General features: G+C 39.8%; 3 protein-coding genes across 3 annotated transcripts; 2 read left to right on the forward strand and 1 right to left on the reverse strand.

The window, feature by feature from the left end:
- Window positions 1-6,386: 6,386 nt before the first annotated feature.
- glrx5 (glutaredoxin 5 homolog) lies at window positions 6,387-10,530 on the reverse strand. Its single transcript, XM_079832140.1, has 2 exons — window positions 9,351-10,530; window positions 6,387-6,884 (listed from the first exon to the last, which is right to left on the reverse strand). Exons 1-2 carry the CDS (start codon window positions 9,643-9,645, stop codon window positions 6,715-6,717), a joined length of 465 nt encoding a protein of 154 aa, XP_079688266.1. The 5' UTR covers window positions 9,646-10,530; the 3' UTR covers window positions 6,387-6,714.
- A 6,413-nt stretch (window positions 10,531-16,943) lies between these two features.
- clmnb (calmin b) lies at window positions 16,944-27,993 on the forward strand (the record flags this gene model as incomplete). The annotated part of the gene is made up of 10 exons (XM_079832188.1): window positions 16,944-17,013; window positions 17,449-17,510; window positions 19,755-19,850; window positions 19,947-20,030; window positions 21,401-21,493; window positions 21,603-21,823; window positions 22,664-22,857; window positions 23,531-23,613; window positions 26,368-27,413; window positions 27,864-27,993. 10 exons carry the CDS (start codon window positions 16,944-16,946, stop codon window positions 27,991-27,993), a joined length of 2,079 nt encoding a protein of 692 aa, XP_079688314.1.
- A 4,632-nt stretch (window positions 27,994-32,625) lies between these two features.
- On the forward strand, window positions 32,626-37,843 carry LOC307135486 (alpha-1-antitrypsin homolog). The gene is made up of 7 exons (XM_079831984.1): window positions 32,626-32,822; window positions 33,890-34,012; window positions 34,640-34,748; window positions 35,190-35,873; window positions 35,965-36,235; window positions 36,381-36,528; window positions 36,604-37,843. The coding sequence occupies exons 4-7, from the start codon at window positions 35,198-35,200 to the stop codon at window positions 36,826-36,828; spliced, it is 1,320 nt and encodes a 439-aa protein (XP_079688110.1). The 5' UTR covers window positions 32,626-32,822; window positions 33,890-34,012; window positions 34,640-34,748; window positions 35,190-35,197; the 3' UTR covers window positions 36,829-37,843.
- The last annotated feature ends 34,246 nt before the right edge of the window (window positions 37,844-72,089 follow it).

Here is a 72,089-nt window from a genome sequence, read left to right on the forward strand (position 1 = left end):
AATAGTAATGATGTCATAAAATCTAGTGCAAAATGTGTCCTATAATTAATTATATGAATTTGCACTCTCTGAATGTTTGGTACTTTCATCTCAGTAGATTAGCAAAGGGGTCAATGACATCACACTCATGTTTCATCCATTCATTGATACTGAATACCTCTCTTCTATGATGAATGTGTTTTTATTTTATTTTAGTGAAGTAGTTTGGCATGATTTTATATTATTATTCTTATATATATATATATATATATATATATATATATATATATATATATATATATATATATATATATATATATATATATATATATATATATATATATATGATCATGGGATTTAATGGATACAATTATTGACTACAGGGGGACCATATGAAATCAACAGTAACACAAAGAGTACATTTATGAGAATTTAGCACGTGTTTTTAACTGGATATTTACGATTTTAGAGCTGAAGGGTCAAGGGTCAAGCCAAACATCACTTGTCTCTTCATCAGACACATATCCTTCAAGAATGATTTTATGTTCAATATTAAAAATAAGAATGAATGATACTCAAGTTATAACCATTTCCTACATTTGATAAATCAGTTCGCTATATTCAAGGAGTGATTTTGGATATTGTAGTGTTTTAGTTGCTCTGTGCTTTTGAATCCAGATTATTCAGGAGCTGCTCTTATGTCTGTGTCAAGACGTGCTGACAGGCAACTGTGTTGTAATACACTCCAGGGAGTAAAACGAGATCAGCATGTGTTAACTATATGTCTTACTGAGGTGACCCCTGGGGTCATCCATGTAACTGCTATGGGACTCTTTTGGGGAGAAATGTACCTCTCTGATATACTTTTCTTTCTTTATAGAATAGAATAAAATCACTTCTGTACTAAATGTAGTATCAGCATGTTTTGCAGATTCAGCTTTGTTGATAGTTAGTTAAGATGTCCCGACCTTGATGGAAACTGTTTTTCTGGGAAACTTTGTGTGTGTGCGTCTCATGATTCTGTGCAGATCCAGTATTGGAGATGGTCCTTTCTGCAAACGATTCCAGACTTTGAGGCGTCTTTTCTGTGACCTCCGAGGTCATTGAGGATTAATCTGGGCCTGGGCGACACAGAGTCTACGCATTTTGAGAGATATATGTCCCTATCTGTCTACGAGTGGAAAGTTGCTTACATTGCATGTTGTTAGAACCAATCAGAATCATTCCACATGGCAGTAATGACGTGTCTAGACCTTGAAAACAGTATAACTGTTCAGAAAATTGTATGTACGTTAGACGGAGGCGGGGAGACTGTTAGAGGGAGCGCGGCCTACGAACTCCTCTTGAAGCTGGCTTCTGCTGATGAAACTGCAAACTATTCTTCAGTAAATTTTCTTTAATTAATCTGACTCCTGACTCCTGGTCTTCATTTTTCACTACTGGTCCTGGGTCCTAAGCTGTTACCCCAACAGAGCACTCTACAAATCAATGGCACCATTTGGGGTTCCTCAGATGCACACTGAATGAACTCTCTCGAAAACCTTCATCTATTCATTTTCCAAACCACTATCCTACTGTCTGGACAGATGGCCAGTCACACATTCACACTGATGGACAATGTCTCCAATATGCTGCATGTTTTGGATTGTGAGGGAAACTGAAGAGAACCTGGGGGAAAACCACACAGGAACTTGCTGTAAGACAGCAATGCTACCCACCGAGACATCATGACGCATGGCTGGAGAACCTATAGGAACCTTTTCAAGGAAGATATTTCTATAGCCGCGTTTCCACCACAGGAACTTTACCCAGTAACTAGGAACTTTGGGGTGGTACTCTGTGTGTTTCGACCGCAGGAACCAGGGTCTAAATGAAGTTCTGGGTAAATATTTCCCCCTCCGAACGGCCCTGCTCCCGAGGTAGTACTTTTTCAAAGTTCCGGAACTTTCGGGGGTGGGACTTGGGCACTGAACATGCTGATTGGTCTAGCTCACGAAGCATTTTGTTTCAACCGGCATTTTTAAAAGTCTTGCAAGGTTCGTTCTGCGTTCAGTAAATATCAGTCTTGCTCTTTCTGTCCGATGGCGCGCGTTGTCTCAGCAATCGCACGGTCAATGTCCGTAATAGCTGATAATAACATTAAATCTAGCTTTACGAGCTTTCAGAATACGCTTTAGTATCAGTGCTCGTCTCTTTTCCGCCGTTTTGTTAATGACCTCTTTATTAAACCAATACATAACTACCAAAAGCAGCGCTGCTCCTCGTTATTGTTGCAGACAGTATCGCACAAAAATGATTAGGACTGTCCTCTGACTGGGAGGAGCAGCCGTGTGCTGTCCTACATCACCGGACTAATTTGCCTAATCCTCCCGGTACTTTAGACCGCAGTGGAAATGCAAACAGTAGCAGATCTGGGGGAAAAAAAGTTCCTGTAAAAAATGTTCCTGGTACAAATTGTTCCGGGTAATTTCGGTGGAAACACGGCTTATGAAGAACTCTCTTTCAATGGTTCCTTCAATAACCCTATAATAACAGAAATGGTTTTGAGGCCCTTGAAATGCTTGTTAAATGTGACTGTAATTCTACATTGCATTTCATGAATTGTAGACCAAAGTTTTAGATTTTGTTCTTCATTTTAAACTTTGTTCTGAAAATGTTAAATAGGCCTTGTTGAAGAAAATTGGCAATGGAAGTTGTAAATGTTATTTCCCTGCAACATTAACAAGTGGGATGTTGAGTATTAGCCCAGATCAAGATCAATCACACACAGATTTTAGTTATTGATTTTCTCTTGCTTTGATATAGCATGAGGTTAAAATGTTCAGTTTTACTTCAGCATAATCAATAGCATAATTTACCCCCATGTGACTCAACTTATCCTCCCCCTACACTTTAATGGCCAGTTTCACAGACAAAGCTTAAGCCTAGAACCAGACTAAAATGCATGTTTGAACTGTTGCAACTTTTATGTCTAAGGCACATTTATAAAAGCTACTTACATTTCCTAATTTAACTAAAGCCTAAACCTGGTTAATTAAAAACCAGGCCTACATTTTTTTTTACCACTCATTGGGTAATTTAATTTTTATTATTATAATTTTTATATCATATTTTGAAATCATCCAAAGTGATCATTCCCAAGAATGCACTACATCCTGAAATTTATGTCAACTCAACCCCCCTCTCCCGTAACCATAAAAGAGTATAGGCAAAAAGTACCTTACTATACATACTAGGCTATATAGAAAATATTTTTTTAGGGGTTGTGAAGTAATTACTTATTCAAAGTACCTAGTCAAGAAGGTATGCGATTTTGGACACTGGCGAGGGGGGGGGGGGGGGGGGGGGCTGCATCCGAAAACCTAGGCAGCTGAACTGTTGCCCTGCTTATGAGGCAATGACTTGCAAGGCGGCGTAAGCGCAGAAAGGTACCTCACAAAACTGATTTCGGACAGACTTCTGAGGCAGCGTAAATGTTTAATGATCTACAGCAAAATAAAGCAAGCTTTGTTGAGAACTTAAGTTTTTAATTACTACAGTAGTAATTTCTCGCTAGAAATTACATCAGAAGTGGAAAACGTCGGTCAAAAACTTACATTTACACACAAACTGACCAGCAAACGCAACTTTCAGACGGCATTTTTCTTTTTTGGATTGTGGGATATCAAAGGTAGCGAAGGATACATCTATGCTGCCTTCAAAAATTGATCATGGTCTCCCAGGAGGCAGGAAGTGAAGCTAACATTGGATTCAGAAGTGCCTTGATTCCCTCCTACCTTGAAATGTGTCCTCCGAAGGCAGCATTTGGCAGTTTTCGGACGCAGCCAAGGTTTTGAAACTGCAATTCACTTCTTGTGAGAGAATCATTGCAAGCTTGTCTCTTCTACAGAATATTACTAGATTGTAAAATATTAAGAATTTAAACTAATTTACACAGCAAAAAGAATGAAAGAGGATAACTAAAATAAAAAAATAATAATCTTGCTATATTAGTGCAAGTAAAAGTTGTGAAGTTAGTTTAAATAGTTGATATAGGTAGAGAATTGAACATTTAAGCTCATATATTATTATAGCTTTATCTATTGATTCTAAAGCCTTTATATATGTATATTCATTCAAATTAATGTATATTCATAATGTACATTCAATTAAACTAAGTGCTTAATAATAATTGATAAACTAAAATTGTACGTGTACTTGACTAAGGGTATAATAATTACATGATTAATGACATAATTAAATGAAGGGTATAGTAATTGCTACAGCAGACTGCTGACCCCCAGTGGCTGTTTCATCCTTTCACCCTAGAATACTATTTCATCCTGACTTCAACTGCTTTTACTTTCAATGATCACGTTCATAAGAGGTGCTTACCTGACACAGCATCTGGAAAAAATCCTCGCCTTATCTGAGAAGGACTGGAAAATTGTGTCCAACCATGTTCCGAGACTTGAAGGTTTTGTCTTTCAGCCCACACATGGACAACAGTTTATTTAGGTCCATCTTTATATATGACTATGGCTATAACTGTGATGCTTACACCATTTCTTTTCAGTCTCCCCCTGAATTATTTTCTGTGCCTCATATTTTAGGAAACCTGAGCGGTGTTCGAAATCACCCCCTACAACCTCATTTTGCTATTCCCTACATTACTCCATTAATAGAGTCCACTTGGACTAAATGAAAACGAGTGAATTAATTCAGTCAACAGGTGTGCCAGAAGGGCTGACTCTTTTGAATAGTTTTGCTGGGATTTAGAAACTATTTTACCTTATTAAACAATGTAATAATCAATTAAAAAGGAATGTATACGCTATAAATTCATATATGCTATTACGCTGTAGCTACATTGGACGAGCAGTTTGGAAAATGGATGGATGATTAAGCTGCGGGAGCAATCTTCTTGCAAGATGTGGGAATTAATTCGGCACGACCCTCACAGTGCATTATGGGTATTCTCTAGCTGTTGAGCATACATCAGTTGTACACTTGTTATTGCGGCGCATTATTGGATTGAATGAGTTCACTCCATACTGTCCACTATGGTTTAGGACACCACGACTACATCCGAAATCCAAAAAACAGTATGAGACAAAAGTAGTATGTCTGAATTCACAGTACTCATAAAAAATAGCCAAAAAGTACCCGGATGGCCTATCTCTGGTGAGATTCTGAAGTGTGCATACGATGGACATTTTATTATCCCATGAGGCCACGACAGAAGATTTGTGAATATATAAAACATTTTTTAGAAGTCACAAAGTAATTACTTATTCAAAATAAGTATCTACTCAAGAGAGTATGCGATTTTGGACACAGCCCACAACAAATAGCTGTCCCTTCAAATAGTGCCCTATTTAAGGTATAGGGGGCGATTTCAGGCACAGCCCTTGTGTTGCCTAGCAACCAGCTTAGAGGGAGACGAAAGGGTGCAGGGAAATGAAAGCTTTTGAGAGGATGGTGAACATGGCAAACCAGCTAGATGTTGTTGCCAGTTTACCATTTAAAAAAAAAAGAAAAACATCAAGAAAACCATGTAACCCTCAAAAGTGTCTAAGACATTTCTACATCAATCAATTGACTTGAATACACCTCCTCTATGATGACTGTCATTTTTTTTTTTTTTTTACTCAATGTTAGTGTGACAACTGTCTAGGTATTATGATGAAGAAAAAAAATATATTGGGGTGATTTCAGATTGATTGGGACACATTTTGCAATTGAGATGACTGGGAAAAAGTGTCCCCTTCAAGCTGAATTCACCCCACGTATAGAATTCAATTCAGCCAAACTTAAAATGTAAACAATGATAATTCATGTTATTTGTAATTTCCCTTGAAACATTCAAGAACTTGAACATTATGAGTTTTTCAAAACCACAAAGTAATTCAAGTAATTTTCGTTATGAAGTAATAAAAGTTTTTACCTTTTATAATAGAAAATCTTATCAGTCATCCGTCTTCAATGACATTAATATTGGTTTTCTATAATCAGTCAGGAAAACAAAATTGTAAAAGACTATTGCGTCCTCTAGTGGACACACGTGAAGATACAATCATCACTAACTCACAGAATGTACTTAGGTAGTAGTACAATCAAGATATTTGACCCATCCTTTAAGACCTACTTTTCGATTTACGTCCTTAAAGATGAACAATTTCCAAATTTTGTCAATGATACAAACATTGAAACAATCAACAAGATGAAACTCTTTAGACTTCAAAGTTTCAAGTAGGACATGTTCACGTGTTAGATCACACACAACTGATGAAAAAAAAAAAAACTTTAAAATAAGTCTCACTATTAAGGCCAAGTGGATACATTTGACCCACATAATTATTTATCTTATATGACTAAATATTTACATCTACAGAATTCATAATCTTTAGTATTAGTTTGAAACAATGGGCTCTTTAAATTATTTTATTGACAAAAAAAAAAACATATACATCTAAAATACATTTGATAATATATTTCAAAATACAACATTTTAAATATGCAGTGGTCTAACAGAGTATCTGAAATAAAGACAAACATAACTGCAAAAGAAATGCAATCATCGCGTGTAATACGGTAATTCTATGTTGAGTGTTTTACAGTGATTTTTCAGGATTTGGGAGGTTTGACATCATATCCTTCCGTTTGGACTTCAGCAGGTCCAATCACACTTCACAAGTCAACCTTTAAGAAGTTTACATCAATTGGACACCCATCTCAAAGATGCAACTTCGCTGACTAGGACTGTTTTTCTTGATCCAGGAGAGCTGATCTGATTCCCAGCTTCTGAAGTTCTTCTACCAGGTCGCCGCTCTGATGCATCTGAAGAAGAATATCGCAGCCGCCGACAAACTCTCCGTTGAAGAACACCTGTGGAATCGTCGGCCAGTTGGAGAACGTCTTTACTCCTTTCAGGTGGAACAAAGTCGCATGTCAGTAAACAGACATCATATTTTAGTGCTTAACTCTTGCACAGCTCTGGAAATCATTTTTCGTGACATGCATTTCCTTATTCTCTTTATAATTCCACTTAAAAAGGTGTCATGAACTGGCTTTTTTTTATACTGTTGTCTGAGGTCAACTTAGGACGTTTGCATGGTTTTTACATTCAAAAACATCATAATAAATAAGTAATAGGCTATTTTCTGCCATGGTTTTGAGGCTCACTGAAAAACGCTTGGTTTGGCCTTTGCGAGCACTGGCGTTACAAGTCCGAGTCTGATCACGAATTAACCAATAACACCTTCTCCAGCCTGTGACAGCGTGCTAAGGTATGTAATCAATGGATATCAAACGATCTGTAACAATGCAATACTAACACTTATAACAAAACATGTTTTACTCACATAAGTGTGTTGCGCCATTCCTGTCGGATCCAATATAGAAGGCACAGCATTTTGTTTTAATCTCAATATGTCTTCAAATCCAGTCTCAACATCTATCTTGTTTACAAACGATTCTGCGGTGAAATGAAGCGAAAAAAAGCGCAATGTCTTACACACGTGAGCTGTTCGGTAGCGCGATCCGTTTAGCTCCATGAGTCTGTGGGCGGGCTTGAGGCGGCGCTTCTCATCCTATTACGTCAGTGGTCAGCATATTCTGAGATCGATCGATTTCTGGGCCTGGTGTCAATAAAAGCTTTTCTTTGACTAACAAGGACGTTTTCAGCTCTGAAACTTACAGGATATTCTTATATCACGATTAACTTTTATATATCAAAGGCTCAAGGGAAAGTTGATTTCTCAGTTCATCACCCCTTTAAGCATTTCAGTCTAGGTTTTACTGCTTGGAAACGAACCTCAGTAGCCTAAGGTTAACACCCCTTTCTTCCTGCTGTGCTACACTGATAAAGGCAATCAGAGTTGACCGGACTGCTGGTGCCGTTAACCTACTTGTGCTGTATTGACCAAACTAACCACTGAAGTTCATTGTATGTACTAAAACTATGAAAGCCAGTTTCTGCCAAAGTGGAGTAAAAAAAATACAATTCACCAAAACATAATTAGAAACTTCCTCCTAATAACGACAGTTTCTCATTATTACAAGATGCCGAGTCATTATTATGAGAAGTTATCATTATAATTTATATTATAGTTTATAGTTCTCATTACAGTTTCTGATTATTATCTCATGAGAAACGTTTTCATAATAATACGTTTCTCATTATTGTGAGATGTCAAGTCATTATTACAAGGAAACACCACATACAAATTTGAAACTTTTTTTCATAATAATGACTCAATATCTCATAATAATGAGAAACTTTAATGTAGTAATGCCTTGGTTTATCATAAAATGAGAAACTCTCTCATAATTAGGGATGCACAATATATCAGCTGATATATGTTCATTTTTAATGTTATTGTTACCGGCCCAATAAGTAAATGTGGCCAATAGATTAAAGCTGATAAATAATGGATCATTTCCTTCAGCTGAGAGACTTCAGATGCGCACTGTATGCCATGATGGTTTCCAATTGCTTGAAATATGTTTGCTATCACTTAAAACAAGAAAAAGAAAAAGGAAGTGCAACATGTGCAGTGCAAGTTTGATAGGCTACATAAAATTATGGGACATGGCTTTTAATGGGAAGACTTATTTTTGTCACTAGGCTCTCAAATTACATACACATTTGGATTTAGATGTATTGGCTAATATATCAGGTATTGGTTTTCAAATATAAAGTAGTATGTCGTTATCAGCCAAAACTTTCATATCTGTGCATCCCTACACATAATACGTTAGTTTTTCATTATCGTGAGATGTCAAGTCATCATTACAAGGAAACATCACATAATAATGAGAAACTTTCTTAATACATACATATATTTTTAATAATAACGTTTCTTATTAATACCCACAATAATGGATCAACATTATAAAGAGAAACTCTCTCATAATAATGACTCAATATCTCATAATAATGAGAAACCATGTAATAATGCCTTTGTTTCTCAAAACAAATGAGAAACTTTAGTAACGATAACTCAACATCTCATAATAAGGTTTAATATTAACGTGTTAAGTATTAACGTGTTTAATAATAATAATGAGAAACTTCCATGTAGTAATACTGAGAAACTCTCATAATAACTAAGATTTTTTTTCAAACATTTTCAGTACATACTCATAATTTTTTCTCATTATTATGAGACACGAAGACATAATTATCAGAACGTCTCTTGATATTATGATTAATAATAATTGACAGTTTAAAATGGTTTTCCCTCAAGGTGTCACGACATTTTTAGTCTCTCACACGTTTAAGAAGAACCAAACATCATATAAAACCGTCGTCCAAGCCAATATCAAATTGAATTAGGGTTTTAAACTCCAAAAAAAAAAACTTCAAACAACAATGACCAGCCACTGACCTTGTCTAATATCCTGATCATCCAACACGTTATAAGCAGCGTAGCTGTCGACCCCGTGCATTCTGAGGATCTGAACGACGGCGTTGCTGAAGCCGCACATGGGCTGAGCGGGGGTGCCTTTCATGAAGACCACCACTTTGTCCTTCTTCACAATCTCCTCCAGGTTCTTCTGGCCCGCGGAGGAGCACATGAGGCGGGCCCAACCAGACATCAGCTCTCCATTATTCTGCGCTGTTCTGTAATGCCACGCGCCGGAGCGAAGACACCGGGCTGTCGATCTAAGAATGTTGTTCATTACACAAGTCTGGAGGGTTTGGTGAAGATTTAAAGAGGTTTATGCACGTTTGTCACGTCCTTTAACTGACGCCACAGAACCGCGCCGAAGTAACTTACTAAAGGTGAGCTCCGCCTCTTTGTGTATAAACACTCAATGGATAAAAACTATTGGGTCTCGTCTTTTTCTTATCCTCTGTGATTGGTTGAATCCTACGTCAGTCATGACGGTTACACAAGTTGCTTTTTATCTCTTGACTAGTTTCTATTTTGCTTAGTAAAATATTTTAAAAACTCTATGTAGCATTACACCTACCGTCACTGAGTAATTTAAAAACGCATATTTCTTCTATTTTTGTTGTTGTAAGAAGCTAGGGGAGGCGTTTACATCCGGTAAGAATAACGCTGACATTTTTTTCTTCCGGTACATGTTCGGAATAATTTCTGCGAATCGGTTCTTTCAAACTGTTTAAAAGATCCATTTAAACGATTCAGTGATTCCTCTATATTGCTGTAATTTCAGTTTATTTGCAGTGATTCCACTCATAAAACATACAGGCATTTAAAAACACTATAATTTAGTTATAACTTGATTTTGTCAATTTTATAATGAGTAAAACGGGGATCACTCTACATTGCTCGAACGGATTAAAGAATCGTTTGTTTGGTTGTATTTTTTAAATGATTCAACCGATTAAGTGCAAAGATACGAGTGATTCACTCACGAAGCTGTATTTTATTGCTAGCTGTAGTAAGTTCGTTGCTCTGTTTGGTGAAATCTGCTGCGTCGTTGTATACCGCGAGGATTTTCTTAGAGTTTTGTAAGTAAGAGTCAAGATTCTTTTGAACACGTCAAGTAGTGCAGTCTCGCGACCCTGTCTCTTGTGTCTGCAGTGGCTGGAGACTCAACGCGGCTGCATAGATCAAACGAAAGGAGAAAAGGCGTGACTTCTCCAGACTTTGAAGTTATACGTGCGATATTCTTTCAACAAATCCTGTTTCCACGGCGGTAGTGGTTTGTTTTGTACCGTTACCAATCCAAAAACAGGCAGAGTAAATCAGTGGCAATTGGATATTGTCTGTCAGGAGGAGCGCGCCTTTCAGACACATTGAACTGCCACAATTAAACGTTATGTTGTGAATGGAGGAAAAGCAAAAATCTTGACTAATTCAGACTGTTTTCTAAATCTGTAGGTTCGTCCGGATTCTACCACTGCTCATCATAATCTCCGTAATGTGTAAATTTTTGTTTTATAAACGCCATATTGTGTTTATCCCAATTTTGTTCAATAAAATGTGTATTGAGGCAAACACAAATCACATATTTTTGTATTTCTTTTATTTTATATACCATAAATAAAGTATTTCTGAGGTATCTAAATTCAGCCATTTAGCAAAATATGTAGCTTTTGGTGAACCTGGAAAATTATAATTTCAATTCATGCATGAGAAGTAGTTAATTAGTTTATATCTTTATGCGCACATCGATATTTAATATTTTAGTTTTAAGGGTAGGGGTAGGTTTGGATATTAATAAAGCCTCAAATCACATGAATATGATGCTGGTAGCACAATCTGATAGGTAGCATTTTTTGCTGTCGAATTGTGTTACCTACTGTTTTAATGGGAGGTAGCTAAATCTGACAAGGTAATGACAAATCGACAGAACACCGGCTTCATTGGGTTATAAAATGAGCCACTACAACAAGCTCAGCCAGGCTGTAGGAGTGATTTAGAACCAACTACATTTTGATTAACTATTTTACAGTGAACCAACTGTTCTCAGGGTGACATTTTACGTTATGTTTACACGACAGCGATGTAATAAAAACAGACAGCAACATTGTGAAAATGATTCCCATTTACACGGATCTGCGCAAGTTACTAAAAAGGTGGTTACGAATGTCAGGCCAATAGTTGGCTATGTCACAGAAACGCTCTGTGAACATGTAAAACACATGCTCTAACATGTAATGTGCATGACGTCACCGTTTCACAAATTTATGTTTTTGTTGTTTACATGGAGATGATAAAGGAATCGTTTTTAAAACCTTGCACTTTGTAACCCGTTTTCAAAATCTTGTGTTTTCATGCCCCCAAAACGCTGTTGTCAACGGCCTAATGAAGCGCCCAGAATGCATAAAAAGTTTTCAGTTGAAAACCGTGTCATGTAAACCAGGGCCGTAACCACCACAGACATTGAGTGGGACAAGTCCCCCCGAATAATAAGAAATGGCCAAATTGTCGCCACCAATATTTAACATTCTTGATGCTGCTCTGCTGTACTCCATTACACACCGCTCTGTTTTTTTGCTACAACGACAAAAGTAAATTGTTAAATATTTAGGTTGGTCTGCCTCAGCGGTCTAACAGCGCTCGTCAGAATGAGTGAGATGGCCAATCAAATCAAAGAAGGCGGGGCTTACTGTTAGTGCGAATTCCAACGCGACACTAGTTATAGCAATGAAAGAGTGCATCATAAGATGTAAGTAGCTAAACATTTAATATTTGACAACTGTTTTATGATAAAAAAGTTCAGCGACCAACAGTTATATCAAGTATGAAACTGAATTTGACGTGACATGAAACAATTAGCATTTTTACATATTAGGCAGACGAAAATAAGAGTGAATGTGTGCATATTTAAAAATATATATTATTTGCAAATAGTTCACTTCATAACTACAATAGAACTGGAACTTTTAAAATTCTTATTTATTTTTCTTTATTTCCTTAAATCCATTTTAAGCCTTTAATAATTTCATTCCTTTAAATAAACCAATAAGACCAATACAACCCCCCCCCCCCCCACTCACACACACACACACACACTTCCCCATGCCAAAAAATATATATATATATATCAGGGATGTGATTTTTCCGGATTAATCCGGAATTCCGGATTTTCCGACCTGAAAATGTGACCTACGTGAATCATGCAGATCTGTAAAAAAAAAGGGGGGGGGGGGGGGGGGGTGAGGGGGTTGGCCGTCATCTCACAGCCGTCACCATGTAACCCGGGACGGAACCACAATCGCGGGATGCGCAACAAGGACTGTATCGTGACAAGAACATCGCCGGATCGGATGATCTGGGTATGTATTATTGCTTGTGTCTATATATAACCTATAAGTTACTAATTTTACTTTGTTGTCGATTGATTAGATGATCGATTTTGATTGATTTTCCACTATGGCAGGATGTTTAAGCTGCATTTAACATTAACTTAGCAGCTAACGTTACTTGTATTTGCTAGCACTAGCTATAGCAAACAGCGCGCTTTTCGGCGCCCCCCGCTTTTTCACGTCAGTTTGGGTGACAAAGTCATCTGAAGCCATTCCATAGCTTAACCCTTAAATGCATGTTTCGCCAAATATTCTTACATATTGGGGTCGTTAGCGACCCGGATCTAAATTTAACATGGAGAGACCTCTACCTGTCGCGACTCGCGATAATATATAAAACTCCTGATGTTAGAGTAACAGCTACAGGAGAATAAAATAAAACGTATTTCGTTACCTTTTGGAGCTTGGAAGGGTTCAGTTTGAGCAGATGTTTAATACCATCATCATATCAGTACATTCAGCATCTGCCTCATATTCGCGATTTCACGCTTATTCTCCAACTCGTTTTCAACGTCTTCAAAATCAATATTTTGCTCACTGACAGCTTCTTGACCACATCCATCATCAGAGACAGCGATACTAATATTTGATTGTGTTCAGCACTTGCTCTCTGCAGTAAATCACTAAGCCATTTCAAGTTTTGCAGATTATAATTGTTTCGTTTTCTGTCAGAGGTAACTATGAGTGAAACGTCACTTCATCATTGTGTATCAGACATCGCCACCCTGTGGAATAAAGGTGAATTACACCTATTTCATCATTATAGATTCATTTATCATTGTGCAAAAAAAATATATGTACAATCCTACACACCTCGGATCGTTAGCGATCCTATACATTTTGACAAAAAACTAGTGAAAAAAACAGGCATTCAATTATAATTCTATTATTTTTTTCTTGTTATATTGTTTAAAATGGATTGATTGAGGAATACTAAGAAGGTGGATGTCTAACTTTAAAAAATACTAACGACCCGAGGTATGCATTTAAGGGTTAATGTGAGGGACATAAGTCTATTTGGTGTTTTAGTTTAATCGCGCAGCACTTCTGTGCCTGTCTGTTCACATGAGGAGCGCAGTGACCCTGTGGATCCAATATGTTTAATGGCAGAGCAGACATGGAAAGTATTAACTTTCTAAGCTATAGCAAGTGTTATTCCATTCTGCGCTCGCGCACCTCTGCTCTAGTTTTCAACCTTTCTGAAGAGCGGATAGACATACAGTACATAGTCAAACATGTAAAAAATTATATATTTTCTGATAGGGATTCTTACATTCTAATGAAAATTTTCCATTATTTTTGATTTCCAGCATACACAGACTCATGGCCAAGCTAGCACTGAACAGCCCTGAATTAAAGTCTATCGAACAGGGGGTCAAGAATCGGTTCAAATGGAGCTGGTTGCTGGAGACTCTCCAAGTTGAGGGAAACACTTTCTCACTCAATTGCTTTAGCAAAATTAGAGAACCAGTGTGCTAACTGCACATTTAGCTGTTAAAGTTGGGTAAAAATGCATCCACCAAATAATTTGTTATTTTTCATACTGTACAAAAAAAGTTGCACATTGCACATCTTGCAATAAAATAAAATGTATTTTTTTGTTCAAATAAGTTGTTATGGGTCCTGCTTTACTGTCCATATTGATCCGCCACCATTTTGATCGGCGGGGGGGGGGGCTCTCAGTATATTTTCCTGCTTTTTTGTCCTTGGCCAATCACATGCCTGATATATATATATATATATATATATATATATATATATATATATATATATATATATATATATATATATATATATATATATATATATATATATTTATTTATTTTTTTATTTATTTTTTTTATTTATTTTTTTTTTGTGAGCGTGATCAAAGTTTCTCAGGAGAATGCAAAACATTTGCGTGAGAACCATAGACTGTAAAAAAATATGGACGTAGTGTCCGTGACGTCACCCGTAGATTTCCAAAGAGCATTTTTGAAGCCTAAAAGCTGGCCGTTGCCATCTTGGCAGCGCGTCACTCCCGGATAACTGAAAATGGGCAAAGAGGCAGGACGTGGGTGGAGCTGAGGTGCCTGGTTGCTGAAACCACGCCCACCTAGCTCAACCATAGTGGCAATCCCCCTGTCACTCAAGCAGCCACGCCCTTAACTATGCAGAAATTTAAGGCTTACTATAATTTAAATGGATGATTTATACAAAAATTCACCCCCCTCACAGTTGTCATGAAGGGCAAAATTTGCTATATAGACCAAAACCATGTTTTGTACCAGGCTGTAAACATATCTTTTTCTGCTGTAAAGTTGGGCATTTTAACATGGGGGAGATACAGATTTGACTCTCTTTTGGAGCCTGTCTCTAGCGGCCAGTCGGTGAATTGCAGTTTAAGCTGCTTCTGTGTTGGTTTCAAGAGACCACGGGAGGTTGCCGCTTGGTGAGAACACAAAAGCATTGACAATTTTTCCTCCACATCAAATTATTTCCCCTTTCACCATATCCCTTGATAGCCTCCGTAGTTTCACTGACCATCAGAAAGGCTACATTTAGCACTTTTAGACATACATTTGAAAACTTTCCTAAGCACTTCCCCTTGGGAGAATCCATGCTGCCATTTTGAAGGGTGTTCAATGTCGTCAAGTGGACAAGGTACGTTTATTTGGACAGACCCTCGATTTAGACAGAGGGAGTGAGTCTACTCATATGACCACAATGCAACAACATAGGGCATTCTATTTCAACCCATTGCACCAATAGTGGGCACTCATGCAATGTAAGCAATGACGTACATTCGAGTGAACAAGATGGAAGGAAGTTAGCGAAGAAAGGGAATAAAAAAGTGGACAGTCTGGGTTTACTCATGTGCACTTTAGGCAGTTCCATATGCAACACAATTTTGACGTCACAACAGCAAGTTGCACACATTACACAGTTCAAATGATGGAGGGAATAGTATTTTACAACTGTAAGTTAAGTTTGATCACTAAGCAGTTTAGAAGAGTCATACTGAGATAATTAGGCATGTCTCCATAGCAGATTCCAAGTGATCAAGGGCTTAGGGCATTCCATTCAAACATATTGCAAGGGCTCCGCCTGGGCACTCATGCGACGTAAGCAATGACGTACATCTGAGTGAACAAGACAGAGGGAAGGGCATAAAAAGAGGACTTAAATGTAGTCAAAGTGTCCAAATCCTTATTGTCTTAAAGTTGGCATGGATTGGAAGTTGTTATAGTCTTTTCTATTGTGACGTCATCCGAGTTAAATTGTCAATTTTAAGAATTGTCAATTTTGATTTCATGGTGACAATACATTTATATTTAAACTATTTTAATGGTGTTAATGTTTATAATGTAAAACATAACAAATGTATTTCTGTGAAGTGTATCATAGTGTTATATTTCTCTAAAATAAATGCCACTAGTAATGTTTTGGTATTCATGCAATGATATTTAGCCACTAATGGCAACAAAAACACACTGTCATTGGTTAGCACAACTAAAATCATAAAAAAACAACTAAAAATGCTGTATTATTCTGCCAGGCCAGTAGTTTGCGGTCACTTTGTAAAGACACACTACGCCCCTATAGACTGAACACGCAATATGAATGAGCATGACGTCACCGTTTTCACAAATGCGCATTTTTGTTCTGTAGATGGAGACTATAATGTTATCGTTTTCAAAAACTTGTACTTTGAAACCTATTTTCAAAAGTTTGTGTTTCCAGGCCCCTAAAACGCTGTTGTCATGCAAATGAACGGCAAAAAAGTATAAAAGTTTTCAGTTTTTAGTTGATAAAGTGTTGTGCATAATGTCCTTTGATGATGAGATTAAGATTTCCCTTTGCAAAAAAGTACAAAGACGTAACCCCCCAAATCATAGTTGAATCATACTATGAACAAATCATCCATTCAAGTATTTACAAGTTTTATTTGTTAAAAGTGAATAGGTGAAATGCCAACACATAAAAGCTGAACTATGACTATGAATGAGTATTAATTACTGGCTTGAGGCAATAAAGGGTTTGCAGGAGCTGTCACAGGTGTATGGAGGAGACGGGCGTGTACTGGCAAGATTTCACACTCAAAAACACTCTACTAAAACGCAATGACTTGACTTCTCCAAATGTTCCTTTGTAGCGTCACTGCAGCTATGCGTAGAGTTAGTGACTTTTAAACATCTTCTTGGTCCTGTTCAGGATGTCCTCAACATTGAGTAAGAGAGATGGACGTGTCGGTAAAGACAAGAAGTGCGCGCGAAGAGCCCAAGGTAGGATAATCCATAATGGTGTACATATATAATTCACAGATACAGTTCTTATAATGCATCTTTTGGGTGGCTATTTTTTATGATAATCACTATATTCAGCATGTTTTAAACAGCAAGTTTGCTCCATTACATCATGATCCAGTTCTGGCACAGTTTAAAATATTTTGTATTGTTATTATTTTATATATTAAACACACAAAAATGGAATGTGGAACTTTTTTTAGACAAACTTCCTCATTGATTTCGCTTAGTGCATGTCTCTTAAATGAAAGTGAACTTGCTTATACCTGTTGTCGCCTGCTCTAAACCAGTTACAATGTCCTGAAATGGCAGCATGTCAGTTACAGCACTTTAAAAGTTGACTCCAAAACCCTTGTTGTTGTTTACCCATGCTCTTAGACACATGTGAAAAACTTTTGATTTCTATGTTTACAGATGAGAAGCAGGCAGTCCGAGAGAGAACTTTTACCAAGTGGATAAATATGCATTTGAAGAGAGTGAGAATTGTCTTATTTCTACTGCAAGGCCAATCAACACATTCAGCTTTTGACATGCAACACAAGGCCAATCCCATATGGTTTTCAAAATTATACCTTTGTGTACATATTTTCCATGAGTAGACCTATTACTGCAATAGAAGTATTGAATACGTCTTAAAGGTAGGGTAGGCAATTTCGAAGCAGCTAGCAATAGCAGATCCCACCCTCCTCCAAAACACATGAATGCACATAGAAGAGTTTGCTAAGCGACACGTCTGACAGCGTTAACCCTTTCACACGTACGTTTAAAATATTCTGGCTGACCCTCCAATGTGAGTTTTTCAAGGGGACCGTTATTTAGAACGTATCACTTTATTGTTTCTATGGTGACACGTCACAGCAGTCACAATAGTGCTCTATGACTGATGATCAGCATTTATTTTAATTTGTTAACTATAGCATGAAATATCTGATATTCCACAAGTGGATGTGTTTTGTTTATAACGATCGCGTTAGTTGAGCTATATGCGCAAAGGGCGCCACTATTTTAGTTTGTGCCGCAGTTCTGAGAATCGGATCTATTGGATTTACCGCACGTGAATTAATCCACTAGAAATACATGAAAGTAAGTGGCCGGTGAACTGGGAGAAGAATAGAGTAAACTTTAAAGTTACTTACACAATGTTTATCTGATATGAATAAAACTTGTTGTCTAATGATAATTGAAAGGATTATTATTTCTGCTTCCATAGACATCAGCATGTATTTTACAAACTTTGAATGTATTATTTTGCTGGTACTTATGTGTATTTAAATCAGAGCCGGCCCAAGGCATAAGCGAACTAAGCGGCTGCTTAGGGCCCCCTTGGCCACCAGGGGGCCCCCGAGAGCACATGAAATGACTTATTGCTGTAGCCTATATCTTATTTTATGATGATTGAAATCGGGAAATGGCCTTAAACAATTACTAAATAAACTAAAAAAAGTTACGTTTCCTAATATATGCACGGATTGATTCTGACAGCACTGCAAGCTCGCGGCGCCATTGGCCGGACACTATTCGCTTGCTAGCCAGGGTTAAAAGTCCAAAGTGCGAGAAAACCAGCGCTAAAACGTACTCGGCAGTTGCCCGGTAACCTTTTTATGAATGGATGGATTTGAGAATGCGCTGGTTTAGTGTGAATATCTTGTCTGACGTGCTGCATGTTTTGGACGGAGTATAGCATAGCTTCCAGTTTCTCAGTAAATGTTTTTTCTGTGTGCTATATCGTCCCCTTGGAATTATAAGTTGTGTAGCCTACATTTTGGAAGTTTTATTTAGACAATTAAAAGGTTCTTTCTACACAGTCGAATGGAATGCAAAAAAATTTATTTTATCTTCGCCAAAATAAAAGCTCTGTTTAATGTTTGAAATAAATCAACATTTCTTGTTTTTATTAGAACTCTCTTCTGCTCAGCAAGGCTGTATTTATTTGATTAAAAGTACAGTAAAAACAGACATATTGTGAAATAATATTATAATGTAAAACAGCTGTTTTCTATGTGAATATACAGTATAGTAAAGTGTAATTTATTCCTGTGATCAAAGCTGAATTTATCATCATTACTCCAGTCTTCAGTATCACATGATCCTTCACTAATCATTCTCATATGATGATTTGATGCTAAACAAACATTTATGATTATCAGTGTTAAAAACAGTTGTGTACAATATTTTTAGGATTTCTTGAAAGCTTTCTATTTCAGAGAAATGCTGTTCTTTTGAACCTTCTATTCATCAAAGAATCCTGAGGAAAAGTGAGCATATTTAGCATAAGAGACTAGGCTACTTAAAAGAATAAAAAAATAAATAAAATAAAAACATTCATATCCCAGTCTGAACTGTAGTACTATAAAGCTTTGAATATTAACACCTAACCACTCTTGTGGGTTTGCTACTGTCACAATTAAAAAACGCATAAGGGTAAAAACATGACAGCCAGACATGGTGAGCGAGTCTGTCTCTGGCACAGCGCCAGCCAACGCGTGAAACCATTTGAATTTAGCAGTTGATCACGTGATGCACTGACCGTTGTTATCACACCGTTGTGATCATACACTCCAGGGACCAGCCAAGACTGATCAAGACTGACCGATGTGATTGTATATGCGAAAGGTTTAAATTACCTCAATCCAGTAAATTAACATACGGTGCATTTAAAAGTAGTCATCAGTTGTCATCTACAAAGTGCTATATTTCATTTGTGTCTCCCTGTGTTGTAGTGTGACCCACCTTTACAGGTGGATAAATTATTCACTGATATTCAAGATGGAAAGGTTCTCATGGCTCTTGTAGAGGAACTGTCAGGCTGTAATATGGTTTGTCATTGCATATTTTACTCACTATATCACTATAAATCTGTCATACATAAATGTGGCTTTCCTAAACGCATAAGAAGCATTTTTCTTCTTTAGCTTGATAGATTCAGGCCATTTCAGCATCACATCTTCAGACTAAACAATATTTCGAAGGTCTTGAATTTCCTTGAGGACAGAAATGTAAGTCTTGATTAAATGTGTTGTCCATTTCTTAGTGTGAAGCACTGTACATCACATACATGGTGGGAGGAAAAGATATCATGGCCACAAATTAAGAATTTGTTCCTACGATTTAATAATTAGGTCCCTCGTTTTAGTTAACCCTCATCCCTCCCCAAAAATGAGTGTTCATCGGAGTGGTCCAAGACCCTATGACTTTTGTCGCACTGGATTTACTGGATTCGAGGAGTTTTAAAAAGTAACAAATCCTTCCCTAGTTGGTCAATTTGACCCCCATATGAATGCATGGAACGCAAGGAATGATTTAGTACACCTAAAAATTCTCAAAATTCAAACTAAAATTGCTAAAACTTTACCAAAAATTATTGTATAATGACTACATGTATCTGAATGCATTCTGAAGAAAAACTGACTTTAGGACCCAGCGGAACAGCTCATACTCTATATAGAGCTATAAGGCCATCTAGTGGCAAGAGACATGAAATATCATGTTGTATTATTATTTTTCCACAAGAGTTCAGCAAAAACACCCAATGTAAGATATTTTAAGCTGAATAAAAATGGTTATGCATGAAAGTGAGTTATTTTGAAAGAGTTATTTTGAATTTAAGTTGAAAGAATGTGAAGAGTGTGCTTAAATTACTATTTATTTATTTATTATTGATTAAATCTAGTAATTTAAAGTTAAATAAAATAAAACGTAACACAAAATCTCCCAAAAAATTGCATTAAAAAAATTGATTTTTTTTTATTTTTTTTATCAAAATTAAATAAAATAAGCTTGCTGGACCCCCCAGAAAGAGAAAAAAAAAAGTATAATTTTAGGGCTTCGGGTCATTTTGACCCACGTGGGAAGGATTATTTGTTACAAAGTGCGAGGGCAGATGAGGTTTAAGGGATAGTTCACCCAAAAATTTTACTTACCATCTAGTTGTTTCGAGCCTGTATAAGTTTCTTTCTTCTGTTGAACACAAAAGACATTTTGAAGAATGTTGGTAATCAAACAGTTCATGGTAGCCATTGACTTCCATAGTAGGAAACAAATTCTATGGAAGTCAATCTGAAAACTGTAAACTGTCAGGTCCTCAAAATATCATCTTTTGTGTTCAACAGAAGAAAGAAACTCATACAGGTTTGGGACAACTTGAGGGTGAGTAAATTATGACAACATTTTAATTTTTGGGTGAACTATCCATTGTGGCCACATTGTATAAAATAAAACAAGGGAAATAATTAGTACACTGTGACAACAATTTAACTAGAATGAGGGAACTAATTAATAAAACACAGCCATCAATATCTATTTTTCCTTCCACATGTCATGTGCATATTTACATTCAAATGTAATAATTTATATAATTTCCATACAGGTGAGTCTTATGAATATTGACGCTAATGATATTGCTGATGGCAATCCTTCAGTTGTTCTCAGGCTAATCTGGAACATCATTGTATACTATCAGGTAAAGCACACTAACATTGTGTAATGGTAATGAAAGAGTTCAGTTGTTCTTGTGAGTGAGTGTTTGATCTACTGAGCAATTGTGGGCTAAATTATTTTACCATTCTAAGATTAAACAGGTCACAAGACACCTAGAGAAATTCCCTTCCACCTTCAGTCTGCTGTCATTACCTTGTGGCAGTGATTCTTCAGGTCGTAGTTCTCCAGTATCACCTGGAGATGACATTTTCGGCACTCCATCCTCAAAAGGCAAAAGGTCATCTCAGAATCTCAAGTACCGTGGTACAGCTATAAAGACTCTGCTTAGCTGGGTGCAAAACTGCACAGCAAAGTAAGTTAATTAATTACCACAATAAAGACAAATGTGTGTTTCTCATTTGAAAATATGAAGGTATATCTCCCCCAAAATGTATATTTGTCATAATTTACTCACCCTCATGTAGTTTCAAACCTTCTTTCTTCTGTGGAAACAAAAAAAGACAGTTTGAAGAATGTAGTGATTGCTCTTTTCCATGAAATCAACGCTTTCAAACTTTTAAAAAATGCACTGCTAAAGCATCATAAAAGTGGTCGATATGACATATGTTCGCTATATTCCCTTTAAAGCCATGCAGTGGCTTTCTGTTTTCACTTATAATCTCCTTCTCTAGTGAACTGTAATTTTAGGATTATCAGTGATTGTGTTGAATTTAAGAATCAGATCAGTTGGATTCCTAAATAAATCATTCAAATCAAAGTGGTATTGTGAACCGGTTCAAATTATTAATTTAAAACATATATAATATAATTCAAAAGAACAATTTGTTTCCAAATGAAGTGTCGCTTCTTCTTTCATGAATTCTTATGAACACACCAAGTTGGATGTCAAGGCTGGATGTTATATTGTTCAGTAAATATAACATGAGTTTTGGTCTGTTGCTCACACAATACTACCAGAAGACTTTTTATAGAGTATTGGACCACTTTTATGGTGCTTTTGTATCCATTTTCCCACATTAAGTTTAATTGCATAGAAAAGAACATGAAATTACACAGAAGAAATAATTAAAAGAAAAAAATTGGAACAACATGCAGCTAATAAAATATTTAATCTATGCCATTGATTAATTGGATGAACTTTCCTTATTTATTCAATCTTGCTATAAAATGCCATTTCAATGTTTTCCTTCAGATATGGGGTAGAAATACACGATTTTGGTAAAAGCTGGAGGAGTGGAATGGCTTTTCTGGCTCTGGTTAAATTCTTCTGTCCTGAATTTGTGGACATGAGGAAAGCGTTGTCCTCTGAGCCCCGTCTAAATGTGGAGACTGCCTTCACAACAGCATATGAGTGGCTGGGGATTCCTCGGCTGCTGGATCCAGACGGTAACACACACACACACTTTCATGTTTTATGGGGACATTCCACAGACATAATTATTTTTATACTATACAAACTGTATATTCTATCCCCTAACCCTAAACCTACCCATCACAGAAAACTTTCTGCATTTTTACATTTTCAAAAAGCATCACTTAGTATAATTTATAAGCTTTTTTCCACATGGGGACCAAATATTTGAATATTAAGACCAATATTTAGATATTGCCATCTTTGTGGACACACACACACACACACACACACACACACACACACACACACACACACACACACACACACACACACACACACACACACACACACACACACACAAACAGTCTGTTTCCTTTTCCTTGAAGAATAGCTGTGTATTGTTTGTGCCTTCTAGTGGAACATGCTTAATTGCTGAATGACCTGCTTTCACTCTTCAGAAATGAATGTAGTAAAAACACATGAGCAAGCCCAGAATTTTACTGCACAACTATTGTCTGCAGTAAATATTGGCTGTGAATTGTATAGCAAAGTGTTATTGCTTCTTAGTTTTGTGACTGGATAGCACATTTATTTTTGAGTGGGATTCATCTTCAAAGGAAACTGGACCGCAAGCAGGTTTGTTTGGTTATTTGACCTGCCCACTACCCCCCCAATCCCCCCCGCCCCTTTTTTTTTTTGCACTAGATGTTGCAGTGCATTCGCCAGATGAGCAGTCTGTCATCACCTATGTAGCCCAGTTTCTTGAATGTTGCCCAGGCCATGGTGAGGTGAGGATGTGTGTATATATTTCATATGAATCATTGAGTAGAAAAGCAGATTAATATTTATACATAGTCGCCGGTAAAGCAAACTAAGAACGGCTTATCTATAAACGGTAAAATGATTGTGACTAGATATGTCAAGAAGACTAAACGTGTAGTCACATGTTACCAATGTGAACCCATTGCGGAATCTGTGTGGGGGAATCTCGCCCTCACGTTAAATTGTCAATCATGTGGATTCCTATTGAAATGTCTGGATTTTTTCCAAAAAAACAAGCCGAACAATGGTAAAGGTGCTCCACGAGTATTCAAACTTGAAGGTGGTAACAGGATAGTTTTACATCCACGAATGAAGCTTAAGGGGACGAGCCAGACTATTGTTTTTTTTTTTAATTCTCAATCATGTGGATTCCTATTGAAATGGCTGGATTTTGCCCTTGAAAATTTGCCAAACAATGGCAAATATGACAGCACGTGATGTATAATGAATAATATAATGTATCCATGCATAATACAACTCCAAAATGTCGGAAATCTATTAATGGATCCTACTGGCATTTCAGAGGCTAGGTAGGTTGGTTCAGACCCCTGATTTAAAGGTCCCATGGCATGAAATTTTCATTTTATGAGGTTTTTCAACATTAATATGAGTTCCCCTAGCCTGAATATTGTCCCCAAGTGGATAGAAATGTTGATCGGTGTAAAACCGAGTTGTGGCTGTCTTTCTCTGCCTTTGAGAAAATGACAGGCCAGACTAGCCAATCCTGAAGTCTCCTGGTTTGACGTCCAAGCAGGCACGGTTTCCTCCCTTTCCTCCGCCCAGAGAATCTGGCACGCCCATGCAAACGCTCGTCGAGAGATCATTGCATCATTGCTTGTGAACGAGTGAACGCTGGCAGTTTCTCAGTGTTTGGATGTACAAATGAAAACAGAAGTATTTTTTCAGTTCCTTCTGATCTGTGATCAGTGATTTCTGATGTGTAGCTAATTATTTATTATTCGTGCACACAATGCGGCTTCTCTCTCTCCAGACAGAACGGTGTTTTCGTGTTTTATATCTTGTGAGTCAGTGTTTTTGTACGTCCTCGTCGCGTCTATCGGTTCTAAAATGTGCATTCAGTCATGAGTTTCTGCTCAACATCAGCAGAGATAAACCTCACACACGCCGAAGCTCGGCCTTCAACATCCCCGACCCACAGTACTGCATCTGGCCCACAGCGGAGGCACCAAACGCGGCGTGAGATTAAGCAGAAGGGGGGTAAGCTTGAGCATATCCGGGCTAGCCAGCCTAGCCCCACAATAAACTGGATTACATCCGATTACTGCTGTTGTGTCTTTGTTTGCGCTGTGTACTCAACGCGCGTCACTGACGCTTTTATTTTATTTAAAAAATAATGCTATTATCAACACTTACTTTTAACTCGTTCATCTCGACAGCTGTAATGGTACTTTGCATGTGTTACAAAGTTGGTAGAATAATGATGAAGAGACGGACTCGGTGTGACTGTTTATTCAGAACTCTCAGATACAAACACAATAAACTCGCGCTGACTGACAGCGCTCTCATAACTCAGTAGTTACTATAAATAACTTTGTTAGCAATCGCTGAGCTCAGTCTCTGATACATTAGTGATGTCCGGTTCGCGAACGATCTTTCTTTTGAACCAGTTCTTTTTAGTGAACCGAATCAGTTCACCAAATCGGACTGAATCGTTCTAAACGGTTCGCGTCTCCAGTCAGCGCTGATCCATAATTTACTAAAGTTACTAACTTTCTGACATGAGTGACAGTCCCTCCGACTAGAAATAGACTAATAACCTAAAGTATATGCTGTAACTAAAACAGTTCAGACATGCTGAGAACTGATGTGAAGTGAACTCAGGTCCATCCGTCTCCCTGGCAGACTCGTGCCTGCTCGTGCCTCGATAAACCACGCCCCCTCCGCTCATATAAAATGCAAAGATGTCAGCCAATCACAACAGTGGGTGTTTTTACTGAAGTCTCACAGCAGACACGCCTCTTGAAGCAGGGCATTCAGCCACAGGGCAAACAGCAGTATAGAAAAAATGCCTTTTATTTCTAAATTATGACATTTTATGATGTAAAAGTCATACTAACAATATAAGTACAGCTCAGGAAACATTATAAAATAATAGAAAAATGCCATGCCATGGGACCTTTAAATTATTTGTGTTTTTTCTTAAATATATATATATATATATATATATATATATATATATATATATATATATATATATATATATATATATATATATATATATATATATATATATATATATTATAAAAGATAAGTGTCAGATAAGAATTATGGCTTAAAATTACAATTTTCTTTAGTTTTTTTGGTTGACGAACTATAGTATGGAAGCTCACCTTAGAGTAAATAATGTATACGTTTAAAAGAGATATACATATATAAAGTTGCATTTATATGTAAAAATGTCAATAAATAAAGCCATTTTTAAGAAATAAAGTTACAAATGTGAGAAATATAGTCAGAGTTATGAGAAAATTGTACTTGCAAGATATAAAGCCACAGTTGTGAGATGTTGTGATACAATGGAAATTACCTTTGTATTTACTTTTTTTACTATAAGGTGTAAAATACATTCAAAATCAACCTAATGTACCACCATGGAACACATTATTTTATATTGTGATGTTTATTCTCAAGCAAACAAAATAAACAGTTCTATCAGAGAAAGATATATTGCTAATTCCATTGCATTTACTGATTCACAGGACAGTGCATCAACTGATTCCTCTAGAGGCACACCAAACTCCACTGAAAGATGGGACAGACCTTGGATTGATTCGGTTAGCTGTGTGTTACAATCTAATGTCTCTGATGAAGCTTTGAGATGCCTTCATAACCCTTCTGAGACCTGCCAAGAAGAACAAACCTACCTTACTGGAGATCAAGAGCTCAGCTCAGAGTCACTTCCTGTCTGTTCTTCAGACAATCCTGTGGGTTTAGCTGCTATACCTCAACATTTCCAAACCATGAAGAGTTCCAGCTGGTCAAATGGACAACCCCTGTCAGACTCCACTGGGGGGCAGTGTTGGGACTCTTTAGCATGGAAAAAAGGCTTAAAGGTAAACCTGGAGGATGATGGGAACAGTTCTGAGGTTTCAAAGGAGGCCATTTATGCAATGTCAATGCTGGATTCAGACGAGGAGGACGCATACAGCTACATCTTAGAGCTGGACCACAAAGAAGCTGTAATAGAGTCAAATGTCAACTTTGAATTAAATACAGTTATGGATGTACAGGGAAACGAGTTTGATTCAAATGTTGTCAGTACCCTTGAATATCAAGCAAGTGAAAGAAACTCATTGTGTCATTTGTATGATACACAGAGTCATTTAAAACCCACGGATGTATTGATATCAGGTGACCGCAAAGGTACAGACAACAGCACACTGGGACAAGTCAAGGACATCCATGTGTCCCAAAGGGACTGTGACTCTCTGCCGATGAATCAAACTGGTATAGACAACACAGAAAAGACTGCCAGATCATCTGATGATGGATGTTTGGACTTGGACTGTTCATTCAAAATGAAGGAGAGTATTCACTCAGATGTATTTACTCAGACTCACAGTGATGGTGTTGATGATGTGCAAGAGGAAAATGGTCTTAATAATGATACAATTAGAGAGGAACTTTTTCTATGTGCAGTGAAGGAGGGTCTATCGGAAAATGACCCATATGAGCAAAACAGTCTTTTAGATCAAAGTGTTTTGGATAGAATAACCGAAGAATCTGCCGTTTCACATACACAGAGGTTAGAATTATATTACATACATTTCATTACCTGCTCATTGGAAATACATGCCTCTACCTACATTTTTGCAAAACTACACAATTCACTGAAATTAACATTAGTGGCAGTAAAATGCCAACTTTAATTTTAAGGATTAAGGAACTAAAAACACTCAAATTATGATTATGGCAGCAGATTTTTTTGCATCACATTACCAGCTCCATATGGCATTTCTTATAAGTAAACTTGCTCAGTAGCTCACCTGGTAATGCATTGCACTTAAGATTCAGAGCGCCCCATGAAACACAAATCATGATACAAAACTGAACATGTTTTAAATGGCACTCACTTGACATTTCCATTTGAAACATGCGTAACATCATTCTGCAGAAATGTTGCCGCAGGCACGTTTTTTCCAATGAGCCTGTTTGCATTGAAACTAACCAATAACCGCCTTCTTCTGTGTTCTAGGAATGGGGGTTGTGGCCGAACTAGTTATGAGGTGGAAGAGCTGCATGTGCTTCTGTTCCTCTGGATGATCGCCTACTGCTGCCTTATATATCCTCACCTGGATATCTTCAGTCTATTAAGTAAAAACTAGCAATAGAGCTATATAATTACAAGGAGAGCTGCACAAAGTACAATGACGTGACGTAAACTCAGTTTATCTCCTTCCTTCTTACTGTTAATTCAGGATCAATGCTAAAACTTGTCCTGCTAATAAAGTGGTTTAGATCACATACCGTATTTACAGTTGAAGAGTAAAGGCCCCGATACACTCACGGCAAAGTTCTTTTTCGTTCTTGGATTGGGGGTAAAACGTAGTTCAAAATACATGACCAGCGGTACACTGTTAGCGAACATCCCGAAAGTTTCCAGAAAGTTCACTTTGGCAAACTGTTTTTAACTCCCAAAATTAACTCCAAATGAACTTCAGTTTGGCCTGGTTTTGTTTTCCATGATTTTGTTTGAAGTATATCGGGGCCTTTACAGACTTCCAGTAGATAGTGTATTTTCAGTATCACATTGCGAGAGAATGTCAAAGGTCTTAAGGAGTGTTTAAACTTTGAAAAAGGTTATTTTATATGGATTTTTTTTTTTTGGTTCACTGATATTATTAAGGTTTCGTTTACCAAAAAGTCAATTTCTTTTTGCATGACTTTTAGAAATAGAATGCTTCAGGGATGACGTAATTTTGTAGGCCAGCCCAGAAGTTAGTATCACTCTGCTTCCCTTAACTAAAAGTCAATAGGTTTTTTTACCATTGTTGGTAAAAAAATTTACCAAATCAAATGTTGTATTTGTTAAAGGCTCCCTGTGATGAAAATCAAGTTTTTAATGTTGTTTATATGTCGATGTTGTGTTTTTAATATGTTTTAAGACAAACCATGTGCAAATTCATAAGTCAACACCATTTCTGAGTATTTTCTCCTTAAAACTCCAGTTCTATGATATTCAAAGCGTTTGTAAGGATGCTGATTTTTAGAAGGCAGTCTGAGATGGCGAATGGGAATTTGGTTTGTGTAACATTAGCAACACATTATTAGCTGTTTGATAACATAGTCAAGCAAATGGTTAATCATATTAATTACCGCTATGTGTCTGACATTGTAAAGAGCGATACCATTGTGCAGCGTTTACCTCAGTAATTTGACCGTGTGGATCTCTGAGCTGGTGTGAGTAAATGGAAGCGGGTATAATTTGCATATTCATGGATCAGTGTTTACTTAATGAAGCGAGGGTGTAGAGTTACATTGAATCTATTTTAAGGCATGAAGAATTTTTTTCACAGGGAAAAAAACTTTTAAATATGTAATTTTGGTGATCAAAGGTGAGTTTTAAGGGATAAAAATATTGACTACAGGCAGGCCTGGTTCTACTGGGGTGCTAAGAACCCTCAAACGCAATCAAAAGCACCCTCAGTTGATACTGTAATAATATACTGGTGAAACAGATTTGCTCATTTGTGTTTGCGCTCTGGAGAGCGGTCTATTTACAGCGTGTTTTTGCGAGCCCGATCTCACGAAAATGCGTATAAATAATACGAGTGTGCAATCTCGTGGAATGTATACGCCAAAATGAGTTTTGGCGTGCATATGGTACGTCGTTTTTCGCTTGCATATGATACGCACTTCATGGTGTATTATACGTAGGAAGCCCCCACCACCCCCTACCTTCACCCTACCCAAAACCGTGTCATATGCACGCCATAAAGTGCGTATCATATGCACGCGAAAAACTGCGTAGCATATGCACGCCAAAACTCATTTTGGCGTATACTTTCCACGAGATTGCACACTCGTACTATTGATACGCATTGTCATGAGATCGTGTTGGTTTTTGCAGTGGTGAGTAATCTAGCCAATCACAGTTGATCTCTTGAACACGATCAGAGGTGTTTAAGTTAGTCAGCATCTCGGGCCAATTGCATACTGCAAAGTTTCGGAAGTGACATATAAATGCTGGATTCACTCTGCACGAGACAGATATATCCTCCTAAGACACAGAAAGTTTTACCTCTGTAGAGGACATTATATTTTAACAAATTTCTCTGACAACATACACAGTTGTAAGTCTGGATATTCTTATGAAAATATTTCCATTTATTACTCCCATTATTACACGTCTTTTTACATTACATATTGTCCCAAAATTCGTATCTTTTAATTTTCTCAATAAATGGGTCCTGGTGTTACAGAGCAGAGTATATATCATATAACAGGATTTTTAATATCCATTTGTTTTTTATGCTCCAAACAATGTAATTACCTAAAACAAATCTAAATTTACAAAACCTTTTTTCTGGTTCTCAGGAAGATGATGTTAAAATACTAGTAACGCATTAAAGCAATGTAAAGGCAGACTAATAGATTAATAGACAACCATTTGTAGCAAAATCTTTTTTAAATTCAAATTATTGGTAAAAGTGATGACTTGTAAATAATCATTAATTTTCACTGTGCACTGCTATGGTGGACCCATTGCTAAGCCTACATCTGCACTTTACTAGACTAGAGCACCCTCAGTGATTTGATTCTGTAACCGGGCCTGACTACAGGGGACTTTAACATTAGTTAATGCACTGTGAACCACCATGAACAGCTGTATTTGTATGAACTAGCATTAACAAATATTAATAAATACCGTAACAAATGTATTGCTCATTGTTAGTTCATGTTAGTTAATACATTAACTAATCTTAACAAAACAAACCTTATTGCAAAGTTTTACAGAGAAAATAACTTTCAGGTTTTACAACTCAGTCCTGCAACACTCTATTGATATAGCCTTTTTGCTGCTGTCCCTTTAATATACACATAACTGTCCTTGCATGGGACATGAGCAACAAGGTTCAGTGTTATTTTTTTATATATTTTTTACTTGTGTATTTTATTTGTTTAAGTGAAATTGGTTTCTTGATATTTTGATTTGTCTGAATCTATGCACTGATACTGTTTTACTAATTTATTTTGTTTCATTAACTACTATAGCAAATAACCTTAATCTGACATGTTGCACAATTTTGAAAAGCATTAAAGAATAAAATTATAAAAAATATTTATTTTGACACTCATTGTCAACCCCAAAATGGTAACGTTGGGTAGTAGAAATAGTTTGACAGTTGAATGCTTCATTATTGAAGCTTAATATAATGGAGAGGCCTTGCAGTAATACTCTCATTAGAACAGTAGTTCAAATGTTTAACACTTCATCAGATGTATAAACATGTTGCAATTTATAACAAATGTTTACATGCACCAATAAAGTGACTTTATTGCTGTTCGTCCCAGTAAGAAAAATGTGTGTGTGTGTGTTTGTGTTCGTGTGTGTGTGTGTGTGTGTTCGTGTGTGTTCGTGTGTGTGTGTGTGTGTGTGTCCGATCCGTGGACTTTGCATTGGGGGGATTTCTAAAACAGGGCCAAAGTACTGCTCAATCTCAGCAACTATAGGAAGCATGTTTATTTGGAAAAGGCTATGTTTCCTGTACCCTTAGAACTGTATAATCCATAATGTGCTTATTCATTTTAATCTGTTGGATCATTCAAAAAATGTAATTCCTTATGAAATTGACTTGTAATGTGGAATCTACTGTGGCCCAGTAGTGCACAACACAACGAAATTGAAAAAGCATACATAAGTTCACAACACAATGGAAACAAGCCACAACAAAACGAAAAAGCCACAACACAACGTAAAGGCCACAACACAACGAAAAAGGCACAACACAATGGAATCAAGCCACAACACAACGAAATCAAGCCACAAAACAACGAAAACAAGCCACAACACAGCATAACGGCCACAACACAACGAAAAAGCCACAACACTACGAAAATGCTCCCGACGACTAGGGGGCTCTTGGAGTGCGGTAAAGTTAGTTTTCCTTGCCATTGTTCTATAGATTCGCCAGTCTTACAAATATATAAACACTACGATCAGTTTTAAGTGTGCAATTGTATATCAACATGAAATATCAATTCAAAATCACCTACGTGCATTATAGCTGCATATTTATACTCGAAAATGCTTTGACACGCTTAAGTGTCAATGACGCCTAAGGGAACATCTGCCAATTCCACCAAGTGATTGAAACGAATAATTGTATTAATTAAAATTACTTTTAACATTTAAAAACAGACATGTTAAAATTCCATAGCTTGATTGTATTGGTAAAACTGACTCAGTAATGCACAACATTGGAATTTGAACATTAAAATACAAATTATACGTTTCAACCACTTGGTGGAATTGGCAGACGGGTTCCCTTAGGCATTGACAAGCGTGTCAATCCGTTTTCGAGCATAAATATGCAGCTATAATGCACGTAGGCGATTTTGAATTGATATTTCATGTTGATATACAATTGCACACTTAAAACTGATCGTAGTGTTTATATATTTGTAAGACTGGCGAATCTATAGAACAATGGCAAGGAAAACTAACTTTACCGCACTACGAGAGCCCCCTAGTGGTCGGGAGCATTTCTGTTGTGGCTTTTTCGTTGTGTTGTGGCCTTTCCATTGTGTTGTGGCTTTTTCGTTGTGTTGTGGCTTTTTCGTTATGTTGTGGCTTTATTTCGTTGTGTTGTGAACTTATGTATGCTTTTTAAATTTTGTTGTGTTGTGCACTACTGGGCCACCGTAGGAATCAAATAAAGTATATACAATGTGTGTGTGTGTGTGTGTGTGTGTGTGTGGATCTGGGGTAGATAAAACAGCCAAACTGTTCAAATATGTACGACTAAGCGTGGACTGGGTGAGATTTGTGCCCTCACTACAGCAATCCAACAGCTTCTGAGAATGTGTTTGTTTGCTGTCAAGGTCAGGGTCGCTAATCAATGTCAGTATCTTTCAACATTTCCCTTGGAAAACGATCCGAAGAGGAGTTTGGACAGTTACGTGTACCTCTAGCTGTGTTTTTTGTGCAGCAGTGAGTTATCAAGAGATTATATATAGTATTATTTTTCTAGTAGCAAAGCTGCTAATCCTCAATTCTCCGGAGGGGGGAGGGGGAGGGGGGGGGGGGGGGGGATTGGACAAGCCTGAGAGTCGTAGGCGCTAAACAGTATAGAAGCCTTATGAATGCTTGCAATTACCTTTTCTTTGGTTTGTTTGCTGCTTATAGCAGAGAGAAGCAGAGGGGACTTGTTTCTCCTCAGTTGGACTTTCCTTTGCCCTTGTCAAGATATTGAGGATCTCACATGACCTGCTCTCAATAAGGTTTGATAAATGGGCTTCTCAACTTCACAGAGGCCTCAGTGGAGAGAACATATACCTGTCATCCCTAACCTAAAGAAGACCCTTACAGCTCTCACTCAGTATTATGATAGGCATGATGGGAATGCAAGAGCAATTGTGACCAGAAACTTCCCAGAGAGCTGGAGACATCAGAAAGGGCCAGTTCTGATCAGTGAGAGGACAGACAAACTTACTTTGAGAAACACTGTTATTCAACCCAGGCATTATAAAAATATTAAGTTGCTTCTTGCTTGTTTCGCGACACTTTCAAAGTGTCCAATGAGTGGTGCTAAAACCGCATTAAGATTTATTCGAAACAGGTGAACGTGAATCTGACAATGTTTTATTTGCATTAGTTGTTGTACGTATTACAGCAGTTCAGAAATTGTTACAAGTCTTCTGCCATAAAAGCAAATGGATGCATATCAAATACTAGGAAATACAGAGATTCTTTGTTTTTGATTTTTCACTCAATGTGTTATGCGGATAATAATTTGTAATGAAAAAAAAAATGAAAAAAAAAAAGGAATTCTCTCACTAGTCTCAGACTTTTGGACCCCATTGTATATTTCAATCTAATCCAGTACAGAAGGAGCTGTCTTAAGCCAGACATTCTGTTTGTAGCCAATTGCAGCTCTGTAAACAACAAGCTCAAGAAGCGTCATTCTGAATTCAACTGTTGCAAACATGCCAATAAAATGGAGAGAAAGTGGCATTCCACACTGTCTAAAACATTGATTTTCTTTCCCCCTTTGACAGGTTTGCAAAGAGATCCAACTCCCAAAGTTTGCTTTGGAAATAACATACTTCAGAGACTTTATTGAGAAGTACGGTGTTCACTCTATGTTCTCCAGATCAGCCAGTTGTATACAGCCCTCAAAGGTGAATGATCTGGTGTTGACTCTTGTGATGGTATTAATTTTAAACATCTATCACAGTACAGTATATCACTGGTTGATTGATTGTGTCTCTCTCTGCAAGCTCTGTATGCAATTATCTGATCGTGGATGGAAGCCCAATATAAAAGAGGGGTAAAATAATAATTATAATAATCATAATAATAATGAATAAATAAACAATTACTGAGTATGTTATAGGATTTATGTTTAATTGGAGTGTAAACAGTAAATACATTAGTTTAAAACCTAAATTAGAGAAACTACTAATTAGTGACTGTTAAGATTTAGAGAATTAGAAGCTGTGCTTCAATTGACTATCACAGAAAAAAGGCACAAGCTACCACGGTATTTTAAGATGTGAAGACTTCTTGATCAACAGTCTGAGAGGAAGACAGTCACATCAATCCTAAATTACTGATTGCCTACTTTTTAAATCTAAATTCAATCAACCTGCACACACACACACACACACACACACACACACACACACACACACACACACACACACACACACATTTTAAGTACTGAAAACCCCTGACACTGAAGTCTAAAACTGTGTTGCACCACTAAATACAGAGCAACAGTTAATCATGAGTGATTGCGTTCACAGAATGGGGGTGGAAACAGGTTAATGTTTAAATGTTACTCGGCCGATGCTTGAAGGACTATAAATTGACGCCACTCCATCTGAACAGTCCCCTGTCAAGAGGAATTTGATGGTAAGTTACAATTGTTTTGCTTAAATAGCTATGATTTAAACTAAATTTTAAATAGCTACTTTCCCGGCAAGCAATAGCCGTCATTTCACCGTCTCTGTTAACTATAGACCCGATAGTCCGGCTATGAGTAACCCACTTTTTGCCAAAATAACTTGCAAGACATATGATATTCCATCATGTAAGCAACGTCAACAGCGATTACAAGGCATTTGGTTTCATTTCTTTGACATATTCATGTTCTAGATGACTAGTCTATTCTAGCGCTATGGTTAGACATCTAATACATTTTCATTGACAGCCCAAATTTTCTCTAGTTTTAGCCTAGACATCAGGGTTGTGTTTGGATGGCTATTAGACATCCTTTAAATGCAAAATTGCTTGCTGGGATTAGTGCAAAATCACAAAGTCTGTACAATGCTGTGCCCTCTGGTCATAAAACAGGTGATAAAATGTTGGGAAAGATTTATTGCTGTGCGATTGCTGCCCTGCTGGTAGCAACGGCCTGGGCCGCACCCCACGAAGGTCACGACCACGGTGGTCACACAGCCGAGCACCACCACCATCTCCACCATGAGAAGGACGAACCCCACCCCAGCCACGAGGAGGGCAGTGATGCCTGCCACCTGCTTGCTCCACACAACGCTGACTTCGCCTTCTCTCTCTACAAGAAACTTGCATCCCATCCTAAAGCCCAGGGCAAGAACATTTTCTTCTCCCCGATCGGGATCTCAATGGCTTTGAGCATGTTGGCTCTAGGTGCCAAGGGCAGCACTCATTCACAGATATACAGCACTCTGGGTTATGGTGAGTTGAAGCCAGAGCAGGTCAATGAGGGTTATGAGCACTTGCTCCACATGCTGGGACACAGCCAGGAAGCCATGCAGCTGGAGGCAGGAGCTGGTGTGGCTATCAGAGAAGGCTTCAAAGTGGTGGACAAGTTCCTGAATGATTCTCAGCACTACTACAACAGTGAACCCTTCAGCGTTGACTTCTCCAAGCCTGAAATTGCTGCAGAGGAGATTAACAAGTTCATCGCCAAGAAAACCCATGACAAGATAACCGACATGGTGAAGGACCTGGATGCAGATACGGTGATGATGCTGATTAACTATATGTACTTCAGAGGTACTAAATAAACTTCTATTTCATTCAGCGATATTCCTGTAATAATAATTTCTTTGATTTGACCTGAAATTCTTGCAATTTGTCTTTATAGGGAAGTGGGACAAGCCATTTGATGCAAGACTGACCCACAAAGCTGACTTCCAAGTGGACAAGGACACCACCGTGAAAGTTGACATGATGAAAAGAACCGGACGCTATGACATCTATCAAGACCCTGTCAACCAAACTACGGTCATGATGGTGCCCTACAAAGGCAATACTTCCATGATGATCGTTCTTCCTGATGATGGGAAGATGAAGGAGGTTGAAGAATCCATCTGCAGACACCATATTAAGGACTGGCACGATAAACTCTTCAGAAGGTAAAACCGTCGATACCTCCAGATTTAAATTCATGTACTAGTTTACTTCTGATCTGACATTTGATGGTTGTTTAGTTGCACAGTGTGGGGACTTGGAAATGGCCATAGTAGCTGATATACCATATCTTAAATTTCTGCCCTTCAGTTCTGTGGACCTGTTTATGCCCAAGTTCTCCATCTCTACAAATGTCAAACTGGACGGCATTCTGCCGGAGATGGGAATAACTGATGCATTCACTGACAAAGCAGATTTCTCCGGGATCACAGAAGAGGTCAAAGTCAAGGTGTCAGAGGTACGTGTGGACACCAATGGTTGATAGACCTAAAGCTCTATACAGTCATGTTCACATTTTGAACCCAATCTCCAGGTTGTCCATCAGGCAGTTATCAGCGTGGACGAGAAGGGCACAGAGGCAGCAGCTGTAACCACGATGGAAATAATGCCCATGTCCCTGCCAGACACCGTGAAGCTCAACCGGCCTTTCATTCTACTGATTGTAGAGGCCAGCACCAAGAGCATCCTCTTCATGGGCAAGATTACCAATCCTACTCCACACACAATTTGCCAGCCCACTGCAGATGCAGATTGCTAATCTTTATGTAGATCTCATTGTGAGCTGCAATAAATGTTGATTTGATTGTAATCAAGTGAGTCATCATTTAAAAAAATGCTCTGTAGCACTTCACTTTACAGTCATTTTTTGCATATACATACTATGTACTTATTGTAGTAATGACAGTATAACTGGGTAATAACTAGACACTAACCCCGAACCTAACCTTAACCCAACCTTACATTACTCAGTACTTTCATGGGTAAGTACACTATAAAGTGCACATGCAGTAAAATAATATGCAACCAAAAGCATAATATATTTCTCAATACTGGTCTCAACATAACGCTGTCTGCAAATTTGAGCGTATTAACCCTTTCCTCGCCATTGACGGAAATTTCCGTCATCTGTGCAAAAACGCTTCCCCACCATTAAAGGTCCAGCTTTGCGTGTCTTCACTGTTATACGGTAGGGGGCACTATTAGGTATCTTCTGAAAGAGTACTGAATCTCCTGACCAAAACACATGAAAAGACGATGTCTTATGTAATCATATGCAATAATGTGATCACCAACATTAAACAGCATATAAATCAAAACTGCCTAATGTTACTGAATGAAACGTCGACCCAGGACAAGCTATAGGACTATGCAAGCAGTAGGGATGTTGATGACTCGATCCACTGCATCTATATTTTGATCATCTTTCTGAACCTGATCTGGATGTAGTATTTGACAAAAACATGATTTTGAAAATTTTGAAAATGAAATGTTGCTTTTTTTATTAAACTTACCCACATTCAAGTGTTCATAAAAAAAGAATGCATGAAGCTAGAATAAAATAATAGTTATTATAAAAATAAAATCGTTGTTGTTTAAAAGCAAAGAGTCTGTTCTTTCTTTTGATGTGTTGCATGTTCAGATATTCATCCAACAAAATATTCTGGCCATTCAAAAACGCTGATGGGGAAAGAGTTAAATTGTGCTTCTTATTCTATACACATTTAACCTAAATGTATTAATCAAACTCATTAAAGTAACATTGGTTAAATGTCTCGGTGGTAGTAATTCTGTAACACGTTCTGTTCTTGCCTCACTGATATTCCTCAGGAGTCCTGCAAACGAACAACAGACATTTTGATTTGCAGCATTGATCTTTTTCTGTTAGTCTTCATCTAGTCACTCACTGCATAGTTTAGCAGGTGATACTGGACTACACAGATCCTACTATTATGTAATATATAGTGGAACATATGCAGTATGCATATGCTAACCTTACATACGTTGGGGTCCAAAACTTTAAGACCATCATTGTAGATAATGCTTCTGATTTCCTCAGCTTTTCTTTATTCTATGTTTAAGCACAATCCTAGAACTTTCTGTTGATTTCTAGATTCTGATTCCCATATTTTAAAAGTGGTCTTAGACTTTGGACTCCACTGTTGATAGCGCTTTGTTGGCTCTCTGTTGTCAATTTTTTTGAGATCAAACGTATTGAGATGAAACGACACCGTTGAAATTAACTTTTGCTTTCTGAGTCCTAAAACTTAAAAGTATATAAGTGCATATACAAAGATAATAATACCAATTTAAAAACAAACAAACAAACAAAAAAAACAACAACCAGAAAACAGAAACACTAGGTTGGTAGTAATTGATGTTTCTCTTAAAATAAAATAATTTATAATTATAACAGGGGGAAAGATAAAAAAAAATACTGCTTTGTTTTGGGTTGCACAACAGAGGAAAGAATGAAATAACCTCTGGTTCTTTCCCCTCACCTCTCTGACCTTTAACCTTTCAATAGAGCTTCTAGTCCAGGACAGTGTGCTCAATCAATACTACGTACTCCATAAAACCAACACAGCACGCTGAGGAACGTCTGTCTCTTCTACAAGATCAAGAGAGCAAATAAAATAAAATGAAAGCCTTATTGTGTGAGGTAAGCAGTAAGGAAATTGATCACATCAGGCTGATACTCATTCCAAGATAACTCTGGAAATGTCTCTGGGCCATAAGGCACTTCCTCCAGTGTTTTTGCTCAAGCCTGATGTCATCATGTGGTTGTGAGTTTTTTCGAGGGCTGACTAATGAGTGGTAGGTGGTGATATATATGGTAACACTTTACAATAAGGTTGTATTGGTTAACATTAGTTAATGCATTAGTTAACATGAACTAACAATGACTTTGAATAATGAATCACAGTGCATTAACTAATGTTAACAAGATTTTAATAATGCATTAGTAAATGTTGAAATTACAATTAACCCTTAAAGACCTAGACAGCGCGTGCATGAGTAAAGAAGCTTCAGGCTTTCATGACGTTCTCGCACACGTTTAATCTGAAACACACGCGAAAACTGCCGTCTCTGTCTTAGTCTTGTTTGTTTCTCATTGATATGATCATATATTATGTTATTGTTTGTATACTGTTGTGAGCATTAAAAAAATAAAAACCGACAGCATCCGACATCCGCATGACCAGAGTTTCTCGGCGCATTCACGTCACGCTTCAATTTACTTCAAACGTGAACTCAACCCTTGCATGCACATGCAGATGACTGCTGGTAGGAAGCAATAGTCTACAGTTTAAAACATGAAAAATATTGTTATTTTTCTTACAAACACTTATTGTTTCACTTCAGAAGACATTGATTCATCCATTGGGATCGTATGGATTACTGTAGTTATTGCTGTATGTGCTGTTTGATGCTTGAACTTTTAGGAACCCAAATTCCTCATTAGTTTTCATTAGCAGAGATCATTTATTTTTCTGTGTTCATATGAAGAAATAAAGTCGTATGTACATCTCGGATGGCATGAGGGAGATAGTCGGTTCGGCCCCATTCTACAGTGGATTATCAGTGAATCCCAGTTGTCTCCGATGAAAGTTTTTAAAACTATCCGGTGTAAAACGATCACTGCAGAGGCAGGTGTTGATGGTGATCAAGGTAGCTGTTCACAAAATGAATCCACCTTTTCTTGATATCATCGATTTTATTTTATAAGCTGATTTGTAATTTATTGCATCTAGGTAATATGCATTTACGTGACGAAGGCATAACTAACTAGCTAACTGTTGGTGGTAGTAACTAACGGTAGTGACAGTAACTCACGATTGAATGGGCGAACTGAATCTGAACTGAGCCAGGCTCAGTGGCTCCAGTGCGTCATCGAGCAACCTTTTTAGTACTAACGTTACACAGTTCTCAGTCTTTGTAACGTGTTTCAGCAATACATTTCTAACATTTATAATGTGTTTATAATGTGTTTAGAAACACATTTTTTGAATTGCCTTTACAGGGAGTTTAATTTAGTTTAAGCCTGAGTACCACTAGTGGTAAACATACCACACTTTGAGAACCACTGTGCTAGAGGAACAAGCATGCAGCCATCTTTAGAATTTTGTATTTGAACTTCAGTTTTTGCGGTAGCTTTGTATATTTCTATGGCATCACTGTTGAAGTGTAATTAGCTGGTGAAGTAGATTTATTTATTGTAAAGTTAATAAACATTATCACGAGCATTGTAATGTTAAGGGTCATGGGTATTAATTTTGTTTTTCCTGTATATGTTCTTTTTGACTCTCTAAGTGACGGTAGCCATCGACTTTTATTGTATAAATCACCATGGACCACGGTTTCAGCTAAAAACTTTACTGTTCTAATGAAGAAAAGAAGACACCTACATCTTTAATGGCCTGAGGGTGAGCAAATTAAAGGGTTAGTTCACCCAAAAATGAAAATTCTGTCATTAATTACTCACCCTTATGTCGTTCGACACCCGTAAGACCTCCGTTCATATTCGGAACACAAATGAAGATATTTTTGTTGAAAGCTGATGGCTGAGAAAGGCTTCAGATAGGCCTCCATTGGCATTCAGTACACTTATACTCCCAAGACCGATAAAAGGCACTTAAAACGTCGTTACAAAGTCCATCTCACCACAGTGACTCTACAATAATCTTACGATGCGACGACAATAGTTTTTGTGCGCAAAAAAAAATCTAAATAACACCTTTATCCAGCTTGTTATTGCCTTCCGCGTGTGCCTCCACGACGCATGCACGAGAATATGACGTAGCGCCGGGGTTCGGGAATCCATGAAATGCACACTTAAGCCCCATTTTGAGCACTACGCCGAGACCTAAAGCACGATCAATGTAGAATCCAACAGCTTAGACACGCGCGTCTTCCTCTGATTGTAAACAAATCGCTTCTGGGTCATCTGTCCGAACGCCGGATCTTTCCTCCACCTCCTTCAGCTACTTTCTTCAACTACTCTTGCCTGCAAAAGTCAATATGTGAAAACCTCTGGTTATCCTTGTATTACATTACACTGTAGGGCCATGTAGCTAATAAGTAGCCTATATAACAAATATAAAATCAGAAAGATTTATCACATGCACACCAGTTATGTTTAGATTACTTAATCCTATTGTATTTGTTATTTCCCCAGTTGTAACCTGGTTTCATTGCTGTGATATCTGAGAGGAATTGTATTTTATAGGACTGCTTAGCTAAATCAAATGTAAAAAAAAAAATAATAATTGCATCACAATAAGTGTATTGTGATTGTCACTAACATTTTAGTAACAACTGAATTTTATTAGGTTTAGTGACAACATGTTACAATGTTTACATGGTAAAATTTCTGGTAAGCTATGCTTTTTTGTTATTTCAATTAAATTAAATTATTGTGATTTGATTTAATATTGACTCATTTGGATAAATATTAGGCACACAAGATGTACCTAATCTCAAGAAAAAACAACTCACCTAATGCTGTAAACATACAGAGAGCCCTATCAGCTGGCAGTGTTATTTAAGGTTAAAAATAACTCAAATTACATATAATGCGTTTTTTTATTATAATAACTTTATTTAATGATATAAATAAAAAATATAATACATATGTAATATGGTACACTACACATATTTAGCAAAATACTCTCTACTGCTCTTTTTTTCTAGCCAACTAATGTGCTATAGCCTATTATGGTCATTAGTTGGCTTTCCTGAGGTAAATGTTATGTGACATAATTGTTCTCCAGTTTTATTGACCCCTTTGTTAGATTGATTGGTCGATATTATGTATGAGGAATATACATTTAGGTAAGTTGTAGGCTACTGTTTGTTTTCAACATTGTTCATTCGTCTATTAGCGTGAACAATTAGCGTCTATTAATGTGTTTATTTACTATTAGCTAGAAGAGATGATCGGTCCACGTGCTGCTAGGGATCTGTCACGTAACATTTACAAGCGCCAAAACGGCATTTATTGTTTGAATTTCATAATACAAGTGACAGCATCTGAGAGCTGAGATTTTATTTATATCATAAGTAACCTGCTCTGTCTAGTCTGTCGGTCTCCGTGTCCTCTTTGCTTCGCGATTTTTCTGTGCGTGAGAAAATGTATGTGTGGCAAGAGAGTGTGAAAAGTGTCAATTGCGTGCGTACGCACATGTACGCAATTGACACGTAGCCTACGTGTCTCACGGTGAATGCGTGAGAGTTGGCAGTTATGGATACAATATTTTTTATTAAGCTGTTCTTGTCTTTACTAAAATCAAAATTAGGCTAATCAAAGGGAAGAGTGCTCTTACGAATCACAACCGCTGATTTTGGCTAATTCGTAATAGACTCGCTGTTTTTGCTGATGCTGAATCGTCTTAAGCATACAATACATTCATTACAAATGTAATGTTAAGTTAAACGTGTGTTTAAACTACACCTGGGGAAACTCACTTCACCTTCAGTGTATTTGTATTTGAGGGGCGGGGGGAGGGGCATTTTATGTATTTTAATTTGAATACATTTAAAATTTAAAATTAAATCGTTTACTTTTGGTAAATGTATTGGACATACTGGTGGGTTGTTTTTACAAGTACAGTTTTTGGATCATCAAAGTTAGGGGGGCAGCTGGGGGGGCAAGGCTCTAGAGTGGGGGGGCACCTGCCCCCCCTTGCCCCCCTGTAGATCCGCCCGTGTTCATCAGCATTAGTTCATAAACAATTGCCTGGCATAAATGTGTGTTATTCATTGATTGTGAACCGCTCTGGAGCGCTGGATTGGGGATGTGTGTGCCTGTAAAGCGCGCAACAGCACAGTGTTCTCCAGCGGTTAGATCAGTTCAAATCAAATGTGCGCATCTGTAGGGGATCTACAAATTTGTGATTTTATTAAAATTTATTAAAATTTATTAAAATTATTAAAAATTGTGAAGACTTTTATTTTGACGTTTGATACGGGCACCGCCATTTTTTGTAATTTTTTTTGAAGGATCTCCTCGTGCTAACTCTCTCTTCGTGTGCAACCATAGACCATAAAAAATCGGATCTTGGATTTTTGAGCCAAATTGAAGTGAACTTTATTTGAAAGGTTGAGTTAACTGAAGTGAACGGTGAAACGTTTCAGTCTACTTACAATACGTGAAGCTGATTGTAATTTTGTTCATATTGAACTGAAACTGAAACAAATGTGTTGTTTTTCTCTCTTTATTATTTTCCACATTTTTTTTCACTTTGATTTTTCTGCATTTGAAATTGTGTTTTACACTTCCTGTGAAAACAAAGAAAACTGAATAATTTAAATTCATGCAGTAAATAAATGCTGTTTGTGTTAGCTAAGCTAAAACTGTCTAAGCTAATTTTGGGTCACTTACAGGCCCGTCGCGACAAGGCAGGCAAACCAAGCAATTGCTTGGGGCCCCGAGCTGGCCTGGGGCCCCAAGACAACGACAGGTTAAGAATAAAATGAAACGACAAACTGTGTGAGCGCCCCAATTATAGTCAATGCAGTAAAGTGCAATGACACTGTTATCGGGATCCCCCTTAAGGAGCCCCTCTCAGTAGTCGCTGACAGCAGCCAACCACGCGATCTCTGCTGCCGGCAAAATACAAAACCTCTTTGGATTTGAAGCGGAATTTTATGCTTCAGGAAGCCAGAAAAGAAAAAAGAAAGGAAGAGGAGGATAAGAAAAAACAAGATAGTGGTATGTGATAAATTACACTGGATAAAATAGCTCTACTTGTCTTGTACAAAAATGGTGTAAGTTTGCAGCAGGTAGGCTAACAAAAATATGTTTATGTTAGCTATCGTTACCTGCCTGACGGCAAATGCTGCTTGTAACGAACAGTTAGTGCAACTTTTTTCGAACAGACTATAGCTTTGTAATAGGTTTTGATGAAAGTGGCATTAGGCCTACATGCTATACTAACTATTATTTATGCTATGCATAAATAACCTGGAATAGTTAATATAGCATGATATATTAACAATTATTATAAACATTATTTAACCAGAAAGGAGAGGAACATGACAGAGGAACATGATTTTTTTCATAGATTATCTTAATGTGCTAGTGTCGGGATATACGGTAGTGACAGTTTGCAAATATGACATTATTTTTATAAGTTACCAATGGATCTTGAACAATTACTTTATTCTGTGGCAATTTTTACACTGTTACATTTTGAAGTACAGTATCCGGACAACCCACATGTTTTACTGGTACTGTTTATTAAAGCTACACTGTGATATTTTACCCCATCTAGTGGGGAAAAGGTATATGATCATCCAGTGAATATTAGTTTCTGTTCCTCTCAATTCCGATTTCGTTTTAACTCCTACGGTGGCCGATTAGTCCAAGATTAACTTGGCTTCCAGTTCGACCTCGTCCACATTCGACACGGTGCCATCGAGTGTTAAAACGCGAAAGGCGAAGCTTGAATTTACGGGTATGTCCATCTTTGGCTAATGTACTTTCAAGATGGAGGGGCAACATGGTGACCCGCATTCGAACCCTCACCCGTATGTATTTTCAATGGCATATGTCACAGGTCGGGGCGGGCCAAGCCAGACTGCACCCACCCCTGAAAAACCCGGGAACCACCTCGAGGAACGTGTCAAGGACCAGACAGACAAGGGAATAAAATACAGTTTATTTATTATATTAAAAGATTGATGAATTGGATAAGTCCTAATTAAAATCTTCTTCTTGCCGCCAGGACAGTTCAAGAGTCTCTAGACCTCCTGGGACAGGAGGGGAGGAACGATCGTGGCAGACCGGAGGCCCGTCGAAGGGGAATCAGGGGGGGGAATCCCCGCGCCGTCCAGGTAGGTCACTGGGTAAGTACTCCTCTACGGGACTCAAGAGGGGAGGTCGTGGTCATACGAACCCCATTCAGACTGGAACCAGGTAAGTATGCAGATGCGGAGGCAAAGCGAGTCACTGGTGTTACTCCGGAGGGAGGTACTCAGATGTGGGGGCAAGCGAGCCACTGGAACAATACAGCAAGGTTTAACTGTCCTACAGTATATGGAACATTCAACTGAATTACCTCTCTCTTCTTCTGAACAGGGTAAAGGCTTCCAATAAGGGCGTATGGGGACCACCAGGCGGGAAGGACACTTTGGGGCGAAACGCTCCACTTCTGTTCCTCTGGAACAGTACAACAAGGTCTCAACGGTTCAACAGTATGTGAAGCTTTTCAACTGATATACCTTCTCTTCTTCTGAACAGGGTAAAGGCTTCCAATAAGGGCGTGTGGAGACCACCAGGTGGGAAGGGCGCTTTGAGCGGGACGCTCACTTCGGCTGAGCACTGGAACCGTCTCGGTTACGTATGGTAACCCTCGTTCCCTGAAGGAGGGAACGGAGACGTACGTCGGTAATAACCGACGAATTGGGATCACTTCAGAGAGCCCCTATCAGCTTCGAGAACTTAAGAACAGGCCAATGAACAATTGGCGTGCGAGATTTGCATCTCGCGCTCCGCCCCGCGCCGCGGGTATAAAAGGGAAGCGAGAGCACCGCACTGACGTTTTTCACTGAGGAGCCGAACCAGTGACTCGGCCAAGCAGTGATGGAAGGAACTGTGGCGACGGGACGTACGTCTCCGTTCCCTCCTTCAGGGAACGAGGGTTATCATACGTAACCGAGACGTTCCCTTTCAGTCGGTCACTACGACGTACGTCGGTAATAACCGACGAATTGGGATCCCTATGGAAAACGCCACAGTTACTACCACTTCCAGCGCCCAGCGAGAGCCCCTCAGACCCCGTTCTGAAGCGGGCGGGAAGATTCACGCTAGAAGAGTCATACTGCTGTTCCGCAAGACCCATTCAGCAGACTTGATTGGATAACGCTGGGAAAGCGTGCCCGAAGGACGCTGCGGGAGCCACATCATGCCCGGAGGGAGTTACCATGTGGAGAACACGTATGGGCTGGCCGTGGGCAGCACAACATACGGAGTCCCAGGGGAGGCCCCGGCCTAATGCAGGCGGGGGACGACACCGTACTGAGACGGCAGAGAACTCTGCCAAGGGAAAGACACGAGCTCGCCGTAGGGAGCTGTACCGTGGAAATACACGTATGGGACCGCCGTAGGGGTCACGACATACGGAACCCAGCCTGACACAAGTTCCACCAATGCATACGAGTGCCAGACCTGGCGTCGGATGCTCCGTAACATCCGACTGCCGAGGGGTGCGGAGGACTCAACAGGGTTCGCCTATCCTGGGGAACTCGACTGGAGAAAATAAGCGCACGTATCCGTTCCAGGGGAAGGGAATGGCGCAGCAAGCCGACACTAGAACGGGCACTTCAGTGAAGCTGACTATGGGAAGCGAGCACACGAGAAGCCACCGGCTCTACACGCAGGCTATAAAACCTAGCGAACGTGTTGGGTGTCGCCCAGCCCGCAGCTCTACAAATGTCTGTCAGCGAGGCGCCACGAGCCAGCGCCCAGGAAGAAGCTACACCCCAGGTGGAGTGAGCTCTAACCCCGAGCGGGCAGGGCACGTCTTGGGATTCATACGCCAAGACGATGGCATCCACTATCCAGTGGGCCATCCTCTGCTTGGAGACAGCCTTTCCCTTCTGCTGTCCTCCATAACAGACGAAGAGCTGCTCTGAGGTCCTGAAGCTTTGCGTTCTGTCCACGTAAGTCCGGAGAGCACGGACGGGACAGAGCAAAGCTAGGGCTGGGTCTGCCTCCTCCGAAGGCAGCGCTTGCAGGCTCACCACTTGGTCCCGGAAGGGAGTAGTAGGAACCTTGGGCACATATCCAGGCCAGGGTCTCAGGGTCACCTGAGAATCACCCGGCCCGAATTCCAGGCACGATTCGTCGACCGAAAATGCCTGCAGGTCCCCTACCCTCTTAACTGAGGCCAATGCAATCAGGAGTATTGTCTTTAGAGACAAGATCTTAAGCTCTACTGACTGTAAAGGCTCGAAGGGCGCCCTCTGCAGTGCGGTCAGCACCAGAGACAAGTCCCAAGAGGGTATAGAAGAAGGGCGAGGAGGATTTAGTCTCCTCGCTCCCCTTAGGAACCTGACGATCAGATCATGCTTGCCTAAGGACTCACCATCAATGAGGTCATGGCTTGCGGCGATGGCGGCAACATATACCTTGAGGGTGGAGGGAGACAGCCTTCGCTCCAACCCGTCTTGAAGAAAAGATAGCACAGATCCGATCGAACACTTCCGGGGGTCTTCTCGGCGAGAAGAGCACCAGTCGACAAACAGGTTCCACTTCAACGCATATAGCCGTCTCGTAGAGGGGGCTCTGGCGGAAGCGATGGTGTCGACTACCGCTTGCGGTAGGTCACCTAGAACCTCCGCGTCCCGTCCAGGGACCAGACATGGAGTTTCCAGAGGTCTGGACGCGGGTGCCATAGGGTGCCCCGTCTCTGAGACAGAAGGTCCTGCCTCAGAGGAATGGGCCAAGGAGGTGCTGTCGCGAGGAGCACTAGTTCCGGGAACCACGTCCTGTTGGGCCAGTACGGAGCTACCAAGAGGAGTTGCTCCTCGTCCTCCCTGACCTTGCACAGAGTCTGTGCAAGAAGGCTCACTGGGGGAAACGCATATTTGCGCAGAGCCCGGGGCCAGCTGTGTGCCAGTGCATCCGTGCCGAGGGTCCCCTCGGACAGGGAATAGAACAACTGGCAGTGGGTCGTGTCGTGGGCGGCAAACAGATCGATCTGTGCGGCCCCAAAGCGACTCCAAATCAGCTGGACCACCTGGGGGTGGAGTCGCCACTCTCCGGGAAGCACTGGCAACCGTGACAGCTCGTCGGCCGCACGATTGAGCAGGCCCGGAATGTGGATAGCACGAAGGGACCTCAGATGCTTCTGACTCCACAGGAGGAGATGGCGGGCGAGTTGGGACAAACGGCGGGAGCGTAGACCACCTTGTTTGTTGATGTACGCAACGGCCGTCGTGCTGTCCGTCCGGACCAGAACGTGCTTGTCTTTGAGCGACCCTTTGAGGCGGCTGAGAGCAAGACGAACTGCCAGCAACTCTAGGCAATTGATATGCCATTGCAGTTGGGGCCCCGTCCACAGACCCGATACTGCAAGCCCGTTGTACGTGGCCCCCCAACCCGTGGGTGAGGCATCCGTGGAGACAACATGATGCCTGGACACTTGTTCTAGAGGCACTCCTGCCCGTAGAAATGAAGGGTCCGACCACGGGGTGAGGGTTTGGCGGCATCTCGGCGTCACTTGGACACGGAGGGACCCGCTGTGCCACGCCCATCTCGGGACTCGGTCGTGTAGCCAGTGCTGAAGCGGTCTCATATGGAGGAGCCCTAGTGGCGTTACTGCGGCTGCTGCTGCCATATGCCCCAGGAGCCTCTGAAAATGTTTCAGTGGAACCGCTGTACTGCGTTTGAGCGTACTCAAGCAGCTCAGCACCGACTGGACGCACTCCTCTGTGAGGCGCGCAGTCATGGCGACCGAGTCGATCTCCATCCCGAGAAAAGAGATCCTCTGTACGGGACAGAGTTTGCTCTTCTCCCAGTTGACCCAAAGACCCAACTGGCTGAGGTGCCGGAGCACCATGTCCCTGTGTTCGCATAACTGCTCCCGTGACTGGGCAAGAATCAGCCAGTCGTCGAGATAGTTGAGGATGCGAACACCACGCTCTCTCATGGGAGCAATGGCCGCCTCCGCGACTTTCGTGAAGACACGGGGCGACAGGGACAGCCCGAAGGGCAGGACTTTGTACTGGTATGCCCATCCGTCGAAAGCAAAGCGTAGAAACGGTCTGTGTCGAGGGAGAATCGAGACATGAAAGTACACGTCCTTCAGGTCGATCGCTGCAAACCAATCCTGGGGACGGATGCATCTGAAGATGCGTTTCTGGGTTAACATTCGGAACGGCATCCTGTGGAGGGAGCGGTCCAGGTAACGCAGGTCCAGGATCGGTCGTAACCCGCCACCTTTCTTGGGTACAATGAAGTACGGGCTGTAGAACCCGGACTTCATATCGGCTGGAGGGACCAGCTTTATCGCATCCTTCGCCAGTAGGACAGCGATCTCCGCCCGAAGCACGGGGGCATCCACCCACGCAATAGACGTGAAGTGAACGCCCCCGAACTTGGGCGGACGCCGGGCGAACTGAATCGCAAGCCGAGTCTGATGGTACAGATGACCCAGCGAGACGGGCTGGGGAGCGCTAGCCAGGCCCCCAGAGACCAAACAAGCGGGGTCATCGGTACCACAGACGTACCCGCAGCAGGGCAGCGAAGCGGAATGCAGGGACCCCAGGACGACATGGGAGTGGTCCGTGTAGGGGTCTGGGTCTGACACACGACCTGCATCCGCTGAGGGGGTGCGCGAGTGTGGGAAGGCCGCTTGAGTGCGTTCCCACAGCCGGCACCCCCTGCTGGCGATTTGGAGAGGCACCAGAGGCTGACAAGGCATGGGAGCGTTGTACACCGCCCAGCGCGCTCTCCAAATGAAGGAGGGGCTGAGCGTGGCAAGGCTTTGTGGCGTTGCACACGGTCTGCCTCACCTCCTTCCTCAGCGGGGAACAAGAGCGGCGAGGCATAGCGTCGCGCACTGTCGTCCACACACCGCTGAGAAGAGGGGAATGAGAGTGGCGAGGCTTGTAGCGTCACACACTGCCATTCTCGCCCTCTTGTGGGGAGGGGAATGAGGGCGGCGAGGCTTGTAGCGTCACACGCTGCCATTCCTGAACTCCTGAGACCCAGAGATATTGGAACTGTTCTTCTCCTTTTTTTTTTTTTTTTAAATATATATATATATATTTGGGTACCACTGGCTGTTTTTTACCCCAGTGGCGGAACAGAATTACTAATGGTTTTTACCCGGCCCTCCTCCGGGGGAAGAACAGTCCCGAACCAAATCCGGGTCAATGGTGTTTCTGGACATCGTCTAGCCAAGGGCCAGCGCTGTGCGCAGCTCAACCTCGGCTGAGAACTACCCTCATGCCCTAAGCAGGGCGGAGGTGGCCTGCCAGTGGCACTGCCACCCCACCGATGAGGGTAGTGAGAGAGAGGAAAACTTTATACAGATTATGGCCCTATTGGTGTTCCATATTTTGCCACCAATAGTTCCATAATGCAAAAGCCTTCCAACGCACATCCGGGAAAGGCAAGAGGCAGGCAAGGCGAATTATGCGTTGCACTATGCCTCAGCCACCCGGGAAAGCATGGCTGTCGAGCATGAATCGGATTCAGCACGAGCGCCCACTATTATAGTGGGAATCTCAGCATCATCTTCATTTTCAACACATAACAGCCCTCTCTCCGATGCAGCGATTGACATCTGTCCTCTGCTAGAGCCCCAAACGAAACGCTAGGTCCTTTTTTTTTTTTTTTTTATTATTTATTTTTTTATTTTTTAGGACCAGCAATCCCATCTGTAAGCTACCGGCAGACATGTGAGACAGTGGGCGTGGCCGTGAGACGGCACACGGCGCGCTGAACACTCAAGCCCTTATGAAAAAGGCAAGATGAACAGCGCGCCGACGTGGCCATGCTCTCATTAGAGAGCATAGACCACCCACAAACACAGTCTCAACATGCGTAGCCGCCGAGTGACGCGCGCTGAGCTGCCGTGGCAACCCGCGCTGTCACTCGGCAGCTAGACGGCACACGGCGCGCTGAACACTCAAACCCTCACGCGGAAGGCGAGATGACCAGCGCGTCGACGTGGTCCCGTTCCCCTGAGAGAACACGGATCACCCACGAACACAGTCTCAACATGTTTATGCGAGAGGGATCGTGGCCGTCAGGACAGGAAACAACCGCATCCAGAAACGCACGAGTGGAATGACGTCTTGAAAAAGACGCAGTGTCACACCCGTGTTGCTCTTTTTGTGAGGAAACGCTCTTTTAAGAGAGTGCTGAAGCACCCAGGGAAACCGCGGCAACACACAGGGGATAGTGCAGCCTGTGTTTGCACTCAAAGAATGGAACGCCCACCGATACCAACAGATTGCTGTGATAACAGCAGTTTGTTCCTTCTAGCAGCTTGAGTTCGCGGTCCCGCTGGAAAGCGCCGTCACACCAGCACACGATCCTCTTCTCTGTTCTGATGAATTCTCTTTCGCTGAAAAGACAGGAAAGCAGTCTCTGCAACTTCAAACGCCGGTTCGGCTCCGAAGTGAATGACGTCAGTGCGGTGCTCTCGCTTCCCGTTTATACCCGCGGCGCGGGGCGGAGCGCGAGATGCAAATCTCGCACGCCAATTGTTCATTGGCCTGTTCTTAAGTTCTTGAAGCTGATAGGGGCTCTCTGAAGTGATCCCAATTCGTCGGTTATTACCGACGTACGTCGTAGTGACCGACTGAAAGGGAAAGACACAGCACAGTTTCAACAGTACATGATATATGAAGCACTCAGCATTAACGGGGCCGGGTCTTCTCAAAGCAGGAAGTTGGGCGGTTGCTTTATCAAAACCCTTCGTTAGAGACAGCGAGTGGAAGACTGTAGGAGGAGAGTGCACGGCAGACTTCTATTACTTCTCCACACACCAATTTCACTTCACAGCACAAACCGTGTGAATCGTCACTTCAGGCACTGCAATTCCACTCGCACACCGTGCATTCGGGCCAGCACTCACCCACCGGTCTTTTCTCCCACCAGATCGGATCTCGTCCTCGATCAGGGCTTGACTTCACTCCGGGAAAGCAGAAGAACGGTGCAGCGATCATCACATTCGGCAAGGAGAGGACAGAAGTTGGGGACAGATCATTAATTCACTCGGTGTAATAGTTCACTCGTGCCACACATTTTCCAAACTCTCCACACCACTTCAGTGTTAGTGCATATAAACAACGGATCCAATACTCATCACTTGCGTCTTTCTCACTACTGACGATATTCCTCAAGTCTCCGCTGACAAATCCTTCACTCCTTCCTTTCTCTTCCACAGCTTCAATCTTCCCCACTCCACAGCCCAGCCTCAATAAAAAGAACAACCCGCTGACAAACACAGCATCATACGGGAGAAGATCCACCCCACAGGGAACACATAACTTTGTGTTCTTTTTGTGGAATTTTCGGAGCCTGATGAAATTGATATAGCCTAAATACGTGTTTAATACTGCAAAATACATGCAATCACTGCCCTTGCCGTCCAGAATAAAAGACAACATCCCAATCCCATTTAATGAACCTTTTTCATCTCCTGGTAATCAATTCTAGCTTAAATCATTTTATTTCTAGTTCTTACTTTTTTAATAGCTTGTATTTTCTTTCTCACTTTATGTCAAGCAATTACCATATATGAAATTTGGTATATAAATAAACTTGCCTTGCAATTAAGCTAAAGATATAAATAAATACATCATCATGTTGATTATATATATATATATATATATATATATATATATATATATATATATATATATATATATATATATATATATATATATATATATATATATATTACTCTTACGACAATCATGTCTTCTAATACCAGCGGACACATTAAACAACTTTACTTCCATTGTGTGAGCTGTCTCTTTAATACTGCGTGGTTTATATACATTTTGCCGCTGATTGGGCTGACATTTTTGACACACCCACCAAACGAGATCAAACGCATCTCAAACCCGTTGCACACCGTTGCACACCGTTTCCAGGAAACATGACGTTCAACCGGAAACCGTAGCAAAACGTTGCGCATCGGTTTGAGCTTTGAACGTGCCCCAGGATCTTAGTCCCGTTCGGTTTTTGTCACCCCGTGACACATATTATAAACTTACGAGAATACTTTATTACTTGAAAGAAGTAAATATACATTAATGAGCACATATATTTTTGAAAGAACTAAGTGTTTTTAGCTAAGAATAAACTAAAAAAGTTACACAGTGTAGCTTTAACTATTTAACAAGGTATTATAGTCATCTGTTGCAACTTTATAATAACCATCCAGATAATGTTTATAGACAGTTTACAAACCAACTAGTAACCCTTAAGTATTCCCAAAGTGTTAGGAATATCTGGTCCGTCTATCTATGTAAATGTAATGTTTATAGATGTTTAAAAATGGTTACTTAAAGGTTTACACATTTTTTTTAATGATACAGTGGTGTTTTTTGCAAATGTTTTCAAATTGGGGGAGCCTCCATGTCCATTTTGCTTGGGGCCCCCAAATTTCTTCAAACGGCCCTGGTCACTTATACTAAGTAGTGGGGGCGTCTTAACTATCCTGTTAGATCTGGGGAGGGCGGGGTTTGCAGTCAACTTGGTTTAACTCCTGAGTTTTCTACATACACACACTTCAGGTGGCTGCCGTGTGAGTAAATCCTGAAGCCAACTTCCCCGACTCTTGAGCATTACACATGGCAACACGATAGACACCACACACAACAAGTTTAGCAGTTGTACAAAGACTAAAAGCATTGGGTGGGGGGACTAGGATCCTGTTGCTCACTCAGTCTTTACTTAGTTTAGTGCCGAATATTTCCCCCACAAGGCGGTGGCATATTTCCCTCCGCCACACATCTGTTACACAGGATATCAGTTCTGACTGGATCTCTTCCCTCCCTAACATTTTCGTCTCGTTTTTATTTGTTGACGAAAATGACAGTTGATTTTTGTTATAGTTTTTGTCATCCATCTCTAGTTTTTATTTAGTTATCGTCTCGTTTTCGTCAGTGAAAAAAGGTTGTTGACGAAAATTATGACAAAAAATTATTCGTCAACGAAATTAACACTGATCTGTGGGAACTTGGGCAGGTTCGTTTTTGATCATCTGCTTCTCCATCATCATGACTGTCGTCTTCAGAGCTAATTTCCCCGGTAACGTTAGTGTCTGGCTCATTCAGGATCCAAATAATTTGATATGATACTAAAACTATAATTTTCTTCATCGTCAAAATTATCAATTTGTTCCCTGACAGCTTCGTCGTCAGATCCACTATTAGGCGAGGATAAAATTTGATTGACACCTCACATCATCAATTGTCAAACATTGCCACCTTGAGGACTAAGCGGGAATTACATTTAATGAGACGAGCGTTGCACAAAGCACTACAGAGCGGTTTCTTTTTGCACAGAAAAATATACGTACACTCTAACATACCTCAAGTCGCTATCGACCCTATACAATTTTTACATTCATTAGAAAACAGATATTATTTAAATTTCTTTGAGTTTTTTCCTTGTTATTGTCGATAAATAGATCGAGGAATAGATAGAAGGTAGAGGTCTAACTTAAAAAATTTAATGAGCAGGAGGGTAATGGATGATGTCCCGGGTCGATACAGACCCGAGGTATGCATTTAAGGATTAATAGTGTTTATAATCAGGGTACCCGCGGGGTCTTAAAAGCATTGAAAAAGTCTTAAATTTGATCATCTAAAATTAAGGCCTTAACCATCATCTTCCCTTGCACTTTTTAACAAATCCTTCCCTCACCAATCTCTTACAGTTTTTTACAATCGCTATCACATTTTTTTCAATACTATTAACAAATTTCCTAAACTCTTAACGCACCAACACACCTACATCACGCAATTGCCAAAACAATTAATTTCATGCTCAAAATCACACATTGTAAACTAAACTCCAAAACTAATTTTCAAAATACAATAATTCACTAACACAATACACTATGTCTACCAAAACCCTAACACATGTTCTCTTCCAACAGGAACATTTAGTCAATCATAGCACAATGTTAAAAAAAAACTAACACTAGATGGAATTACAGAAACTGCATTATGTTATGTGTCTTATACAATAGACAGTATATTTTATTGATCATAGAATGTGTATTTTGAAGAATATCCACATTTTTGTTTTGTTGGGTTTAGTAAATGCATGCATTTTGTTTCTTTTGCTGTAGAAATTCAATACAAAAAATGAATGACCCATCTCAGAGTAGCTTTATAGAATGCCCTTCAGTTTTATTTCATTATCAGCAATCACAATGTTGACAATACAGTTTTTCTTGATTGCTTTGACCTGGTTAAAGAAACTAGGATCCACTCAGTTTTCATCATCACTATCTCAGCAGAGCAGAAGACACACCTTGCAAATAAGTTCACCCTTTCTCATTGGATTGACACATTTTCCCCACCCTTTTGCAAAACAGTTAACACGGATGTCATTCAAGCAGTCCAAACTCCATTGTTTTAGCTATGGTAACCAAACAGAAACCATTTATTCCTAACTATTAGAAACAACCTAGATCAGTATGAAATCACTGAAGCACCTGTTTGACACTTCTTTACAAAAATCTTCAATTAGCAATCAGTCTGCAGGCCTTATAAAAAAAGGTGCCACGTCTGTGTTGTTCTTTACCAGCATGGATGGAGGAGGTCTAAGGCAGATGAGAGTGAGAGGAAGAGGTAGAAGGGTCAGAGGAAGAGGAGTCTGTGTGCGAGGTGGATGACATTGCAAGAGAGGATATTGAATGTGATGTGGATGAGGCCATGTGGCCCCATCATCACGACAGAAGAGACTGAGTATCAATAGTGGCTATGTCTTATACTCCAATAGACTTTACTGTATTTTGGTTTACATGTATCCTCTGTAATATTTACAGTATATCAGTTTTCAGACACGGTTTGAAAATAAATGAATGTCATGGAATCAATAAAAAATGCATCAAAGCATTTCTTGTTCTGGATCCAATTCTTTGCAAAAAGGCAAATTTGACACATCCTATATAGAAAGACAACAAATGTGACTGGCAATAGGCTATATGACAAGCAATGGTGCACTGAGTTCTGTATTTTGTATTTTGTTGTCAATTGTGTAATGATTGACTGAAAGAGTTCATATACTTGTTTGCAAGTTGTGTTGTTTAGAGGCAAAATTTGCTTTTGTTGCATATTTGAAATGTTTTGGTGCGGTTACAGCCTTTTGCAAACAAAATGTGTCATGAGTGCCACTGTTTAGGCCTGTGTGTTAACTAATTTGAAAATGTGGAGTTTGAGCTGACGGCTGCATCAAAGCAATCAAGAAAAACTGTAACAAGCTCCTGTTCTTCATTTAGGAGCTTTCCTCTGCCCCCTGACGGAGGTAGATGTTGAATCCTTAGATAGACAAAGTACAGTTAGGCACCAGAGGCATACAGTCACTGTAATACATGGTAAAATCATTTACACTTTGCAGTAGGAGAAGCCCTTTTACAATATCCTACCTATTGGTTTCTTGAAAAATCTGAATAATGGATGCCACTGTGTCCCGGCTGAGATTTGGGTGTACTCGTTCACCAGCCCCTCTGTATAAGCTTTCCTGTAGCTCAAACAGTAGAGCATGGCGCTAGCAACGCCAAGGTCATGGGTTCGATTCCTAGGGAAAGCAAGAACTGACAAAATGTAAAAAATGTGTACCTTGAATGCAATGTTAGTCGCTTTGGATAAAAGCGTCTGCCAAATGCATAAATGTAAATGTAAAATGTATGATAGCCTGTGGTTTATGACATGGTCTGTGATAGAGCTCTTATTTCATCAGTTACCCTAATTCTGGCCCTTCTTTGAGCGCCACCATGCATTCTAACTCCTCAATCTCTACCTTGCCCTTGTCCAGGCATTCCTCTCCCTTGCCCTTGTCCCACTCCTCTCCCTTGTCCTGATACTCATCTTTCTGACTTTCTTTGTTTTGCTCTATATTGTTCCTTTTTCACACAAGATCAGCCCAAATAGGCCCTCTTTTACTGTATACCATATGTTCATGTGAAAGAACATCGACACCTGAACAATTCCTAGATGGGAAAATATTTGCATAAATTCAATCAGCTGTTTATCAGTACCAATGGAGTAAAATACAGGGGATATATTTGTGTTTCAATTCTCAATATAAACAGCTGTTTACCTTGACTTTAGCCTATAAGGTTAGGGCTTAGAACAAGGTGTTATCTGTTCTGACATACAGTGTTAAAGCTTTGGTAAATTTGGCAGTAAAATCCATTGTTTTGGTCTTGGTTGAGCTTGTGTGTAAAAGAAGTTCAAGCATTTTAAATTTGTGTTAATTATATGCATTCTGTGTAAAAGCAACAATAAATGTGTAAATTGTATAGCCTACACAGACAGATGTTGTACTAACTGTGTTAAGAGTTTAGGAAATGTGTTAAAAGTATTGAAAAAATTGTCATAGCGATTGTAAAAAACTGTAATTAAAATAATAATATAACATGATATTTCATGACTCTTGCCACTAGATGGCCTTATAGTTCTATATGGAGGAAATGAGCTGTTCCGCTTTAGATGACAGCTGATGACTACTTTTAAATGCACAGTAGGCTCATTTCTGATTATTCATTAACAATAACAAACATGCAAAACATTTTTTTTTTACAAAAACAACATCTTAAAGTTTGGGTACGCAATTTTTTTCAAAAACACTTTTTGTGAACCTGGTTGAAACGCTCCACATCCTGATAGTAATCATTAATAGAAGTGGTCTAAATATTAAAAGAATGTACATATATTGTCTGTGGAAGTCTCGCACGCTATTGGCTGGCCAGTGGGAACTGCATGAACCAATGGCAGAGCGTCGTAACTGCGCGAACCAACCAGTGTGAAGCCCACGAAGCTGAGCGCAGAGCCCACCAAGTGAGATTTGGCTGCTTCAGATGCGGAGGAATGGTCGGGCTCTGTTGACGACCCCAACCCCTCAACATGCTCCCTTAGCGTTGCACGTCTGAAGCATGAATAAAACTAAGACCGATCCTGATTTGTGCTACGTCATGACGTAGTACGTGACGGCATACCTGGAAGTATAAAGGGATGCCGAAACACAACAGTGCTAGCTTTTTCGCTCTTCGGCAATTGCGCTGTGTGTGAGAACTGTGTTTCTAGTTCAGTAAAATAACTGTTTGAAAGAGAGACTATGTGAAAATGACGATTGAGCAGTTCAAGAAATGTGTGCACCCCTGCCCTCGCTACATCACGGGTGGGGACACGCATTTAATGTGTGTGAACTGCTTGGGAACGCAGCACGCTCGGTCAGCTCTCGAGGGGGCTGGCTGCGAGCACTGTGAAGCACTATTGATCAGAGTGCTGCGCTCCCTCTTGGCCATGTTTGACGAGGCCAGTCAGGCTTGGCTCGCATTCCCTGCGGTTTAGGTCCTGCGTCTGCCGAGGTTGTGCGGCGACTGAGAATGTGGGGATCAAAGAGAGCTGGCTGATGAGATCGGGACTGTTAAGGCACTTTCCCGATCATCATCAGATAGTTCTGATGCCCTTCCTCCCCGTGCAGAAGCCTGCGCTGTGTCAGCTATGGTGGCCACGGAGAGGCATTTGTGGTTAAATCTGTCGGACATCAGGGAGAAGGATAAAACTTTCCTCCTTGATGCTCCTCTTTCGCCTTCTGGCCTGTTCGATGTGAACTGCAGTGTTCCAATATTGGGTTCTTTCGTTCGGCCTAGCTCTTTCTGGTCCAACAATATGTCAGTGGTCAAATACCTGAACCATCAGGGGGATCTGAGGTCTCTCCCTCTGTGCAGACTGGCACATCAGATCCTCCTGTGGTCCCAGGGGAAATTATCGTCTCTCAGACCATTGTATCTCCCCGGGGACCAGAACCAGGGAGCAGACATCCTGTCAAGGCAGACGTGGTGAAGTCCATATGCGAGAGGTTCGGCCCAGTGGAAGTGGATCTATTTGCTTCTCGGGAGAAGTCCCACTGTCCTTTGTGGTTCTCTCTCAGGCATCCAACCCCATTGTGCAGACGTGGCCGAGGCTGCGTCTGTATGCATTTCCCCCAATAGCTCTGCTCCCGGGAGTTCTGGAGAGGGTCCAGCAGGACGGGGTCAGTCTACTCCTAGTAGCCCCGTACTGGCCGGCCCGAGTATGGTTCTCAGACATCATAGCACTGCTGGCAGGTCCTCCATGGCAGATCCCTCTGAGGAGGGACCTGCTGTCTCAGGCAGGGGGCACAATATTTCACCCCCAGCCAGAGCAGTGGAAGCTTTGGGTCTGGCCCCTGAGGGGGCTCAGTACTTAGAGGCTGGCCTGTCGGCAGGTGTAGTGGAGACCATACTCAGTTCCAGGGCTCCTTCCACGAGAAGGTTGTACGGCTTAAAGTGGAACGTGTTTTCCACTTGGTGCAGGTAGCGTGAGGTGGACCCAGTTAACTGCCCAGTGGCTTCAGTGCTGTAGTTCCTCCAAGATCGCTTCTCTGCGGGGCTTACCCCATCCACACTTAAGGTGTATGTGGCTGCCATTACGGCTTTCCACGCTCCTGTAAGTGATGGGCCTCTGGGGAGGAACCCTTTAGTCATAAGTTTCCTCCGTGGTACTTGGAGGTTGAGGCCTGCGACTCGCTCCAGAGTTCCAACTTGGGATCTGGCGGTGGTTCTTGAGGGATTGGCTTCGGCCCCCTTCAAACTGCTTGTGTCTGCGACAGATCGAGTTCTGTCACTGAAGGTGTCTGGAGTTTTCCCCTGGCGGAGTTAAAGCCATCTTTCATCCGAGGCCAGGCTATGTGCCCAAAGTGCCATCAAATGTGGCATGGCCTACGGTCCTGCAGGCTTTTCATCCTCCACCTCATGTGTCGGCTGAAGAGGGGAGACTTCATCTGCTCTGCCCCAGTCAGAGCACTGCAAATTTATCTGCGGAAGTCTTCGCAGTGGAGAAGGTCGGACCAGCTGTTAGTGTGCTTCGGGTCTCCTAAGAAGGGGCTGCCTGTGTCCAAGCAGAGAGTCAGTAATTGGATCATTCAGGCGATTGCCTTGGCCTATCAGATGCACTGTTTGCCTTCACCTTTGGCCTTGAGGGCGCATTCCACTCCCTAGTGGCCTCTTCTCTGGCCCTTCATACGGGGGTCCCACTTCAGGAGATTTGTGAGGTATCAGGCTGGGCTACCCTTCACACATTTAACATGTTCTATAATCTGCATCTCCCTGCGACGCCAGGCACTAGGGTGCTCTCATCCTAAGTGTGCCTGGGTTCCATCTTCACACTAGGGCAGGCATGGTTCGTGGTGGCATAGTGAGCATTTAGTTCCCCAAAGTGTCGTTCTTACGACGCAGTGAGAGTTCCCTCGAAAGGGAACGTCTCGGGTTATGACTATAACCCTTGTTCCCTGAGAAGGGAACGAGACACTGCGTCGCCTTGCCACGCCTCTCCATGCCTGGGAGCGAATTGCTTCATCACGGAAAAGCTAACGCTGTTGTGTTTTGGCGTCCCTTTATACTTCCAGGTATGCCATCAAAGTCTTAGTTTCATTCATGCTTCAGACGCGCAATGCTAAGGGAGTATCCCCAAAGTGTCGTTCTTACAGCGCAGCGTCTCATTCCCTTCTAAGGGAACAAGGGTTATAGTCATAACCTGAGACGTTTTTCAGCGTCAAATCCTGCCAGTACACGCCCGACTCCTCCATACACCTGTGACAGCTCCTGCAAACCCTTTATTGCCTCAAGTCAATATTTAATACTCATTCATAGTCATAGTTTAGCTGTTGGCATTTCACCAATTTACTTTAAAAAAATAAAACTTGTAAATACTTCAATGGATGGTTTGTTCAAATTATAACTATGATTTGGCAGTTTTTGTTCTTTTTAGCAAAAGGTTATCTTAATCCTCATCATAAATTGACATTTTGCACGACACTGTTTTCAACTAAAAACTGAAAACTTTTTATACATTTTTACCATTAATTTGCATGACAACAGCGTTTTAGGGGCCTGGAAACACAAATGCTTGAAAACAGGTTTCAAAGTGCAAGCTTTTGAAAAACGATAACATTAGGGTGACCATATTTTGATTACCGAAAACCAGGACACTCGGCCTGGCAATGAGATGCTCAAATGATACTTGAAGTTTACTCAAAGATTCCTTATTAATTTCAATACATTTAAAGTATGCCCCCTCTGTACGGATAGAAAATTGTTATATTAGGGCCAGGACAGGACTTGAAAACAGGACGTTTGGTCACCCTAGATAACATTATAGTCTCCATGTACAGAACAAAAATGTGCATTTGTGAAAACGGTGACGTCATGCTCATGCGTATTGCATGTTCAGTCTATAGGCGTGTAGTGTTTTTTTTACAAAGTGACCGCCAACTACTGGCCTGGCAGAATAATACAGCATTTTTAGTCATTTTCGCTTATCCATGTGAACAGGATAATTTTGATAAAACATTTTTTGGTACATTGTTGTCTTGTAAATGTACCCTAAGGGTTCACTGCTAAAAAAATCAATGACTGTGTGTTTTTGTTGCCTTATAAATTGAATTAGTCAGTCAATGTATTCATACAATTAAATTAAGTGGCTAAATATCATTGCATGAATACCAAAACATAACTAGTGCCATTTATTTTAGAGAAATATAACACTTCACAGAAATACATTTGTTAGGTTTTACATTATCAGGGTACCCCCAGGATCCTCCAAATTAAATTCAAGGCTTTTTAAGACCTTTTTAATACCATTTTAAATTAAATTCAATGCTATCTTCGTACCCATTCTGACAGAAGTATGAGGGGAAAATGTCAAATCAGTATAAATTTTGAACCCTAGAAAATAATTATGTACAAGTAGGCTACTTGAATTAAATACAACATTTTATTTAAATTATCAGTTATATTTAATACATACGCAACAGCGTAACACATTTGATTTGTAATAAACAAATAGATTTGATCTTGGTGTTGAACACTAAAGCCTTCGCAGCTCTGCTGCCTTGGTTGCAATTTTTTCGCCCAGGCTCTCAAGTTCTGTCAACTTCTGCTTGTAGCTTCTTCTCAACGCGTTTGACTTGGTAATTAGCTCTGCCATTTTGCTGCCTTGTTTGCCCTCAGCCTCCTCTGCCATCTTGTCTGCATCCCTCCTCAGATGCTCCGCAACTTCCTGGATGGTCTGTCTTGTCTTTTTTAGCTGCTCCAACTCCTCTTCAATCATTATTCTTCTTTGACTATGTGCTTGAGATTCTTTTTTCTTTCGTTCACTTTCAAGATGCATCCTGTACCTCACCCTTGCTGATGTGACTGAAGACAGGAGCTCTGGTGTGAGGGGCACCTTGGTAACACCCCCATGCATGGACACGTAATCGCACACAACTCTTTGTGCAATGATAGTGTCCTCTTGGATATTACAAGTTTCTACTTGTTTATTGATAGAGAAGCCCCTCTCCACCGTAGCCTGCCCATGGGAGAGGAGCAGAAGGTTTCTGATGAAAGCCCAGAGCTGTAGGTAGGGCTGACTTATATAAGGATGGAGAAACACATCCAGCCTCTTCTCGAGGGGCTTGAAAGACAGGAACTTCTCATTCCTCACCTCCAGGGACAACAATTGTGAAAATTGCTGAATGATCAGATCACCTAAAGAAAGAGTGAAAGAAAAAGCACTCACATCAAATGTACACGTGTTTCTTTAGTAAATTGTATGCCTAACATCAGGACTTAATCTTATGTACCTGTAGCAACCCCATCTAACTGCTTGTCTTGAAGAAACCTTTTGACTAGACACTTCATCTGGCCCTGACACAATTCTGGACTTGAATACATCACAGCTGGGTTAAGACAAGTCATTTGCCTTACAGTCGGGAATTTCAAAGGGCTCTTCTCTTGAATCTTCTTCACTATTTTGGACAGACCCTCCATGCATTCCTTTCTGAACTGGAGGACAGAAAGCTCCTCAGTAAATCTACTCTGCTGCTGACGTTCCTAAGGAATGGGGACTAAATTAAGTAAATAGCTTCCTCTCCCTCCTCTTTCCTTCTATCCACTGAGGGGCTGAGTAGACGGGTCTAACAACAGGGACACCAGGAGCAGTCTGGTCACACATTATGTATTTCCTAAATACCTTTATAGCAGCCTCAGCTCCAATGCCAATATCAACAGCTCTTAGATGAACCCTGGACTGCATGGCACTAACATCAAGCCGGACCAAATGCTGAGGTGTGGCATCATTGAGAAGTTCTTGTTTGATGAATCGCCTCAGCAAACTCTATGAAAAGACAAAAATATACATATTTGAGAATACAAAATATTTTACAATACAAAATAAGCACTCTGACTTTACAATGTTTCTTTTCTTCAGTATTATTAAATGAGCCTAATTTATCTGACTATTCAAAATATTTGCATTTTCAATTAATTCAGTCTTAGCTGTAGTCTTAGCGTAACTGTGAACGAGAGGAGATTTTAAAATCACTATGACAATAAAATGAGAAGATTCACCTCACCTTCAGCAGTTCAGCCAAGTCATTACCAATGAAAGGCAGCACAGGCTCATCAGTCTGGTATCTGGTGAGGAAAGGTGTTACACTTCGACACACTGCCATGAAAAAGTGAAGCTTTGCCAGAATGAGAGGGTCTTTGGTTGCCGCCACAATGGTATCATAGGAGGACGTCCCAGGGTTAGGAAGCTTTTTGGTGCTAACAGCCTCAACATACTTCATCATGTCTGGCCAGATGACAAGGGCCCTCTCCACCACAGGGAGGTTCTCGACCCAGCGATGACCACAAAAAGGCAAAGCGAAGATTTTGGACTTTGTGAGATTACAGAAATCCTCCCTTCTTGCTGGCACATTGTGAAAAATTGTATGCAGAGCTCTTAGGACTTCTCCATATGCCAGTCGGTGAATCCACATTTGACAGCATTTTGGAGAGTATGCAGGCCACAACTCCCCACCACTGCCAGCTGAGCACCCCCAAAATGCTCTGCATGCTCCTGCTGCAGCATCTCAAAAAAATGCCAATTAACATTGGGTCCATCCATAGACACAGAGACCATCTTCCTCAAGTCAAGTTCACATACACACTCCTAAAAGACATGAAAAGCACATTTTAAACAAAGACATTATATAGCCTACATAATAGCTAGTGTGATGGAGGTTGGGGCCTCAAGGTTAAAGGGTTCTGTCTGAGTGGTGAGATACAGGTTCAGACATGCAAACTCACAACTGGTTGTAATTTGTTGTAGGGGGGTCTGTGGAATTATCCCCCATGAGACATTTTTTATGATTTCAACATGTAAATTAAGCATTCTGGTGCATTCTGACAAGAAAACATTTTGCTTCAAGACATTTCCTTCAAGTAAAAAAATAAACAATAAAACCAATAATTAAAACTATTTGATATCATATTAATTAAGTTGTGGCCTATCAAGTACAGTACATAACAAGAACAAAAATCTCTCACTGTAAAGTAAACCATAAGGAACCCCAGATGGTACATCATTCTAATATTAAAGGTTAAAAATTATTTATTTGTAAGTTACTTCCATTTAAATCACACATAAGGAAGTTTTTATAATAATGTTACAATACATTTTTAATGACATAATATATTTCTACTTTTTAAATAATGTCTGTCATAAATAAATAAAATGTATTTTAAAGCAATATTCTCATCAGACTTTACTTAAATCTGCATAATTGTGATTTTTACACCAGGGCGTTATTTACTTTTATAAGGACAGTTTTTAAACCTTACTATATATATGCACTCTCTTTCCTGTCAAATTCTTACATTTGATCAATTCAGTTTTAATAATAAGGCTGCCGTTATCAATCAAATGAAGTCATTTACACTGCAAAATTGCAACTGTAATAAATAATTTTATGAGATTGATTTTTAAACAAATAATATAAAAAAACAATGATGCCTTTAAACAATAAACCAATAGGTTTGTTTGTGACCATCTTAATAAATTAATCATTGAGTCATTCATTAAAACGATTTGTTCAAAATGCTGAATCATTCAATAACAAAACACAGCACTTTAGTGTTGCTTTTCTTTAGTAACTATTTTCATCGTTGAAATAGAACAAAACGATATTGCGTCTAAATTGTAAGTGACTACATATTAGCTAGGCTACTTGTTTATTAAACTATACATTCAATGTAACATTTGCAATCGTGATATTATTGAACAGCTCACTTGCTCGTGTTATGTTACTTTACTATATCATTTATTATTTATAAATAAAAAAACTCAACATTTTTAAAATTCAGAATAAAAACTTACTTTGAAATGTTTGAGCAAGTCCACCGCCGTTGCATGACCCATGAACTGCGAGCCGAAGTATCGTGACTGGACGTGGTCTTCCACCCAGTAGCGAATATGAAGGTCCAACTGCTTACTTTTCGTCATCTTATTGAGACTCTTGTCAAACATGATCACAAACCTGTTGGACATATTGACATGGTCAGTCAGTTCTTTCGTTATAAAGGGAGCTAATCCGTATTTAGTAATATATGACGTTTTGTTGCTTCCACACGAGAATGTAGCTGCAACCTCGGAGTCAGGAAACATGATTTTAAAAATCTTTGTAACGTTTTCATTTGAAGTGTAAGAGTGATGCTCAGAGACTGTTTTAAGGACCCACATCACCTCTGCCCGCAGAGTTGGTGTCGAGCCACAGTACTATAGAATGTTCCTTGGCTGTGGTGGCATTTCTATTGTAGAAATGTCTTCATTATTGATAGTCAGAGCTGTTTCAGTAACCGAAGAGATCTGCGGTGCACAGAATGGGCCAATAGGTGGTTGGCGCTGGCGAGCAGTGCTACATGCGGTGTGTTTGGCACCCTTCATATGGGAGTCCAGGGCCGTAACACCCATTGTCGCTAGCTTAAAAGATTTCCTGCACCAACAGCAATAGGCCTCGCGGTCATTTCCTGGCACAGGTTTGACCCAAACGTAATTCGGATTCCTTGTCCACAGTGGATTAAACCGACACTTTCCCATTTTAGCCGACAAACTAGGCTAGCTACTATCTTGTTCTGTAATTTACCTCACTTGCCTAGTAACCATAGTAACGGGTGCACGAGCTTTCGCGCTTACTGCTATGACGTGGAGTGCGAGGTGCACTCAACATTACGCTGCATGAATTTTTAATTATCCCACACTAGTAACAGTTCATTTTGTTACGGTATGAAAAAAAAAAAAAAAAAGACCTTTGTAACGAAATCCAAGACTTTGTATACCAAATTCAAGGCTATTAAAGGGATAGTTCACCCCAAAATTTTTATTTTGTCATAATTTACTTACCATAATTGTTCCGAACCTGTATACGTTTCTTTCTTCTGTTGAACACAAAATAAGACAATTTAGTATAATGTTGGTAATCAAACAGTTCATGGTAGCCATTGACTTCTATAATAACCAATTCTATGGAATCAATCTAAAAACTGTAAACTGTCTGGTTACCAACATTCCTCAAAATATCTTCTTTTGTGTTCAACAGAAGAAAGAAACTTGAGGGTGAGTAAATTATGACAACGTTTTCATTTTTGGGTGAACTATCCATTGTTGCCACGTTGTATAGAATAAAACATGAAATAATTAGTATACTGTGACAACAATTTAACTAGAATGAGGGAACGAATTAATAAAACACAGCCATCAATATCTATTTTTCCTTCCACATGTCATGTGCATCTTTACGTTCAAATGTAATAATTTATATTATTTCCATACAGGTGAGTCTTATGAATATTGACGGTATTGATATTGCTGATGGCAATCCTTCAGTTGTGTGGCAGTGATTATTCAGGTCGTAGTTCTCCAGTATCACCTGGAGATTACATTTTCGTCACTTTATACTCAAAAGATCATCTCAGAATTTCAAGTAACACCTAACCCTAACCCATGCAGTAGCTTTCTGTTTTCACTTATTATCTCCTTCTCTAGTGAACTGTAACTGAGGATTATGAGTGTGTGTTGAATTTAAGAATCAGATCAGTTGGATCCGTAAACAAATCATTCAATCAGAGTGGTATTGTCTCAAATGATTTATTGAAAACATATAACTCAAAAGAACAAATTTTTTCCAAAATAAGTGTCGCTACTTCTTTCATGAATTCTTATGAACACAACAAATTGGATATCAAGGCTGGATGTTAAGATGTTCATTAAATATAACTTGAGTTTTGGTCTGTTGCTCACACAAAACTACCAGAAGACTTTGTACGGTGTATGGACCACTTTTATGGTGGTTTTTTGGCCATTTTGCCCACATTAAGTTTAACTGCATGGAAAAGAACATGAACTAACACAGAAGAAAGACAGTTAAGTTTGGATCAACATGCAGCTAATAAAAGTTTTTTTTTTTTGTGAATGTGTGTGTGTGTGTGTGTGTGTGTGTGTGTGTGTGTGTGTGTGTGTGTGTGTGTGTGTGTGTGTGTGTGTGTGTGAGATCTATGCCTTTGATTAATTGGATGAACTTCCATTATTCATTAAAGGTCCCGTTTTTCCTGTGTTTTTGAAGCTTTGATTGTGTTTACAGTGTGCAATATAACATGTTCATGTTTCGTGTGTAAAAAAACACAGTATTTTTCACACAATTTTCTTATATGTATACCGCTGTTTTCACTGTCCTAAAAACGGCTTGAGGATTTTTCTCACACACACATGTTCTATGAAGTCCCTCCTTCAGAAATACGTAACGAGTTCTGATTGTGCCAGTGGTTCCCGTGTTGTGATTCGACAGCAGTTTAGTGCAGGTTGCCCGGAAAGGTCACGCGTCTTACCATAATGGGGAGATGCATGCGCTCAAAGTACAGCGTCCCTGGGAAGGCCAAACAAAGGTGATTTGACTCTGGGATGAATATAACAGCGTCTCGACGACATGGCGACAAACACACTCTACGAACGCAACACTTCCTCTTCTCCACGTGGGAGAGCAGCAAGACCACACCCCCTTTTTTGCGTATTCTTGTGGGCGGAGGTTAGTCAACAAACTGTTCTACTGACGTCATTAAAGCAGGGAGTACAGAGATGTAGTCCAAACCGGCCGTTCGCTGTAGGCTTTGAAAGTGAACTTCTGTTAAATTAAATATCTCGCTTGGCATTGAACTTTGAGCTATATAATTGTACAGGTATTATTTATGCTCTAACAGCAACATTACACACTAACTAAAGTTTGAAAAATGGTATCACAAAGAACAGGACCTTTAAATCTTACAATAAAATGCCATTTCAATGTTGTCCTTCAGATATGGGGAAGAGATTCATGATTTTGGTAAAAGCTGGAGGAATGGAATGGCTTTTCTGGCCCTGGTTAAATTCTTCTGTCCTGAATTTGTGGACATGAGGAAAACATTGTCCTCTGAGCCCCGTCTAAACGTGGAGATAGCCTTCACAACAGCATATGAGTGGCTGGGGATTCCTCGGCTGCTGGATCCGGATGGTAACACACACACACACACACACACACAAAACTTTCTGCATTTTTACATTTTCAAAAAACATCATTTAATATAATTTAAGCTTTTTTCCTCATGGGGACCAAATATTTGAATATTAATATCAATATTTAGATATTGCAGTCTTTGTGCGGACATTTTGTCTCCATAATGTAGGTTTTGCCAGAACACACACACACACACACACCTACGTACACACACACACACACACACACACACACACACACACACCTACCTACACACACACACACACACACACACCTACCTACACACACACACACACCTTTTCTGCTTCAGGCTTAAGTGGTGAATGACCTGCTTTCACTTTTCAGAAATGAATGTAATAACACATGAGCAAGCCCAGAATTTTACTGCACAACTATTGTCTGCAGTAAATACTTCCTGTGAATTGTATAGCAAAGTGTTATTGCTTCTTAGTTTTGTGACTGGATAGCAAATTTATTTTTGAGTGGGATTCATCTTCAAAGGAAACTGGACCTAGCCTGGGAAAACCCAGACAACTTCCGGCAAATTTAGATTTGCTCTGCAAGTAGTCTGGCAAAGACCCCATTCAAACCCATTTCTAATCCCTAGAAATCGCGGCACCAATTAGAAACGTTGGGGCGGGGTTTAGACGATGACGACGTTAGCAGATTTGCCGCCGTGGAGCATCACTCGTTCGAATCAGCTATCGCGTCTGTTTTAAGCGATTTAAACTTTTCCTTTTCGTTAAAACCCGAGCAAAGAACAACACTCGAAGCCTTCATATCTAAAAAAGATGTTATCGCTGTCTTACCGACTGGATTCGGCAAAAGTCTGATACCAGCTTGACCCTTTGGTGGCTAAACGAATGGGTCTTATCGAGAGCCCTCTGGTAGTGTTAATGTTTTACAAAATATAGTTTTAAGTCCTTTTCAGACGAGAATGTAGTTGTTTAAAGCTCAAATCTGTGGTTTATTTGTAAAGAGAGCGCCTTTTTAAAAATTTGATTTGCCGTTTTTGGAGTTATGAGCTCCAGTGGTTCAGCGGCGCTCAACCCCACCAAGAGGCGCCTTTCCTCGGCCAGTCCTTCTGCCGTCTGCCGCTGGCTCTGATGTCTCTGTAGTGGTTAAACATAAGATATGATTCGTCTCGTCTTGTGTAGATCTAACGGCTGATCTTTGCTCTCATTAATCTATAATTTGTTCCCAGACAGATCGTTTTGTCTGAGGGCAAAGTGAAGTTTCATAACTTTATATTTTTAAGCTATTAAACTTTACCGTTGTAGTCTCCTAGCGCTGACTTTGACTGAATTGCTTTATTTATTGTATAGCTTCTTATACCTTTTACTTACTTTTATAATTGCTATTGATGATCACACATTAACTGACATTTAACAAAAAGAGACTGGGTTGTGTTTTATGTCATATTTAATTTATTACAGTGATAATCATAGCCTATATTATGCCTATATTATGTGTGTTTTTTTAAATGTAAACAAAAAGAGGCTGGGTTTTTTTATATTTCGTTTTGTTATAAACATGCATTGAAGATAATATGCATTGCCTGCACTACATATACAAATATATACTGAGTGATACTGTCAGCATTGTAGGCGGACTAGTGTCCTCCCGTCCTCGGGAGTTCGTTCTCCGGAGTCAAACTTGGCAAGTCACGGACGCAAGTCAGAAGTTCGCGTACGAAATATGTCATAAAACACCACTGCCTCATTTCATAAAAAAAAAAAATCTTAAACATAATAGCCACACGAATGTGGTTCAGGCAACACGTAGCTAGGCCTACATTGATTATCTTATATATTTATAATAAAACAAAGTATAAAACACCCTGCCTCTTTTCGTTTACATTTTAAAAATAATATATTAAATATTAATATGTGGTTTAGGTAAGGTGACCAGATTTCTGAAATGGAAACCGGGGACATTTCCTATTTGAGAACACAATTACAGACAAGAACGCATATTGAGAGACGGCCAGATGTTTCTCCGTCGCTCTGCATACGTCATCTCCCTCTTCGCTCTGATTGGTTTGAGGTCTATCCAATTGCGCCGACAGGCATTTGAGCGACGCCCGTTGGTGACGCCCCTTTGGAAATGATTTGTCTATGAAGCTTTGCCAGACCATAACTCAGTTACTACTGAGAATGGTCTGGTTTTAACCAGGCTAAACTGGACCTCAAGCAGGTTTTTTTTTTCTTGCAGTGTGTTTGCTAGATGAGCAGTCTGTCATCACCTATGTAGCCCAGTTTCTTGAACGTTACCCAGGCCATGATGAGGTGAGGATGTGTTTATCTTTCATATGAATCATTGAGTAGTAAAGCAGATTAATATTCATAAATAGTCACGGGTAAAGCTAAATAAGACTTGCTTATCTAGAATGGTAAAATTATTGTGACTAGATATGTCAAGATATTATTCTTATTATATGTCAAAAATTATTGTGAATGTGAACCCATTGCGGAATCTGTGTGGGGGAATCTCGACCTAACGTTAAATTGTCAATCATGTGGATTCCTATTGAAATGACTGGATTTTGTCCACAAACATTTGCCAAACAATGATAAATGTGATCCACGAGTATCAAGCTTGAAGGTGGTAACAGGGTAGCTGTATATCCACGAATTAAGCTGGATTTTGCCCTTGAAAATTTGCAAAACAATGGCAAATATGACAGCACATGTGATGTATAATGCTAAATATAATGCATCATATAATGCATCCATGCATATTACAACTCCCAAATGTCAGAAATCTATTAATGGATCCTACTGGCATTTCAGAGGCTAGGTAGGAGGGTTGGTTCAGACCCTAAATTATAATTATATATATATATATATATATATATATATATATATATATATATATATATATATATATATATATATATATATATATATATATATATATATATATATATAATGTGGTAACACTTTAGAATAATGGTCATTAGTTAACATTAGTTAATGTATTAACTAACATGAACTAACCATGAGCAGTACATTTGTTACTGTATTTGTTCATCTTTGTTAACGTTAGTTAATAAAAATAGAGCTGTTCATGGTTTGTTCATGTTAGTTCACAGTGCATTAACTAATGTTAAAAAGATTTTAATAATGCGTAAATGTTGAAATTAACATTAACTAATAATGAACTGCACCTATAAAGCGTTTATTAATCTTTGTTAATGTTAACTAATGTAGTTAACTAATGTTAACTGACCATTATTCTAAAGTGTTACCATATATATATATATATATATATATATATATATATATATATATATATATATATATCGCACCACTTTGTTTGAAAAAGATTAGTGTCCACAGATCTTGAGTCATGGCTTAAAATTACAAATATACTGTAAATTATATATATATATATATATATATATTGTAATTTTAAGATGGGACAGACCTTGAGTTGATTCGGTTAGCTGTGTGTTACAATCTAATGTCTCTGATAAAGCTTTGAGATGCCTTCATAACCCTTCTGAGACCTGCCAAGAAGAACAAACCTACCTTACTGGAGATCAAGAGCTCAGCTCAGAGTCACTTCCTGTCTGTCCTTCAGACAACCCTGTGGGTTTAGCTGCTATACCTCAACATTTCCAAACCATGAGTTCCAGCTGGTCAAATGGACAATTCCGCTCATACTCCACTTGGGGTCAGTGTTGTGACTCTTTAGCATGGCTTAAAAAAAGGCTTAAAAGTAAACCTAGAGGATGATGGGAACAGTTCTGAGGTTTCAAAGAAAGCCGTTTATGTCAATGCTGGATTCAGACGAGGAGGACACATACAGCTACATCTTAGAGCTGGACCATAAAGAAGCTGGAATAGAGTCAAATGTCAACTTTTAATTAAATACAGTTATGGATGCACAGGGAATAGTTTGATTCAAATGTTGTCAGTACACAATCTCAAGGAAGTAAA

The sequence above is a fragment of the Gobio gobio genome, assembly GCF_949357685.1.
Source record: "Gobio gobio genome assembly, chromosome: 12".
Lineage (NCBI taxonomy): Eukaryota > Metazoa > Chordata > Actinopteri > Cypriniformes > Gobionidae > Gobio > Gobio gobio.

What these genes read in the sequence shown, in the direction of transcription:
- glrx5 (XM_079832140.1), bottom strand. Translation starts at nt 9,645, where the DNA reads ATGAACAACATTCTTAGATCGACAGCCCGGTGTCTTCGCTCCGGCGCG. An exon ending in TGATCAGGATATTAGACAAG is followed by an intron (nt 6,885 to 9,350) that starts GTCAGTGGCTGG and finishes TCCACCTGAAAG; the next exon opens with GAGTAAAGACGTTCTCCAAC.
- LOC307135486 (XM_079831984.1), top strand. Translation starts at nt 35,198, where the DNA reads ATGTTGGGAAAGATTTATTGCTGTGCGATTGCTGCCCTGCTGGTAGCA. An exon ending in TAACTATATGTACTTCAGAG is followed by an intron (nt 35,874 to 35,964) that starts GTACTAAATAAA and finishes TTGTCTTTATAG; the next exon opens with GGAAGTGGGACAAGCCATTT. An exon ending in CACGATAAACTCTTCAGAAG is followed by an intron (nt 36,236 to 36,380) that starts GTAAAACCGTCG and finishes TCTGCCCTTCAG; the next exon opens with TTCTGTGGACCTGTTTATGC.